The sequence below is a fragment of the Triticum urartu genome, chromosome 4 (assembly GCF_003073215.2).
Source record: "Triticum urartu cultivar G1812 chromosome 4, Tu2.1, whole genome shotgun sequence".
NCBI classification, from domain to species: Eukaryota; Viridiplantae; Streptophyta; class Magnoliopsida; order Poales; family Poaceae; genus Triticum; species Triticum urartu.
In genome coordinates this window covers 548,100,019-548,172,107 of record NC_053025.1, presented here as the reverse complement: position 1 = coordinate 548,172,107, position 72,089 = coordinate 548,100,019, and the positions used below count along the sequence as shown (strand labels likewise).

Below are 72,089 nucleotides of genomic sequence, written 5' to 3'. Positions count from 1 at the left end.
TTCATAACATCTGGTGTTGCTCCAGCAGCAGGCCTGGCACCCAGCGGTGCTTCCAGGACGTAATTCTTCTGTGCAGCAATGAGGATAATCCTCAAGTTATGGACCCAGTCCGTGTAATTGCTACCATCATCTTTCAACTTTGCTTTCTCAAGGAACGCATTAAAATTCAACGGAACAATAGCACGGGCCATCTATCTACAATCAAACATAAACAAGCAAGATACTATCAGGTACTAAGTTTATGATAAATTTAAGTTCAATTAATCATATTACTAAAGAACTCCCACTTAGATAGACATCCCTCTAATCCTCTAAGTGATCACGTGATCCAAATCAACTAAACCATGTCCGATCATCACGTGAGATGGAGTAGCTTCATTGGTGAACATCACTATGTTGATCATATCTACTATATGATTCACGCTCGACCTTTCGGTCTCTGTGTTCCGAGGCCATATCTGTATATGCTTGGCTCGTCAAGTATAACTTGAGTATTCCGCGTGTGCAACTGTTTTTCACCCGTTATATTTGAACGTAGAGCCTATCACACCCGATCATCACGTGGTGTCTCAGCACGAAGAACTTTCGCAACGGTGCATACTCAGGGAGAACACTTCTTGATAATTAGCAAGAGATCATCTTAAAATGCTACCGTCAATCAAAGCAAGATAAGATGCATAAAAGATGAACATCACATGCAATCAATATAAGTGATATGATATGGCCATCATTATCTTGTGCTTGCGATCTCCATCTTCGAAGCACCGTCATGATCACCATCGTCACCGGCCCGACACCTTGATCTCCATCGTAGCATCGTTGTCGTCTCGCCAATCTTATGCTTCTACGACTATCGCTACCGCTTAGTGATAAAGTAAACCATTACAGGACGATTGCATTGCATACAATAAAGCGACAACCATATGGCTCCTGCCAGTTGCCAATAACTCGGTTACAAAACATGATCATCTCATACAATAAAATTTAGCATCATGTATTGACCATATCACATCACAACATGCCCTGCAAAAACAAGTTAGACGTCCTCTACTTTGTTGTTGCAAGTTTTACGTGGTTGCTACGGGCTTTAAGCAAGAACCAATCTTACCTATGCATCAAAAACCACAACGATAGTTTGTCAAGTTGGTGCTATTTTAACCTTCGCAAGGACCGGGCGTAGCCACACTCGGTTCAACTAAAGTTGGAGAAATTGACACCCGCCGGCCACCTGTGTGCAAAGCACGTCGGTAGAACCAGTCTCACGTAAGCGTACGCGTAATGTCGGTCCGGGCCGCTTCATCCAACAATACTGCCGAACCAAAGGATGACATGCTGGTAAGCAGTATGACTTATATCGCCCACAACTCACTTGTGTTCTACTCGTGCACAACATCAACGCATAAAACCTAGGCTCGGATGCCACTGTTGGGGAACGTAGTAATTTCAAAAAAATTCCTACGCACACGCAAGATCATGGTGATGCATAACAACGAGAGGGGAGAGTGTTGTCTACGTACCCTCGTAGACCAACAGCGGAAGTGTCGTGGTTTTGTCACGGCAGATGTCCTAGAGAAAGGACTTAGTCGTGGAGCCATCGCGGCGGGTTAGCTTGACGGGGTTAAAGCGGACACAAGGACGCAAGAGAGTTTATACTAGTTCGGCCCCTTCGATGAAGGTAAAAGCCTACGTCTAGTTGTGATGGAATTGATGGGGTTTCGATGACTAGGGAGCAAACAAGCTTCGCCTATGTCTCGAGTTGTTGTCTGTTGTCCTTGAACCGCCGCCGGGTCGTCCCCTTATATACATGGGTGACGCCCGTCGGTCTACAGAGTCCCAACACCGGCTCATAGATGTGTCCGGTTTGGTCTCTACTTATTCCTAACTTACAATACAAGTTACATATTGATGCCGGTTTACGGCTACAGGCTCTCAACCGATTATGGGTCTTGAGCCCTCATCTACCTTCATGGGCTTTAACATACTTAACTACTGATGAAGTTAACCCAGCCCAGATAGGCCGGTTTACGCCCAGTACTAATATCCCCAACATTAGGCCCCAGATTGATTTGAACAGGTTCATGTCAATCCTTAGCAAAAACTTCATCTTCAACATCTTCTTGTAGTTTGGTGAACCGCCGTGATATCATCTTCTCTGATTGCTGTAAACCGGCGTGACGTCATCTGTCATAAAGAAACTATCCATGATACCTTCTTGTTTAATAGATCTGCAATAATCGAGGCGACAGCTTTGTTTCCAAACTTGCGGCCCCTTGATTTTCGCACCTGACCCATGTCCCTTGCTTATAAATAGGACCGAAGGGTCATTTCTTTTTCCCCTTCATGCCCTTCTGCTTCATCTTCCTCGCGTCGCCCAGCTTCGGAGCTCCGCCGCCGCCGTCGACCTCTGCACCAACTTTGGCCGCTGCATCACCCTGAGCGTATCAGAGCACCGCGGCGACCTTCCGCTTCTTCCTCAGCTCCGGTAAGTCTTCTATCCTTTTCATCATAGATCTATTCTAGGGTTTCCATGTTCTCTAGCGTTCATCGCTTGCTTCTTGTTCATATGATAGATCCTTAGACGAGTCTGTGAATCTTTGCTCTGTGTAGCAGTAGTTTTTATCCTCCATTTTCACTTTCGCATATTAAGACCATAGATCTTATCCGTACCTTCGCTTATTGATTCGGCACTGCTCCTTTTGGGCCTTGAATATTTATCTCCTTTATGAACATGTTCCAGATCCAAAGCTGTAGTATAATCTTGTGAAATCTGTTTTTGTGTACTTACTCATCTGCAGTCTTGACTGTTCAATGTTTAGACCAGGCGGTTTAACTTTGTAGAAAAAATTGACAAACCGGTATATACCATCAGTCCCCTTGTTGAACCGCCAGATGTGGATTGCTTCATGAAACTCTGGTTCAGATAGTTCTGTCTCTGGTTTAACAGTGCCCATACCAGTGTACCTTGATCAAATGCATTTTTGAACCGGGATCTTCTACCTTGTAGATTCCATCATGGCCAAGCAAGTATATGAGTGCAATTGGGTTCCTTCTCGCGTCACAGAGGATCAACTGGACGATTTAGTCCTGATTGGCGCTTTAGGCAGTAAAGATACCATCCATTGGAGGGCTCCTGGCAAAGAATGCCCTCCCACACCTCGAGAAGGAGAGGTTGTTGTTTTCGTAGATCACTTAGCCCGGGGCTTTAAGCCGCCCGGTTCTAAATTTTACCGGGATGTTTTAGCCGATTTCCAACTCCATCCGCAAGACACTGGCCCCAACTCTGTTACAAATATGTGCCACTTCCATGTGCTCTGTGAGGTGTTCTTTCAAGAGGAGCCCACAATGGAATTGTTCAGAGATCTTTTCCATCTAAACCGCCGTACTGAGTTTACTGATGGCTCTAATACGGAGTTGGGTGGCATGGCGATTCAGAAAAGGAAAGAGGTCACATACCCTCACGCCAAGCTGCACAGTCACCCCAAGGAGTGGAATCAGACATGGTTCTACTGCAAAGACACCTCCCCTGCTGGTGAGAATCCCTTGCCTGGCTTTCGTCCGGAGCGGCTCAGTAATACACACCCTTTTCCTCTAAGATTGACTGCCCAGGAGAGAAGCAAATATGCTCCCCAGCTGTCAAAGCTCAGAGCCTTTATGGCCAACGGTTTAACAGGGGTTGATCTCGCTCGCTGTTGGATATCATGGAGCATACTGCCCCTTAGTCAGCGCTCCGGTTTGATGTGCGAGTATACTGACAGTGTTGATGATCCACTGCGACATTCAAAATTCCAGCTCTCCGATGAAGAAATCACAGAAGCTGTGCATAAGATACTGAATGAACCGGAACACGTCTGTGCTAGAACCGGCCTGCTTCCCTTCTGTGCCACCAACAAACCGCCAGCTGTAAGACTTTGATTTTTCTATTTGCTGATTCTGTTATTGATATGTCTGGTCATTGCTTTTAATATTAGTGTCTGCATAATCAGGGCAATGATCCGTTTTGGAGCAAAAAACTGCCGCAGGAGAAACCAGAAAAGCCAGACAAACCGGAAAGAGCAACCCGGCAAAAGACTAAAGCTGTGAAGAAGACTGCCCACAGGAAAAGAACCACTGCATCTTCTAATCCGGCCGCTGATGATGATGTAGATAATCCGGACTTTGAGGTAGAGCTTGACTCACTTGGTTTATTTTTCATACGTCTTATTGATGATGATATTTGTCAGGATGATGCCGAAGCCAGCAACGCGGATGTTGCAGAGGTAATTATTCTCTCTTCCGATTCAAAAACTTTGCCTTCACAAAAAATCTGCCAGGCAAACCAGAAAGTTAAATTTTCTCATCCTCTTGCTTATTTGGATCCTAAATTTCTTATGAAGACCCAACAACACGAAGCTCGTCGCACAACCCGGCACAGCGGCCAGGTAGTTACCTCCGCCGGTTTACCGAATAGTCCAGTTCGGAAACGCCATTCAGAGGTCTCTAATTTGCTTGTCAGTGCTTGTCCTAAAGCGGACTGCTTTCGTCAACCTCTTAATCCGTCTGACTCCGATTACCAGGTTACTTCCCACTCATCTTCTGGCGAGTCCTCGGCTACTTAGCTCCCACCGCTTAAAACGGTGCTTGGGTAAGCTATACTTATTGTGATGTTTGCAGTACATCGCCTTAGAACATATGTTGTATTTGATTTTATTATTCTTCTCAGGGCCAAACCTAGGCCAAGCAAGAAAGCCCACCTGGACAAAGCGGCCGAAGAAGATGTCGTTCTTGAAGCAGACAAGACACCTAATGCTGAAGCGGCTATTCCTGAGGATATTCCCAATGATCCACTGCAGCCAGATGATGATCTTATTGCTGAAGAGAGACCTACTGATACCTCAGGTCCTATCCATCAGCCCACAGGTTCTATCCAGATTGAAAGCTCCACCGGTCCAGCAAAACCTACTGACAAGCCAACAGCTCCAGTGCAAACCGGCGGTACCAAGGATGATGAGGTTGTCATTACTGGCACTGGCCATACTGAGCCAAGCAATCCTGTCGCTTTATCCAAACATTCTGCCAAGGAAGAATTTGCTGCTTTTGGCAAAGGCAAGTGGAACGCTGATCTGACGACTTACGCTGCTCTGAACGCCCAAGATATCCATTTCGGCTATCTGAACCGGCTGTATACCAGCCGTGACTACGAAGCCGGTCTGGTTAATATGATGAAAGATAAATATGAGGTAACTTCCATATGCTCCTTCCTGCTTGTATGCTTCCATTCTGGCTGACTCTCCTAGCCCCCAAGGGCCGGTTTGAAATATTCTTTCAAACCGGGACTTAATAATATAAATCTTGATGCTTTGAAATTTGCTGATGTAGCCCCAAGGTCCGGTTCAACTTAGCGTAGTTAAACCGGTACTTTAAGTAATTGAAACTGCCGCATCAGAATATATGTGATCAAATAGCCATTAGCCCCCAAGTGCCAAGTTGAATGCTTGTATTGATCTTGGGACTTTGTAAACAATTAAAAGATGAAGATCGAATATGCATTAGCCCCCAAGTGCTGAGCGCATAACTTGTTATGTGGTTGGTACTTGAATCCTTCTACCGATTTGTTGAAACATATATCTGTATGCCTGCAGGCGGAGCTGAAGATGAAAGAAAACCAAGTCATCAATCTTCAAGAAAACCTAAAAACCCAACAGGCTGAAACCTCCAAAGCAAAAGAGGAATTGGCCAGTGCTTTAAGCTCCATGGAACAACTTAAGGAGAACTTCAAGAAGAAACGGGCGGATTGGGCCACTGAAAAGTCCGCTTTGATCAAACGAGCAGAGGATGCCGAGGCTGCACTAAAACCAGTGACGGATGAACTGACCAGCATAAAGCGGCACGTTCATGCCATGACCACTGCTATCTTTGGTAAGCCAGCTTGCCTTCTGAATCGGCTCTGCCTTCTTATAGAGTCGCCGGTTTATTAACCCTTTATGGTATTTCAGGGACACGCATTGGTCACTTGGGGTCAGATGTGCGGAAGAAATTGAAAGCCGCCTATACATTGGTTGAACAATTGTATACTGGTGCCCAGCGGATCATCTGTACCGCGTCTCATAACAAACCGGCGCCCACTTTGATTCAAGATACTCTGATGAAACTGTCAGTGCTTCCTGCCCGGGTTGAAGAGCTGAAGAAATCTGCTGCTCGAACCAGTGCAATCAATGCCTTAATCCGGGCAAAAGCCTGGGTGCCGGATTTTGATCCTATTGAAGCGGCTCAGGTCTATCCCAGCTTGAAGGAAGATGGGTCAGAATTTGGTGAAGCGGATTTGCGAGCAATAAACTGGGAGGTACGTCCGCTAGCTTGTCAACTGGCTGAGGAAGCAGACTTGTCTCATTATCAAGCCCAATATGACAGTCAGAACAAGCGAATAGCTGCACCAATCCATGAATCGGAAAATCTGATCCCTCCAATACGTAAGCATACTTACGCTCCCGATATTGACCCGTCATTGCTGATCCATGATGAAGCTGTTTTTCAAGCATTAATGGGAATCGACTGGACAACTGTGGATTTCCAGCCACTGGGTAGAGAAACGGAAGCTGAAGCGGCGCAGGATGACCCACAACCATCAGGCCATGCTGGTGGCCAAGCTTGAACCGGAAGCCGGTTTTAAAACTGCCACTCCTTTGTGAAAAACAATTATGTTATTATGGGCACCATGCTCCCTTGTAATAGACTAGCTGATACCTTTGATGTTGATATGCCTTCGTGCATAACTTGTTCTTCCTGTGGTAATGAACTTTCCAAAACACTTTATGAAATAAGAAATTCGTCAAGTGCCACTGCGGTTGTATCGTCAGGCGGAATATGATGTCTACATATATGAAATCAAAACATCCAAAACAAAACTTTAAGTATATGATCAAATTTTTGAGATACATAATACCTGCCATCGTTGAGTGTGAAGTTGGCTTGGCCAATCTTGAAGCGGAGTTTTGCAAACCCACACTGTTGGAGGAGATAACAGCTCCTGTATATACATGACGCTGGTTTTACCATGTAAATCATGCCGGGTTATAATAAACACCGTGTTACTCCATAAGAGGATGTTAACAACAAGGATCAAACCGGACAAATAGTCTCCGGATTGACGTGAACTGTGTTCCGTCAATTGATTGGTTAAAAAACTTTGTCGGTTTTTAAAAAACACAATGAAAAGCAAAAAACCCCCTTCAAAGAAAAGTGTGAAGCAAAAGCAATGACAAAAACGTTCGCCAAAAAAGGTTTATTTAAGCTGATCAAATGGCGTTACCATGGCCAAACATGACCAAGCTCCCGTTAGGTGTAACTATGGTTCTAGTCAGCCAGGTCCCCAAGTGATTCTGTGGCATTTATGCCGACCAAATGGCGTGGTCATGGTTCGGGTTCGACCAAGCCCCCAAGTGATTCTGTGGCCTTAGGCCGATCAAGCGGCATGACTGGTTCAGACATGACCAAGTCCCCAAGTGATCTGGTGGCTTTCGCCTATCAAGAGGCATGGTATTGGTTCGGACGCGACCAATCCTCCAAGTGATATAACACGATGCTTTTAGCAAAGCGAACTCAAGGGGTAAACCGGAGGCCGCTTTAGAGCAACTCCGTGTAACCTCACATGATGTAAAAGAACAGATACCCCGCTTTAGCTGAGGTTCCGGTTTATTATACTTAATCATAATATATACATTATCATAATATGTACATAAGTATAGCCAATGGCTCAGGTATAGTAAGGCCGAAGATGAGCTATATTCCACGGCCTGTTAGTCTCCTCCTCTGATGTACGTGAGTCCTTATGCTCTCGAATATCGATCAGATAGTACGACCCGTTGTGCAGATTCTTGCTGACCACGAAAGGCCCCTCCCAAGGTGGGGATAGCTTATGCATATCAGTCTGATCTTGGATGAGCCGAAGCACCAAATCTCCTTCCTGAAAGGTTCTGGTTCTGACCCGGCGACTGTGATAACGACGAAGATCCTGCTGGTAAATCGCCGATCGGGCGGCTGCGATGTCACGCTCTTCATCCAACCGGTCCAAAGCATCTTGCCGTGCTGTCTTGTTGTCCGCTTCAATATAAGCCGTGACACGAGGTGAATCATGACGGATATCACTGGGGAGAACCGCCTCCGCTCCATAAACCATGAAGAACGGTGTGTATCCTGTTGATCTGTTGGGTGTTGTATTGATGCTCCATAACATAGATAGTAATTCTTCTACCCAACAACCCGGCATTCTCTGCAAAGGAACCATGAGCCGGGGCTTGATGCCTCTCAAGATCTCTTGATTAGCTCTTTCTACTTGACCATTGGACTGTGGATGTGCCACTGATGAAACGTCGAGCCGGATGTGCTCCCGTTCGCAGAACTCCTTCATAGCACCTTTGGACAAATTGGTACCATTATCTGTGATAATACTGTGCGGAAAGCCAAACCGGAAAATCACCTTTTTGATGAACTGAACCGCCGTGGCCGCATCACACTTGCTAACAGGTTCTGCCTCCACCCACTTTGTAAACTTGTCAACCGCCACCAGGAGGTGGGTCTTCTTATCTTTGGACCTTTTGAAAGGCCCAACCATATCCAGCCCACAAGTTGCAAATGGCCAAGTAATTGGAATCATTCTCAATTCTTGAGCCGGTACATGAGCACGTCTTGAAAACCTTTGGCAACCATCACATCGTCTGACTAGATCCTCCGCATCAGCATGAGCAGTTAACTAATAGAAGCCATGGCGAAACGCTTTAGCCACCAGAGATTTTGAACCGGTGTGGTGACCACAATCTCCTTCGTGGATCTCACGCAAAATTTCACGGCCTTCTTCAGGAGACACGCAACGTTGAAAAGCTCCGGATACACTGCAATGATGCAGCTCGCCGTTGATGATAGCCATGGATTTGGATCGCCGGATTATCTGCCGGGCCAGAATCTCATCCTCTGGCAACTCGCCCCGGTTCTTGTACGCCAGGTAAGGAAGCGTCCAATCCCGAATAACATGAAGAACTGCCACCAATTGAGCCTCCGGATCAGGAATAGCCAAATCCTCTTCACCAGGGATCTTCACCGACGGGTTGTGCAGCACATCCAGAAAAACATTGGGCGGGACCGGTTTGCGCTGAGAGCCCAGCCGGCTTAAAGCGTCTGCCGCTTCATTTTTCCGCCGGTCCACGTGGTCCACCTGATAGCCTCTGAAATAACCTGCAACAATATCCACCTCACGGCGATATGCTGCCATGAGTGGGTCCTTGGAGTCTCAAGTGCCAGACACTTGCTGAGCCACAAGGTCCGAGTCACCGAAGCACTTAACTCGACTTAGATTCATCTCCTTAGCCATCCGGAGACCATGGAGCAAGGCTTCATACTCAGCTACATTGTTAGTACAAGGGAACATTAAACGGAGAACATAACAAAACTTATCACCTCGTGGGGAAGTTAATACGACCCCACCCCCGAGCCTTCCAACTGCCTGGATCCGTCAAAATGGATGGTCCAATACGTATGATCCGGCTTTTCTTCAGGTGCTTGCATTTCCGTCCAATCATTGATGAAATCAACAAGCGCTTGAGACTTAACCGCTGTCCGAGGCACATACTTCAAACCGTACGGCCCCAGCTCTATGGCCCACTTTGCAATCCGACCAGTTGCTTCCCGGTTCTGGATGATATCTCCCAAAGGAGCAGAACTGACCACCGTAATTGAGTGCCCTTGGAAATATTGTTTAAGCTTCCGGCTTGCCATAAAAACTCCATACACCAGCTTCTGCCAATGCGGATACCTTTGCTTGGACTCAATGAGCACCTCGCTGATATAATAGACCGGGCGTTGAACCGGATGCTCCTTACCTGAATCCTTTCGCTCCACCACAATAGCTACGCTGACCGCCCGAACATTAGCAGCAACATATAACAGTAACGGCTCCTTGTCAATGGGAGCGGCGAGCACAGGCGGATTGGCCAATTGCCGCTTTAAATCCTCAAATGCTTCATCAGCAGCAGAACTCCAGACAAATTGATCTGTCTTTTTCAACATCTGATACAAAGGGATTGCCTTCTCACCCAGGCGACTGATAAACCGGCTTAACGCAGCAATCCGGCCTGCCAGGCGTTGAACATCGTTGATACACTTCGGTTTAGCCAGGGAGGTGATAGCCGTGATCTTCTCCGGATTAGCCTCAATTCCCCTGTTGGACACTAGAAAACCCAATAGCTTGCCTGCCGGTACACCAAAGACACACTTGTACGGATTAAGCATCATTTTGTATGTTCTCAGATTATCAAAGGTTTCCTTCAAATCATCAATCAGAGTCTCCTTCTCCCTGGATTTAACCATGATATCATCCACGTAAGCATGTACATTACGGCCAATCTGCTTGTGAAGACAATTTTGTACACACCGTTGGTAAGTTGCCTGGGCACTCTTGAGCCCGAAGGGCATAGACACATAGCAGAAGGCTCCAAATGGAGTTATAAATGCTGTCTTCTCCTGGTCCTTAACTGCCATTTTGATCTGATGATAGCCAGAATACGCATCCAAAAAACTTAAACGCTCACAACCCGCCGTAGCATCAATAATTTGATCAATACGGGGGAGGGCAAAGGGATCTGCTGGACAAGCTTTATTAAGATCTGTGTAATCCACACACATGCGCCAGGTGCCGTTTTTCTTGAGGACCAGCACCGGATTGGCAAGCCACTCGGGGTGAAAAACTTCAACAATAAAGCCAGCTGCTAAGAGCCTGGCTACCTCTTCTCCAATCGCCTTGCGTCTTTCTTCGTTAAACCGGCGGAGGAACTGTTTCACCGGTTTATATTTAGGATCCACATTAAGTGTGTGCTCAGCGAGTTGCCTCGGTACACCTGGCATGTCGGAGGGCTTCCATGCAAAAATGTCCTGATTCTCACGGATGAACTCGATGAGCGCGCTTTCCTATTTTGGATCCAAGTTGGCACTGATGCTGAACTGCTTGGACGAATCGCCAGGTACGAAGTCAACAAGCTTAGTTTCTGCTGCCGATTTGAACTTCAGGGCCGGATCATGCTCCGTAGTTGGCTTCTTCAACGGAGTCATGTCCGCCGGATCAACATTGTCTTTATAGTACTTCAACTCCTCGGTGGCACAAACCGACTCTGCATAAGCCGCATCTCCTTCCTCGCATTCCAAAGAGATTTTGTGGCTTCCGTGAACCGTTATTGTCCCCTTGTGACCCGACATCTTGAGCTGCAAATACACATAACAGGGCCGAGCCATAAACTTGGCGTATGCCGGTCGCCCAAACAGGGCATGATATGGACTTTGGATTTTCACCACTTCAAACGTCAATGTCTCCGACCTGGAATCATGATCATCCCCAAAGGCCACTTCGAGAGCTATCTTACCAACGGGATATGCTGATCTGCCAGGCACTACACCATGGAATACTGTATTAGACGATTTGAGATTCTTATCTGTTAGTCCCATACGACGGAAGGTCTCATAGTACAGGATGTTAATGCTGCTCCCTCCATCCATGAGCACCTTGGTGAACTTATAACCTCCCACCTGAGGCGCCACCACCAGAGCCAACTGACCCGGATTATCGACCTGGGGTGGGTGATCCTCTCTGCTCCATATGATTGGCTGTTCAGACCAACGTAGATAACGGGGTATGGCCGGTTCAACAGAGTTGACTGCCCGCCTCTGAACCTTCCGGTATCATTTGTCCAAGCTAGTGGTAAAGACATGGTACTGCCCACTACTCAACTGCTTTGGGTTGCTCTGGTAACCTGACTGTTGCTGTTGTTGGTTGTAACCACCCTGGTTGTTCTGACTATTTTGACCATTATGTCCGCCCGGATTACCATTAAATCCTGAACCGGAACTTCCTCCACCGTAACCCGGCCCGGACCCTGAGCCACCGCCAGATCCGTGATCATACCGGAAATTATTAGAATTCTTGAACTCCTGCATAATAAAGCAATCCTTCCAAAGGTGGTTTGCTGGCTCCTCCTTCGTCCCATGTCTTGGACAGGGCTGGCTTAGCAGATAGTTTAGGAGGTTTGGGTTAGGGTTGGGTGCTCCACTACGATTTTTCGGCCTACCCTTGCGTCGCTGGCCATTGTCCTGTGCGTTGGTATTAGCCACAAAATCCATGTTACCATCCGCTTTAAGCTTGCCTCCTCCGTCATTGCCTACCCAGTGATGCTGCTGACCTTTGGAGCTGATGTTCTTCTTCCCTTTCCCTGTCTTGTCATCATCAGATTCGGGATCCTTGGTACTATCAGAATCAGCATATTTCACCAAAGCGGCATGAGGGTCCCCATGTCGGTGCAATGACGCTTCATCCGTCCCAATTTCAACTTCAGGGGCCCAAACCGGCAGTTGCCTTCTAGGGTTAATACTGCGGTGTCAGCGTTGATGCGGTCTGAGGAGTGCAACACTTGTGAAACCCGGCGCACCCAATGAGTCGTTGATTCTCCTTCCTCCTGGATGCATGCAGCTAAATCCACTATCGACATAGGCTGTTTACAGGTATCCTTGAAATTGCTGATAAACCGGGCTCGTAATTGGGCCCATGAACTGATAGAATTAGCTGGCAAGCTTTTTAACCAACTACGGGCCGTTCCTTCAAGCATCATGGTGAAGTATTTCGCACACGCCGTGTCATCCACATCAAGCATCTCCATGGCCATCTCATAGCTCTCCACCCATGTCTCTGGAGGTTGATCCACCGTGTAATTTGGTGCCTTGCGCGGGCCTTTGAAATCCTTGGGCAGGCGCACATTGCGTAAAGCGGGGATAAGGCAAGGCACCCCCAAAGAACTAGAAGTAACACCAGGTTCGATCGAGATGGTTGGACGAACCGGCGTGAGCTGTCGAGCCTGATGCTGTGCGGCTAACTCGGCCTCCCTGCGCGCTCGGGCCCGGTTCACCACTTCCTGAGCATCATCAGCACCACCCGTCGGGTTGTTGCCACGGGGTGCTCCACATCGTTCATTACTCGACACTGCTGGTTCATCCATATGTCTGCTATAGCTCCGGCTTGGACGAGGGGTCGAGTGGATCCGGTCGCGGCTGTACGAGTATGCTTCCTGTTGGGCCAAAGCTGTCATCAGAAGTTCCTTGACCCGTCGCGTCTCTACTGCCTGCGGTGAGTCACCTTCAATTGGATTGGCCTCCAGCCGTGCAGCAGCGGCAACAAGATTGTCCATTGGGTTGGAATAGTGACCCGGAGGTGTTAAAGCATCCTGAGGTATAACGGTGTTTTGACGAGGCGGGTCCATCTGACGAGGCTGAACCAGTGCACCGGTCCCACGGGCTTCTGCCCGGTTCCCCTCCAGCAGATTGCCGGCTCTTGGTCCTGGAGTGTTGAAAAGGTCTCTGGCCTCGAAAACCGGAGATAAGCAGGATCGGTGCTTCCTCCTCATGACTTCATGCGATGCGCTCTGGTCCAACATAAGCTTGTAGGCCTGTGCGTCTAAAGCGGCCCGCTCTGCGGCCATCCTGGTGTCCTCAGCCGCCAGATCCGTCTTGGCCTGGGTGATCTGTTCCTTTACCTTTGCAATCTCCGTGTTGTGAACGTCCTGATCTGGCGGATTAACTTCCGCCATAAGCACAGCCAACGCATCAAATAGTTCTGATAGAACCTTAGCCGGCGGGCGCACTGGGCCTCCTGCCCCGGCAGCCGTCGCCGCTGCTGAACCGGAGATCGTTGCCGCGGCTGTCGAAGAATGAAGCGCTGCTTGTGTTCCGGTCATGAATATTCCAACCCGGTTGGGCAGATCCGAGGGGTCCTGAATACTGTCGCCATCGGAACAGCTCCCAATCCGGCCATCTTGTAGCTGATAAAGAGATTCGGTTTCTCCGGTCGAAGATTCGTCACCGGAACAAACGACAGTCGCCTCGCGAAACTCTGATCTGTCCTCATAACTTCCTCCATGGATGACTCCCACGAAGGCACGCTTCATGGCCGGTTTAACCCGGGCGGATTGCGCACGCTGAGCCGTCTCGACGAGGTCGGTGCAGATGTCCGGCTCAGGGCCCGGTTCACCGATCTTGCCAATGAAAACATGAATTCTACCAAAGGGGACCCGGTACCCGTACTCAATTGAGCCGGCCTCGGGGCCCCAGCCTGCGTTGTCGATGTAGAGCTTGCCGCGACGACTCTTGGTCATCCGGCCTACAACGTAGCCCTCGAGTCCTTCAAGGCGGCCCTCCAAGAACTAGAAACCATCGTGCGATAGCCCCACGGTGGGCGCCAACTGTCGTGGTTTTGTCACGGCAGATGTCCTAGAGAAAGGACTTAGTCGTGGAGCCATCGCGACGGGTTAGCTTGAAGGGGTTAAAGCGGACACAAGGACGCAAAAGAGTTTATACTAGTTCGGCCCCTTCGATGAAGGTAAAAGCCTACGTCTAGTTGTGATGGAATTGATGGGGTTTTGATGACTAGGGAGCAAACAAGCTTCGCCTATGTCTCGAGTTGTTGTCTGTTGTCCTTGAACCGCCGCCGGGTCGTCCCCTTATATACATGGGTGACGCCCGTCGGTTTACAGAGTCCCAACACCGGCTCATAGATGTGTCCGGTTTGGTCTCTACTTATTCCTAACTTACAATACAAGTTACATATTGACGCCGGTTTACGGCTACAGGCTCTCAACCAATTATGGGTCTTGAGCCCTCATCTACCTTCATGGGCTTTAACATACTTAACTACTGATGAAGTTAACCTGGCCCAAATAGGCCGGTTTACGCCCAGTACTAATATCCCCAATAGGAAGCGTTATGACAACGCGGTTGATGTAGTTGTACGTCTTTACGGCCCGACCGATCAAGCACCGAAACTACGGCACCTCCGAGTTTTAGCACACGTTCAGCTCGATGACGATTCCCGGACTCCGATCTAGCAAAGTGTTGGGGAAGAGTTCCGTCAGCACGACGGCGTGGTGACGATCTTGATGTTCTACCGTCGCAGGGCTTCGCCTAAGCACCACTACAATATTATCGAGGAGTATGGTGGAAGGGGGCACCGCACACGGCTAAGAAAACGATCACGAGGATCAACTTGTGTGTCTAGAGGTGCCCCCTGCCCCCGTATATAAAGGAGCAAGGGGGGAGGCCGGCCGGCCCTTGGGCGTGGCAAGGAGGAGGAGTCCTCCTCCTAGTAGGAGTAGGACTCCCCTCTTTCCTACTCCTACTAGGAGGGGGAAAGGAAGGGGGAGAGGGAGAAGGAAAGGGGGGCGCCGCCCCCCCTCTCCTAGTCCAATTCGGACCAGAGGGGGAGGGGGCGCGCGGCCCACCCTGGCCGCCCCTCTCTCTCTCCACTAGGGCCCATAAGGCCCATTACTTCTCCCGGGGGGTTCCGGTAACCCTCCGGCTCTCTGGTTTTCTCCGAAATCACCCGGAACACTTCCGGTGTCCGAATATAGCCATCCAATATATCAATATTTATGTCTCGACCATTTCGAGACTCCTCGTCATGTCCGTGATCATATCCGGGACTGCGAACAAACTTCAGTACATCAAAATATATAAACTCATAATGAAATTGTCATCGTAACGTTAAGCGTGCGAACCCTACGGGTTCGAGAACAATGTAGACATGACCGTGACATGTCTCCGATCAATAACCAATAGCGGAACCTAGATGCTCATATTGGCTCCCACATATTCTACGAAGATCTTTATCGGTTAGACCGCATAACAACATATTTTGTTCCCTTTGTCATCGGTATGTTACTTGCCCGAGATTCGATCGTCGGTATCTCAATACCTAGTTCAATCTCGTTACCGGCAAGTCTCTTTACTCGTTTCGTAATACATCACCTCGCAACTAACTCATTAGTTGCAATGCTTGCAAGGCTTATGTGATGTGCATTACCGAGAGGGCCCAGAGATACCTCTCCGACAATCGGAGTGACAAATCCTAATCTCGAAATACGCCAACCCAACATGTACCTTTGGAGACACCTGTAGAGCTCCTTTATAATCACCCAGTTACGTTGTGACATTTGGTAGCACACAAAGTGTTCCTCCGGCAAACGACAGTTGCATAATCTCATAGTCATAGGAACATGTATAAGTCATGAAGAAAGCAATAGCAACATACTAAACGATTGGGTGCTAAGCTAATGTAATGGGTCATGTCAATCACATCATTCTCCTAATGATGTCAATCACATCAAATGACAACACATGTCTATGGTTAGGAAACATAACCATCTTCGATTAACGAGCTAGTCAAGTAGAGGCACACTAGTGACGTTTAGTTTGTCTATGTATTCACACAAATATTATGTTTCTGGATAATACAATTCTAGCATGAATAATAAATTTTTATCATGATATAAGGAAATAAATAATAACTTTATTATTGCCTCTAGGGCATATTTCCTTCAGATACAACTTTCAGAATTCCACAGCAATGGCACACCCAAAAAATAAGTGATGGCAAGACTCTAACTTTGAGCAGAATACACAGGTTGCATCAGGTATATCCTGTCTTTTGCCCAGGTTATCTCTAGTGAGAAGCTTACTATTAGCTAGGAGCCACAAAAATATTTGAATCCTAGGTGGGATCTCAACAGCCGAAACAACAGGGGTACTAACTGCCAACAATCCCCTGAAGTTAACAAATTTGTAAAAGGATTTAATTGTATAAACTCCTTTGGAATTCATATTCCAAACTACGGAGTCACCCACATCAGTGTACATTATAGATTTAGCAATCTCCAAGAGCTTAAACCAAAGATTCATAAACTCCTGGTCAAAGCATCTTCTAAAAGTAATTTTTAGATTGCTACCATCCCAAGCTTTATCAACAGTTATATTATGCTCATTAGCTAAATTATACAAATCCCAATATTGAGTAGCCAAGGTAGCATTACCAAACCAATGATTCTCCCAGAATCTAGCTCTCTTGACATTACCTATGTTCCAGGAGAAACCACGTTTAGCAGCTTGAGCTGCCCAGAGCACTCCTTTCTAGAAAAGTGAAGCCCCAGCAGCAGAGCAAGCAAAAATGTTATTATTCTGGAGGCCATACTTGGAATTAATAATGTTCTTCCAAATTTTAGCCTCAGACTTATAGTATCTACTCACCAAGAGGCCAGCAGGCACAAGTTCATATCCCCAATGTCAGTAATACCAAGCCCCCCAAATTCTTTCCTCATAGTAAGGGGACCCCAAGCTAACAAATGGTATTTGTGATGACCCTCATACTCATCCTAAAAACAGTGAGCCAGCTGAGAATTTACAAGCTTAATACCCACTTAGGGAATTTAATGTACCCCATAAGGTAGGTAGGGATACTAGCTAAACAGGCTTGAACTAGGATCCTCCTCTTCCCCTCGAGCCATTGCAGAGTTTGGGCTACCTTCCTCTTCCTCGACCCATCCCCAACGCCGGCAGGGAGTGAACTTGTCCTCGCGAGGATACGTGCAGTGTTCCGTGCACAATGAAAAGATATCGTTTGACCATCCATGAAGTAATGCATGCTTGCTTAAACTAATATTATTTCCATTCCAAAATAAGTGGCGCATTTTAGAACGGAGGAAGTAATAACCTGAATGAAAAGATATCGTTTGACCATCCACGAAGTAATGCATGCTTGCTTAAACTAATATTACCTCCATTCCAAAATAAGTGGAGCATTGTAGAATGGAGGAAGTAATAACGTGTGTTCTACCCGGTCATTGTTTCTTTACTGGTCAAACTTGTCTGCACCGCTATTTACAAGAATTTGACACATGGGTGACGCGTGGTAGCAAAAAATGTACGTGTGTGATTTTGATGATGATAACTTTTTTTCTCTTCTTCTCGTGTGTCCAGTTCTCTTGGGAACTCTTTGCAGCCCATCGCTTCGCCGCCGCACAAGGGTATTTTTTTGGAAGCAGAGGTTAAAGACCCCTGGCCTCTGCATCAATCAACATCTCTACTATTAAAGAAGAATTGAACGTCGTGATAGTTTGACCTCCGTCGTACTACCCCGCGCTAAAAAAGATCGAAGGGATCCTACGCAAGGTGAAACAACGAAAGAATCGAAACAACCACCTGCTTCCCACAACTCCCACGTCTCATCTCCCGCAAGATCGCAACCCCCTCCTCCCCCATTTCCTCTCTGCCGAGTAAAATCCTTGCCGCCCCGCCCTGCCCCCACACCCCTTCTTCGTCGATGGCATGGTGCCTTGCCTTGCTGCCGTAGTTAGGGTCGCCGCTGTAGGACGAACCGCAGCCCGCTGTGGTGTCGTCTCCCCTCCACCCTATCCATCTCCTCCACCCCTGACCGTATGCTAGGGTTCATCTCCCCACCTGCGCAGCTTGGCGTCGCAGACGCACCCCCATCAGCCGCCACTCGGCGCACCAGCAGGCGCAAGCGCCGCCCCCGTCTCAGATGCAGGGCACGTCGCCGCCGCAGTTGGCCACCCGCCTCTCCAGGGTGCGAACTATGGCAGTCCGGCTACCCGACGCAAACACACGCTGGGGCCAGCAAGGTCAGCACGCTCTGGATCGGGAACTTATAGTTTTGGATGGACAAGATCACAAGAACTACATCTACAATTGCTTCCCGAGCACCGTCAAGGTATTTGCCTCTCGTCCTATCCTCTGTACGACTGCACCCTTCCTTACCAACGTTCCGGTGCTTGATTTCCTGTAAGCGTCCTGTGATAGCTTACGGCAATGAAGCGATGGAGGCATCGTCCCATTGCCTGATGAAGAAGAGGGGGGAAAGGAAGATGGTGACGAGCCGGAGGAGAGTGGATGTGGGCACTATTATTTCCTCTGTTGAGTTTTTTTACTGATTTTTTTTGTTTAGACGACAATAAATCAATTTTAGACTACAAATCAAAAGGAGGAGGCAGGCAGGGGGAGGTAGTGGAGGATAATTCTTCTATGGAAGCAGTCATATATGAAAGCCATGGTAAGACCGTTAGAGAGGTTCGTTTCAATTTGTTTAGCTAATTATCAGCGACTCTTGTTTGTTGTTCCAGTCTTGTGATCCAAGTGGTTAACAATGTATTACGTAGTGATAGAAATGCCATGTACCTTTGGTGTGTATGGGAATCACATACTATGTTCGACACAAACTTAAATGGCTTGTTTGCTTCTTGTTGTCATACACAGTAAAAAATGGGAAGTCACATCTCTTACGAGTTAGGAAGCTCGACACACATCAAGAAATTATAAGGCGAAGAAGGTGGTCAGATGCCGATCGAGACAAATGGTTGAGAACTTGAGATGTTCACCTGCCATGACGAACTACTAGGTTGTGCTCGGTTCGTAATATAACGGATTTTGCGTGCTAATTAGCACTTTGCCTAAATGTCTTTGGTGGTTATGTCTATGGGTTTGTGAGACAAACATCAGGCAAATATTGATACATGATAGTGGTGGAGTTTATTATTCTTCTGAACCATTAAAATATACACTGCATGCTCTACAAACCATAGGCCTTTTTTTCTATACTAGCATTTCTGTACAATTACTGGTGATACTGTAAGAGATGCTTCTGTGAAGGGGCAAAAGAGAAGGTGGGTCTAAAAGTAAAGAACAAAGATAAGGTGCCCTCAAAAGGAAGAAGCTGGAACCTCAAGCTTATCACTGAATGAATCTACAGAGACTAAGATTAAGAAGGAAGACCCTAAGGTGGCCGGCTCTTAGAGCATTACTGACAAATAAGCGGAGTTAAAGAATGTTAATTAAGAGTTTCAGTTATTGGGCAGAAAATAGTTGTATCAGATCAAGAGCACTCTGTGAAGGTATGCTATCTACTTTTATTGTTTCAGTTCCAATTTGTTTGTTATAACTTGCTTCGTTTACAAAAGTGCCGGCGCATTGCCAAGTTAGTGGTGACTGATATATTGTTACACTTTTGTAAGCGCGCCGGAAAGGTTATGTTGTCGCATCTCTCAACTGAAGCCTAAACAAAGGAGGCAATTGTTTACCAGAAGCGATGAGCCTGAGTACTTTAGTTTATTATACACAAAAGTGTGAGGATCTCTGAAATCTTATTTTACTTATTGTGTATATTAGTTCTTGCCCAATCTCCAATGCCATGATTGGCACTATTTAAAAATAATTTATATTGCTTTTGGAAATTATATTTATGTTTACACAGAATTTTAACTATGTCATGTTGTTCTTTTAACGGGCTGAGTAAATATTGTGTAAACTTTCATTTGCAGCGTGAACTTCCTGTGGCTTGTAGTGCAGGTGACTTATGCTCAGGTGATTGCTCGATGGCTGAGTGCTGGATGAAGAAGTTGCTGCTTTTGAGAAGTCGCTTGGACTCAAGGCTAACTGGTGGACTTCTATGTTATCACTCACTGATACAATCAGTCTGGTGTTCAACATGCCGACTACATGCTGTCAACCCCAACTCAAACTCACGCGAGGTCTGCCACTCTCGCCCTAACTCGAAATCACGCAATATAGAAGACAATGAACAAGAGACTCGCAACTTGGCTTATATTTCACTAACTGAAGAACATCCTAACTGACTAAACTGAACTTTAACAGCAACAGCTACGACTGATGAAACTGGAATTTTCGGAAACTTTGATAGCAGGTGTTAACTGAATTTTTCAGAAATTTTGACAGCAGCCGAAGAGGGGTGCCTACGACATAGACCAGTACATGCATCAAGGAGATTGTTGCTATTCCTGCGATTCTTGTCCAGGTAGGGAGGGTCAGTGTAGTTGTGTAGGTAGTTGAGCCCGCCTTCCACGACCAGCGCGACGTGCACCTCGCCACTCTTGACGTGCAGCTAGCCAGCTACTCGCTGAGCGCGACATTATCTGTGAACTCGAACACCACGTCGTTGGGCACACCCTTCACGGTCATCATGTTCATGATCGGCGGGTACGCCGCAAACTCGATCCAGTTCATGCCACAGTGGATGGATGGTCAAGTGCAAGGGATGTCCAAGCATGACGCCTGTGGACATGGACGGTGACACAAAGGTGTTGTGCTTCCTGCACGTCACGGTGGGTCTCCGCCTCGACAAGGAGAATCGTCCACGAGCTCGTGCTAGGGGAGCAGCTCATGGCCCGAGGGAGGGGGGTGGAGGGTGCCGGCGCCGATGGCAGTTCTCGGTCCGCTCGGTCGGACCGGCCGAAATCCCGACCGGTGGTGTCTTCGGGCTAAATTATACAAACCCGAGCGGCCGAATATACCAGCAGGCTGAGATCGTGCGGTCCGGTCCTTAGCAGGCCACCCTGACTCATGGGGGCAGTCGGACCCGGTGTGTGTGTACTCGTCCACTGCTATAAGTACTCCTTTAATAAGGTTTCAAATGCCAAAGCAGTTATCCATTGGTCGGTTTCTTTTCTATTTGAGGCTTTGAGAAACCTGATAGTGAGTTTCGCTTTTGGTGGTTTTACGTTATATTTGAATATCTGATAGCTCAGTGTTATAATGGTATCAAATATTATAAGTACTAACTTCATTGATAGGTGTACATATCGGGGATGTATCTGGTGCACCTGGGCCATTTGTGCTACCGGTGCACCGGTCGCCCGTTACACATTAAAAAATATTCCAAAAAAATCCAAAAACAATTTAGCGTATTGACACAACATCAATGTACGTTGTCACAAAAATTTAAATCAATATTCGAAACATTGCTTCAGATGCAAAAAATAACAAATTTGACACTGAATAGTACATAACACAAGTTGGGCTTCAGTTTTGGCCCATTAGCACATTGACGTCAAATTTGTTATTTTTGTATCTTGAGCATTGTTTTGAATTTTGATTCAAATTTTTGTGACAACATACATTGATGTTGTGTCGATAAACTAATTTTTTTCTAGATTTCTTTGAACATTTTTTAATGTGCAACGGGGTTTGGTGCATCGGTAGCACCAATTCCCTTGGTGCACCGGATATGTTCCCAAAAGCTGAGAAAGTTCCTGAGGAACGATGGATCATGGAAGATGGCACACCTTGGCTTGGGAAATATACTAGGGACCATCCTGGAATGATTCAGGCCAGGCTGAAGCAAAGGTTACTTGATTAAAATCTACATATGCCAGCAAACTGGTTAATACACTAACCATTTTCTAGCTCAGAGTTTCTCGTCCTGTTCATTTTTTCTTTGGTCACAACGGAGGCCTTGATAGTGACAACAATGAAGCTTCCTGGATAATGTCCAACACCACATAAAAGTTGATGCCATGAATGCATTTTTTGAGTAGTTAGATGTCACTGGAATCAGATGTTGGCTTATATACTTTGATTAACTAGATGTAATTGAAGTTTAATGCTTTATGCAGGTTCATGCATCAACTATTCTTACTAATGGGCAGTACTTGCTGATGCTTGATTGTGAATTTGTGATCACTACATCAACTGTAGCAATGCTCTATTTTATTTGCATGCATTTAGATGATTTAGACAGTACATGATTTGAAAGGAAAAGATGGTGGGTCAGCTCAAACCTTGTGGGACAAATCCTACTGGTAGTGTTGTGTGAAGATGGCCAAGGTTCTATTTTGGAGCTATATGTCCGCCAAGATTGTCGAAGATCTGAGCCAAGATGTGCAGGCTGATCACCGCTCACCAGGTGGTGATGTGATGTTGTGTTCCTCCTCACGCACCGTACTAGGTTGATGTTATCAAAGATTAATATGTTTGTCTCTCAAAATGCCTAGCCTATTGTAGCGCATGGGTCAATGCCTGCATTCGCCAGCACAGTTTCCTATGTTGCCTCAGCTTCATTCTATCACCGTGTTCCTCTCGATGAGCTCATCATTCAACTCGCTATTGAATCACAGTTCCTCCCGATGAACTCATCATGCAACTCGCTATTGAATCACACGAGTGAAAGGATCGATATGGTTGACTAGAGGGGGGGGGGGTGAATAGGCAACTACCAATTTTTAGCTTTTCTTTACCAAATTAAACTTTGCATCAAAGTAGGTTGTTTAGATGTGCAACTAGGTGAGCAACCTATATGATGCAATAACAACAAGCATACAAGCAAGCAAGGGTAGAAACACTAAAGAGCTTGCACAAGTAAAGGTAAGAGATAACCAAGAGTGGACCCGGTGAAGACGAGGATGTGTTACCGAAGTTCCTTCCTTTTGAGGGGAAGTACGTCTCCGTTGGAGCGGTGTGGAGGCACAATGCTCCCCAAGAAGCCACTAGGGCCACCGTATTCTCCTCACGCCCTCACACAATGCGAGATGCTGTGATTCCACTATTGGTGCCCTTGAAGGCGGCGACCGAACCTTTACAAACAAGGTTGGGGCAATCTCCACAACTTAATCGGAGGCTCCCGACAAGACCACGAAGCTTCACCACAATGGAATATGGCTCCAAGGTGACCTCAACCGTCTAGGGTGCTCAAACACCCAAGAGTAATAAGATCCGCTAGGGATGAGTGGGGGAATCGGAAATCCCTTGATGGAAGTGTAGATCGGGGCCTTCTCAACCACTCCCGAGCAAATCAACAAGTTTGATTGGCTAGAGAGATAGATCGGGCGAAAATGAAGCTTGGAGTATTTAATGGAGCTTGAGCAATAAATGGAGCTTGGAGGAGGAAGAGGTAGGTGAGAAGGAAGAAGGGGACTCCCTTTTATAGTGGGGACAACAATCCTGTTGCCCCCCACCAACCAGCCCCGCACAGGGCGGTACTACCGCTGAGAGGGGGCGGTACTACCGCCAGGACAGTGGTACTGCCGCCCCAGCCAGCGGTACTGCCGCGCTGAGGAGACTAGTAGGGAACAGATCCAATTCTGCGGTACTACCGCGGTGGTAGGGCGGTACTACCGCTCCAGGAACGGTACTACCACCACTACAACCGTGACTAGTGCCGCAAAACCCGACACGAGAAAAAGACCTCTCGAATCGAGGCGGTAGGAGCCAGACTGCCCAACGGTACTACGGAAGTGGGGGCAAGGGCGGTAGTACCGCTGTGGAGCGGTACTGCTGCTTGTGACCCTTCGGCCGTAGTACCGCAGGCAGTGCGGTAGTACCGCTGGGGTGAGAGGGAGAGGGAGAAGAGATCTCTCAAAGAAGCTGAGGACCAGGCGGAGGTGCCAGGCCCCCAGCGGTACTACTGCTGTGGAGCCACGGCGGTACTGCCGCTGCGGAGCGGTACTGCCGCTTGTGGCTTCTCAGCGGTACTACCGCTGGGTGCACGGTACTGCCGCTTAGACCCAGACAGGACAAGGAAGAGCGGAGATATCTCTTCAATGGACAGGAAAAGCTCGGAGGGTGAGAAGCCGATGTGTACGTGATGATTCCACCCATGCAAAACCCCAGCGGACCCCCTCTTGATAGTACGGTGCCCTCTACGCAACTAGTCCGCCGAGAAAGAAACGAAAGAGCTACACCGTCTTGTAATACACTCCGAGGGGAAGAAGGCGTCTCGTGCCAGGGGAGAATCTGTGAATAATTCAAAGCACAAGATTAGTCCGCAAACATGTTGTCATCAATCACCAAAACTACCTTGAGAGAGATATGTCGTAACAATCTCCCCCTTTTTGGTGGATTGATGACAACTAGGGATTTGCGCAAGGAAAAGAAATGAAACGAAGAAAACTATGAACTACAAAATATAGACGGGCTCCCCCAGAATGTGTGCATCTAGAGATGGCACGACACACACATTCGGATCAACACTCCCCCTATATTTTATAGTCCAACAATACTAAGCACAATATATATGAGAGAAGTGAGTAAATAGGACAAGCATGCATCTCATAATAAACTACAGTGCTCTGAAATGGCATAAGTAATAAGGTAGCGATAGGGAGTATAAGTCTTACACCATATGACTAGAACTTAGGTCTCACACCAAACCAAACCAAAGAAGGAACACACAAGAAAACACAAGACGACTCAAAGAACGACACAAGAAGCAAATCCCTACACTCTCTCCCCCTTTGGCAGCGAGACACCAAAAAGGGCATAGAGTGACACTACGACTCCAGGTGATGGGAGGAGGAAGATCTCGAACATCACATCTCTGCATCTTCATCGTGGGTCGAAAACTGCTCGGCATCAGAGTCGTTCCAGAGGCAATTCTGATGAATCCAGTCCTCCTCTTCAGTGATCTGACCCTCAGACCCACTGGCAACTGTTGCTCCCATCTAACGCATGAGCTCCTTGTGGCGCGTCCTGGCATGCTTCTCCGCCACATGAGTCATGTATTGACCATGGGACTCCATGCAGAAAAGCTTCTTCATCTTGCGCTTAAGCTTATGTGCCCAGGACGGTTCTGCACTAGAGGGCCCAAAGTCCTCCTCATGAGCATCAGTAGCAGCCTCACCCTCAGTCCCCATGGCAGCAGCAGCAGCAGACGGGCCCCCTATGGCAGCAGCAGCAGATGGACCCCCTGTGTGAGGCGCTGTCCAGTTGTCCTTCTTCCTCAGACGCTTGATCTCATGAGAAACCAAGTCTCCAGTCTCTAGCAGCACTCTGGGATAAGTCTGTGCCCAGGCCCTCTCAATGAGCCTCATGATGAATGGACCATAGATAGGACACTTGCGCTCAGACACGGCAGATAGAAGTTCAGACCACATGACATGAGAGATATCCAGGCTCTCTCCAGTGCTTGCTTCCTTCTCATGTTGACAGAAAAGGAGCATGTCCACGAGGTAAGAGTGGACCATATCCAGATTCCCGATCCGAGGGAAGAGAGTCTCACGGAATATGCGATGAAGAATGTCCAGATACGGAGACAACTCATAGGTCTTCTTCTCAGTTACTGGGTGAACCTTCACAGTGCAGTAGGGCCAAAGGGCTTGCTTGTGGGTGGATGTAGCATTGCCGTGAGGACGGAAACCGACAGGAGTCTCAAGCCCGGTATCCACCACATCAAGTAACTCCATGAAAGCCTTCCACTTGACAGAAAGCAGCTTCCCATTGGTCATCCATGTCAGAGTCCTGTCGACATCCGTCCCAAGATGGACGATGGCATAGAATTGAGCCACCAAATCCGCATCGAAATCCTTATTGAATTGCATGATCCTAAGAATGTTCCGCTGAGTGCACATCTGAAGAGCTTCGCCAAAGTACTCCGGGTCCTTCTCCATAGCATCAGTGTCAATGGAGCGAACATCAACAAAAAGATTCTTCTTGGCCTTGATCACATCAAAGTAGATGGCAAACTGAAAGCGGTTCCAGAACGGGCGGTTGGCCAAAGTGGGTTCTTGGTCCACCGCATAGGGGTTGCGGCGACGCTTCTCCCAAAACTCCTTGTTGGTCATCTCAGTCACAGTCTTCCCTTTCGGCTTGTTGGCGGCTCGCTTCGATTGCTGAGGAGGTGGAGGAACACTTGCAAAAGCACTTTCTGGAGGCGGTTGGGTGCTCGAGGAACCACCGGCAGGCTCTGAGGTGCGGTAGCATTTTGATGTGGCACGCCCGGGGTTGATACGGCAACCTTGCTGCTCGGAACGGTCATCACCTGGAGCCAAACACAAGAACAAGCAAAACAACCGGAAAGAACGAGCATAAGCCAACAAGCTCAACAAAAAGATCAAGATAAGGCAGGAAAATGATGGAAATTGGCATTCAGCGGTAGTACCGTGACCTGCCCGCGGTAGTACCGCCGCAAGCGGTAGTACCGCCCCAAAGGGAGCGTAGTACCGCTCTAGGTCAAGCGGTAGTACCGCTCCAAGAGGAGCGGTAGTACTGCTTGAGGCGGAGAAACAACAGTTTCATATAGCACGAGGCGGTGAAACAGCGGGTTCTTACTATCGCAGTCAGATCCGGCACTACTGGCCTACCAAATTCAAAAATAATCCTACCAAACTCTAATCTAGAAAGTCTAGTTGCCTTCTCCAACCAACTCAAGCCTAGATTTCGCCAAAAATCTAGAGATGCAACCACCATTGCCCCTAAGAAACAAGAACTAAAAGGAGACAAAACGAAAGAAAGAACGGGGGCAATACCGGCATCCATGGCAAGAGGACGAGGTGGGGAACGATTCCACCAAAGGAAATGGAGAGGGACGCCCCGGAGACGGAGATCCGCCGGAGCCCTCCCGCGACGAGAGGAGGCTGGAGAGAGGAAGAGACAAGAGGGGCGAAGTGAATGGGTATGGGGGAGAAGAAACCTTCCCCTGCCCCGACTTAACCCCCTAGTCCCGTCCCTCAGCGGTAGTACCACGCTGGGGGGCGGTAGTACCGCTTATAAGCGGTAGTACCGCGCACCACCAGCGGTAGTACCACCCAGCACGCCATGACAACTAAACAAACACGGCTTTAGCTCGACGAAACGACAAGAACGGCAAGAGAAGAAGAAACACACCAGCGAAAGACTAAGACACACCTCTTCAAAAGAGGGCGGTGGCCGAGGCCACCTATGTTTGAGTCAAAAGGTATGGCACCGCGAAGATTTTAACCTTGGGCCCATGACCAAAACTCGTCTTTTAAGCACAAGTGCCATCAACAATGGCTAAAGTGAAAGACTTGATCAATTTATGCATAATGGAGGGAGGGAGAGTTCATTGAGAGAACAACACTCCCCCTATGTCCATGCCTACACCTAAACTAGACAACAAGTTGAGCGTGATAGGGTGAGCACGGGTTCAAGCAACATTTCTCGAATCAATGATATTTAGCTCATGCCTTAACTCGCGAAATCTTGCTTCATCCAAGGGCTTCGTGAAAATATCTGCAAGGTTGTCATGAGTGTTGACATAGTTGAGCTTGATCTCTCCTCGCCTAATGTGATCCCGGATGAAGTGATACCGAATCTCAATATGCTTCGTCTTGAAGTGTTGCACTGGGTTGAGAGAAATCTTGATGGCACTTTCATTGTCACACCAAAGAGGCACTTTGTCATAAGTGACACCGTAATCCTTTAAAGTTTGCCTCATCCATAGAAGTTGTGCACAACAACTACCGGCGGCAACATACTCCGCCTTAGTGGACGAGAGAGACACACAACTTTGCTTTTTAGAAGACCAACTTACCAAGGAGCAACCAAGGAATTGGCACCCTCCGGAAGTGGACTTCCTATCCACTTTGTCTCCCGCCCAATCGGAATCCGAGTACCCTACAAGCTTGAAGTTTGATCCTCTTGGGTACCATAAGCCAAAGTTTGGGGTATGAGCCAAATATCGAAAGATTCGTTTGACCGCCACAAAGTGACTTTCCTTAGGTGCGGCTTGAAACCGTGCACAAATTCCCACACTCAACATGATGTCCGGTCTAGATGCACAAAGGTAAAGTAAGGATCCAATCATGGAACGATATATCTTTTGATCCACCACTTTACCATTGGGATCTAAGTCGAGTTGGCACTTGGTGGGCATTGGAGTAGAGGCCGACTTGACGTCACTTAGCTTGAATCGCTTGAGCATGTCTTGAGTGTATTTGGATTGATTGATGAAGGTTCCTTCTCTTCTTTGCTTCACTTCGAACCCTAGAAAGAACTTCAACTCTCCCATGGAGGACATCTCGAACTTTGAGGTCATGAGAGCGGCAAATTCCTCATTGAAAGCTTTGTTAGGAGAACCAAAGATAATATCATCAACATATAATTGGCACACAAACAACTCCCCTTTGACCTTCTTAGTAAAAAGAGTGGGGTCGATTAGCCCAACTTCAAAACCACGGTCTTGTAACAACTCGGTAAGGTGGTCATACCACGCACGTGGGGCTTGTTTAAGGCCATAGAGTGCCTTAACGAGTTGATACACATGATCGGGAAAGTAGGGATCTTCGAACCCGGGGGGTTGCTTGATGTAAACCAATTCATTAATGGGACCGTTAAGAAAAGCACTCTTCACATCCATTTGTTGTAACTTAAAGTTATGATGAGAAGCATATGCAATCAACATGCGAATGGATTCAAGACGAGCAACGGGAGCAAAGGTTTCACCGTAGTCGATACCCTCGACTTGGGAGTAGCCTTGTGCTACCAAACGAGCCTTGTTGCGAATGATAATCCCATGTGCATCTTGCTTGTTCTTGAATATCCACTTGGTTCCAATGACATTGTGGTTCCCCGTTGGCCTTGGCACCAATCTCCACACTTTGTTGCGCTCGAAGTTGTTGAGTTCTTCGTGCATGGCATTGAGCCAATCCGGATCTTCTAGCGCCTCATAGACCTTGTGGGGTTCCACACAAGAGACAAACGCGTGATGCTCACAATAATTTGCTAATTGTCTACGAGTGCTTACCCCCTTTCTTAAGCTTCCAAGCACATTCGTCATGAGATGATCCTTGATGGAGAGCTTGGAAGCAACCTTGGCGGCACGACGCTCTAATTCCTCCTCGGTGGTGAGTTGAGGAGCGGTTACTTGATCATCTTGAGCGCCGTCATGAGCTTTTTCTTGATCTTAACTTGCTCGGGGGAGAGAACTTGACCTTGGGCATCACTTGGTATGTCAACACCGTCTTGAGTATGATCTTGCCCTTGGTCTTGTTTCTGAGGTTGAGGGCCTTCACTTTGTTCTTCGGAAGCGTGTGGGCCTTGGGTTGGTGATGGCTCCACTTGAGTGGAGCATTGTCCTTCTCCTTCGGCCACAAGGGGTTCCTCAATGGGTAGGATGAAACCAACACCCATTCTTCTTATGGCTTGAGGAGGAATTTCATCACCTACATCACAAGTGCCACATTGCTCCACTTGGGAGCCGTTATTCTCATCAAACTCCACGTTACACGTCTCCTCAATAAGTCTCGTGGATTTATTGAGGACACGGTAAGCATGAGAGTTTGTAGCATAACCAACGAATATGCCCTCATAAGCTCTAGCCTCAAATTTAGACAACCGAACACCTTTCTTGAGAATGAAACACTTACACCCGAATACCCGGAAGTACTTGAGGTTGGGCTTGTTACCGGTGAGTATCTCATATGGGGTCTTGTTCAAGCCCTTGCGGAGGTAGAGCCGATTGGATGCATGACACGCGGTGTTGATGGCTTCGGCCCAAAAGTTGTATGGAGACTTGAACTCCGCCATCATGGTCCTTGCCGCATCCATCAACGTCCGGTTCTTCCTCTCCGCAACACCGTTTTGTTGAGGGGTGTATGGTGCGGAATATTGATGCTTGATTCCCTCATCACTAAGAAATTCATCCAAGGTGTAGTTCTTGAACTCGGTGCCGTTGTCACTTCTTATTGTCAAGATCTTTGCATTGTGTTGACGATGTGCTTCATTTGCAAAGTCAATGACGGTTTGTTGGGTCTCGCTCTTCCTCTTGAAGAAATACACCCATGTGTACCTTGAGTAGTCATCCATAATCACCAAGCAATACTTCCTACCTCCAAGACTATCGAAGGATGGGGGCCCAAAAAGATCCATGTGAAGGAGCTCCAAGGGCCTCTTTGAATAAATGATAGTCGTGGGAGGGAGAGCCTTCTCATGTAGCTTTCCTTCGATACAGGCACTGCAAGCACGATCTTTAACAAAACTAACATTTGTTAGTCCACGGACATGGTCCCCCTTGAGAAGACTTTGCAAAGATCTCATATTGACATGGGCTAAACGGCGATGCCAAAGCCATCCCACATCAACTTTAGCCATTAGGCATGTCGCGGTCTTAGTGGGTCGCTCCGAAAAGTTAATCACATATAGACCGTTCTCGACATGCCCAACAAAGGCTACTTTAAGAGTCTTGATCCACAAGAGGGCCATGGTATCGATATCAAAGAAAGTGGCAAAGCCCATGATTGCAAGTTGACGAACGGAAAGTAAATTGTATGCAAGGGACTCAACAAGCATGACCTTCTCGATCGTGAGATCATGAGAGATGACCACCTTGCCAAGTCCCAATACCTTAGAGGATGAGGCGTCACCGCACTCGACATTGGTGGGCATAGATGGAACTTTGTGCACGTCCACCACCAAGTCCTTGTTTCCGGTCATATGATTTGTAGCTCCGCTATCGAGCAACCATGATCCACCACCGGAAGCAAACACCTGCAAGAGATCAATGCTTGGTTTTAGGTACCCATTTTGTGATGGGTCCTTTGATGTTAGTAACAAGGGTCTTAGGAACCCAAATAGACCATTCAATATACTCATGAAGAGAACCAACAAATTTGGCATAAACATGCCCATCACTTGCACGGCATAACACATAAGAAGGATTAAAATCGCCGGCTTTGTTGGGAGGGGTGACATTGCCCTTATTGACATTGTTCTTCTTCTTCTCCTCGGGGACACTCTCTCCCTCCCTCACAAAGGTTTGCATGAGGGGAGGAGGTCGTTTGGTCTTGTCATTCTTCTTCTTGTTCTTGGAGTCGGGCACGTACCCAACCCCTTCCTTGGCCACACCTCCCTTTTGGTTGATCAAGAGATCGTTGAGGTTTTTCTTGCCTTGTATGCAAGTCGCAAGACCTCTCTCAAGTTTCTCCTTCAACTTAGCATTTTCCTCAACAAGATGTATATGCTCACAACACGGGTTAGTAGCATTTGCATTATCAATTAAAACCATATGAGGAAAAGTTGCTTTCTCCTTAGTTAGCTTCACTTGGAGTTGATCATGAGACTCCTTGAGGCTAGCGTGAATACCCTTCAAGGCCTTGTGGGCCTTGTCAAGTATATAATACTCCTCTTTGAGTCTAGCAAGATCAACCTCAAGTTCGGCCTTCTCGGAGTTTAGCACATGAGAAACAATGAGAACATGATCATAATCTTTCTTTAACTTAGCATGATCAACGTTGTGTGACTCCTCAAGAGCCAAACGAAGACCACGCTCTTCCTCAAGAGCATTGGAAAGATCCGAAATCTCATCGGCATAGTCACGACTATGCCCTTCCATCTTAGAGATGGTGTCTTCGTGAGCCTCGATCATGTCATTGGCCTCACCAAGTTGTTCCAAGAGAGCAACAAAGTGCTTCTTGGATTTTCCCTTGAGTTTGCCCATAAAGGCCTCAAACTCGTTAGCCTCCACATTAGCTCCCTCAAGTTCATTAATGCTATCCATTTGGGAAGGATGATTAATGATGGTAGTTTTGATGTTGGAGGTTACCTTGTTGGTGGCTTTAACCATGAGGCACTTGACGGTGATGCTCTCGTTGGGTGAGTCGAAGAGAGACACCTGTGACGTTGTTGCAATGGCAACGGAGGCCATGGCAACCGACTCATCATCTTCATCATCGTCATCATCCTCATTGTACTCTTCTTGCACAACCAAAGCCTTGGGAGGAGTCTTCTTGGTGAAGTTGTTCTTGTTGGGGAACGACTTGACCTTGTCCTTTCGGATGAGTTTGCCACCATTGTCTTCCCTCTTCTCATACGGGCATTCCGCAACGAAATGACTCACGTTGCCGTAGTTGTAGCAAGTCCTTACACGTTGCTTGCCCCTTGTGCCACTTGAGTTGTTTTTGCTAAAGTTGGGCCTCGAGTTTTTCTTGCTCTAAAATTTCCTTGAAGCAAGTGCCATGTGTTCATGATATGCATACTTCGTATCTTCGGGGTTGCTCTCCTCTTCTTCCTCTTCTTCTTCTTCCACGGTGAGCTTGGCCTTCAAAGCAAGGTTAGGCTTCTTTGCCCGTTGAGAACGGAGCACCACATTGTCGGCGGTCTTGTCCAAAATATTCATGGCCACAAACTCATCCAACACTTCGCTTGAGGTCAAAGTGTGGAAGTCCGGTCTTTGACGAATGACGGAGGACATGGCCTTGTGGTAGGGCATCATTGCCTTGAGGAATTTGCGCTTGATCCAATTGTCATCCGTGTCCTTACTCCCGTGATCTCGTAGTGAGACTGCGAGTTTGGTTACTCTCCGATAAAGCTCACGAGGTTCTTCATCTTTCTTCATTGCAAACTCATCGGCCTCATCTTGTACCACTTCATAGTTGGAGCGTTGAATGCTTGCGCTTCCCCGGTAGAGAGACACGACACAATGCCATGCATCTTTGGCCAAGGCGAAGGGACGAACATGAGGTAGGTCTTCGGGTGGAATTGCATCTTGAATGATGAAGAGAGCATTCTCATTGAATTGATTGTCCGCGGCTTCTCGAGGAGTGAAGTTGCTTGGATCATGTGGATAGAAACCTTCTTCAATGATTCTACAAAGGTTAGTGTTCACATGATTTAAATGACGTTTAAAGCGGTAAACCCAAGAATCAAAATCCTCATTTTTCACAATCTTAGGGGGAGGACCGGCATGATTCAAATGAGTGGAGGGAACCGGTCCACCATAAACAAGTGGTGGTTCCACATGGGCAAAGATGCCGGTGCCATTCTTGCCACTAGAAGAATGAGCCTTTTCACTACTAGCTTCCCCCTTGTCGGGGATAGCATCCGACACCTTGTTGGCGGGATCACCCACTTTCAACGGTGCGGTGGATAGTTTAAGCCCCTCAAGAAATTTAGTAAACATGCTTTCAACTTCGGTCGTCATGGAGGTTTTCAATGTCTCCAAGGCCGCATTGAACTCCTCACGAGAGACCGAAGTTTCCCCATCTCCCGTAGACGAGATCGGATTCACACTGGAGTGTTCCTCCACACCATCTACGGTATCAACCATACTCTTTGGACGGTAAAGTCCTTAATAAAGAGACGAGGCTCTGGTACCAATTGAAAGGATCGATATAGTTGACTAGAGGGGGGGTGAATAGGCAACTACCAATTTTTAGCTTTTCTTTACCAAATTAAACTTTGCATCAAAGTAGGTTGTCTAGATGTGCAACTAGGTGAGCAACCTATATGATGCAATAACAACAAGCATACAAGCAAGCAAGGTTAGAAACACTAAAGAGTTTGCACAAGTAAAGGTAAGAGATAACCAAGAGTGGATCCGGTGAAGACGAGGATGTGTTACTGAAGTTCCTTCCTTTTGAGGGGAAGTACGTCTCCGTTGGAGCGGTGTGGAGGCACAATGCTCCCCAAGAAGCCACTAGGGCCACCGTATTCTCCTCACTCCCTCACACAATGCGAGATGTTGTGATTCCACTATTGGTGCCCTTGAAGGCGGCGACCGAACCTTTACAAACAAGATTGGGGCAATCTCCACAACTTAATCGGAGGCTCCCAACAAGACCACGAAACTTCACCACAATGGAATATGGCTCCAAGGTGACCTCAACCGTCTAGGGTGCTCAAACACCCAAGAGTAATAAGATCCGCTAGGGATGAGTGGGGAAATCGGAAATCCCTTGGTGGAAGTGTAGATCGGGGCCTTCTCAACCACTCCCGAGCAAATCAACAAGTTTGATTGGCTAGAGAGGTAGATCGGGCGAAAATGAAGCTTGGAGTATTTAATGGAGCTTGAGCAATAAATGGAGTTTGGAGGAGGAAGAGGTAGGTGAGAAGGAAGAAGGGGACTCCCTTTTATAGTGGGGGCAACAATCCCGTTGCCCCCACCAACCAGCCCCGCACAGGGTGGTACTACCGCTGAGAGGGGGCGGTACTACCGCCAGGATAGTGGTACTGCCGCCCCAGCCAGCGGTACTGCCGCGCTGAGGAGACTAGTAGGGAACAAATCCAATTCTGCGGTACTACCACGGTGGTAGGGCGGTACTACCGCTCCAGGAACGGTACTACCGCCACTACAACCGTGACTTGTGCCGCAAAACCCGACACGAGAAAAAGACCTCTCGAATCGAGGCGGTAGGAGCCAGACTGCCCAACGATACTACGGCAGTGGGGTCAAGGGCGGTAGTACCGCTGTGGAGCGGTACTGCTGCTTGTGACCCTTCGGCCATAGTACCGCAGGCAGTGCGGTACTACCGCTAGGGTGAGAGGGAGAGGGAGAAGAGATCTCTCAAAGAAGCTGAGGACCAGGCGGAGGTGCCAGGACCCCAGTGGTACTACTGCTGTGGAGCCACGACGGTACTGCCGCTGCGGAGCGGTACTGCCGCTTGTGGCTTCTCAGCGGTACTACCGCTGGGTGCACGGTACTGCCGCTTAGACCCAGACAGGACAAGGAAGAGAGGAGATATCTCTTCAATGGACAGGAAAAGCTCGGAGGGTGAGAAGCTGATGTGTACGTGATGATTCCACCCATGCAAAACCCCAGCGGACCCCCTCTTGATAGTACGGTGCCCTCTACGCAACTAGTCCGCCGAGAAAGAAACGAAAGAGCTACACCGTCTTGTACTACACTCCGAGGGGAAGAAGGCTTCTCATGCCAGGGGAGAATCTGTGAATAATTCAAAGCACAAGATTAGTCCGCAAACATGTTGTCATCAATCACCAAAATTATCTTGAGAGAGATATGCCGTAACAACGAGGCCATTGCGGTATCAGACTAGGTTGTTGCCACCATCCTATCGTATTCCTCCCGATGTACTCATCAAGCAACTCTCTCTTGAATCACACGAGACCATTGTGATATCAGACTAGGTTGTTTTCACCTTACGTATTTTATTATTATTCCATGGCAACGCACGGGCATTCAGCTAGTAGGTCTAACAAGAATATAATCAAGCCATCCGAAGCCATCATTCACACCTACAAAATTCAATAATGTGGAGTGCTCTCACTTCTCATATTTAAAACTGGTGTCGTCACTGATTCATCCACATAACGCATCGGAACGCACAACCGGTGCAGTAGACCTAAAGCGTACATCGCATGCACACGTTTTACATGCCACCATCATCATCAAACGCTAACCCATCTTCAGGAGAGAGATCTGCATCATCCTTGCCAGTCCGTCCATCCGTCAACGCCACCACGGCATCCAACGGCGCCACCACCCCGTGCTCGTCCGTCCAGACGCGAATATTCTGAAAAGTCTGTCGTGCGTAGCACCTGCCGACTAGGCATGACACATCATAGCACTTGTCGGTCAGGCATGACTTGACATCTCCACCGAAAGCTCCGTGCAAAACGAAGACGCTCCACCTCCTGCCTCTGTCTTCCAGCTCTGCTCCACAAATGATGCTCCCAAGCGAGAAAACGACACCACAGTACCGCCAACGTCCAATCTGAAAGCCAAAAGTGTACCGCAGTACCACAAACGATCCCCCGGAGCAATACGAGTGGGTAGACAGTAGTTACACGATGTTGCCTTCATCAAGGTAACGACGCAGAACGCCGCCATCGCCTGCCATTGGCTCGGGTTTCACCGAAAACTATGTCTTTCCGACTCACAGCCGGAACTAAGATAACGGATCTCGAGATCTAACCATCTAACCTCTGGCCGACCACCTCCGATGAAGGAGTTGGCCACCATCGCCAGCGGCATCGGCCAGATCAGATCTGACCGGCGTGTCAACAAGGCCATACCCCCACGAAGCCGCCGGAGCAGCGCCGAACCGCCCGGAAAGACGAAGATCGAAGGGAGTTTTCTCGCGCCGCCGGGGCCATACAAGGGTATTAAAAGGGTTCGCTTCGTCTCCGCTTTTCACACACGCATCTCCACCTCCCGATCCCAGTGACGCCCACGCCCATTTTCGTCACCGGCATGTGCTCGCCATAGGCCACCGTCGGCTTCCCATCTTCCCTGGCGCCGCCCCCATTGGGAGCCTTTGGAGGCTATGAACGAGGTGCGCCGGGTTTTCGACCTCGACCTCGCCCAACCCGCTGGCGGCGGCCGCGGTACGCGACCTCTCCCCGATCAGGCCCCTTGTCCCGCCATCCCGGCCGCCAGCCGTCAGCGTCGCGCCATCGTCTTCACCTTGGTGCCGCCATCTCCTTCTTGGCTATCCTCGACTTCTACGCCCGGGGACTGCCCTGCCTACCTATCTCCACCAGCGAGCTCTGGGCGGCCTGTCCTAGAGAAGAAATAGTGGATTTCCTTGCCGGCTCTAGCGACGAGCTGCGCGCGAGGATACACGGGAAAAAATTGTAGGAGGGAGGACCGTACAGTTCGGCATGGCCGGGTTCCGGCCGGTGCACTCGCCGCCGGCATTGCCTACCAGGCCATGTCACGCTGGCACTTCCCTGCCGGAGTGCCGGGCCTGGACGTCAAGGCGGAGAACGGCGTCCTCCATCTCGGATGGAAAGGGCGCATGGTGGCCGTCGCCTCCGCCTTTCATTAATCTGGTGAGCTCGACCATCATTGCCGTCACCAGATAAATGCTTATTAATTCTTCCATGTGTGTTCCACCTAGGGGGCCGTCCTCGGCCGAGCGCATAGCCGTCGCACGGAAGGGAGACGAGGCTACATCGTCCGGGAGAGAATAGGCTTGGCCGGGATGCCCACTTTTTGTTCGACGGAATGCCGGCCTCACCAACGCCATGCCGGGCGATCGACCGTTTACGCATCGCATCCTACTCCATCAGAATCCTCTAAAGCTGGTGAGGATTAGCATTGAAACCGATCATTTTCCCCTTGATCATTACTTGGAGAGTTGGTGTTTGATATGCTGTGCCAAGCTAGAACATACACTGGATATTTCAGGCTTGTATTCATAATTTCTTATGCTGATCAGTGATCACTTTGCTCTGCTTTTTCTTTAAAAAAGACCAATGCGGCTTATATGCTTCAGCACACTGTATACCGAAGTTATGACGTTATCCAAGCAACCCACTTTGAAGCAAGCCCGATCCTTTTCTCATTTCAGCAATCAAGTGATGGATTCAAAATTCTTTTTTTTACGGATTCGAAATTCTGATATGTACTAACTGTTTCTATGTGTTTGTAGCAACTTTTAAACAATGTCTTCACACATCAGCAATTTTGACTTGTAAGCACATGTTAATTCAGTTTGCAGAATGAAATCTTAAATGACATTGTGATTTGCTTACACAAACACAGCTATAGCAAATGAGATAGGGAGTGTAAGTGATCATTCAGAGTCAGTGACATCCGGTTAGTAACCTAATATAATAAAGAACATATTTCTGTTTCTGGTTCCTGACCATAAAGCCCACAAGTGAGAAATTGCTGTTTTGAACTCAGGACTATCTTTTTTCTCAGTAAGAAGTGTTTCTTTTTTTGCCCTTCTGCATGCTATGCAGCAACTGGATGCACCATCAGAGTGGCTGTGAGATTGTAAGGTTGAATCTGAATTTGGGGAATCTGTGTTCTAGCGCCATTAAACATCAGGTTGCTGGGCGTTCATTTAGGATACAAGATCAAACATTAGAATTCACGAACATCTTTCCGGCAAATACAAATCAAGTTGTGTATAGATGGGATGTCGCTTGCCTGCTTTGATGATTACTAAAGATTTGAGAGAGTATAAATGTAGTATGGGCATTTTCTTCTGTTATCTTTCTTGAGGTGTTATCACAACATGTTTTTTTTGGTGAATTATTGTTCTGTGAACTTAACAAATACGTGTTGTTACAGATGTGCATAGTGCTGAAGTAGATGCTGCATATGAGCATCACGCAATGGCTAACACCGCCACAATGAATGAAAGGTACAATTTCAGAAAAAGCAATATCTGAATTTTTAATTTTTCATTCACATTCTCGGTGGTTTTAGTGCTAATAATTCAGAATCAATGATAGGTTTATAAGGTGTTTGCTTAGAGCTTTGACTATTTTTTATGCTGATGTGTGACTCTCATCGAAAAAATTGTATTCTTTGACATTTTTCTTTGGTTTATTGAGTTGATGTCAGTCAAATCTTAAGCAATGGATATCATTCATACTTTGAATTCCACTGTTTTCTATGAGAAAAAAACTGTTGTCAGATTATATGCTACTCTGTTGTTGTGTTACAGAACATGTCCTTTGGTCTTTTTTTGATCTAAATAACAGTTGCATTCATCTTCATCCATTTATAAGTATGCTTCATATACCACTTGTGACTTGTGTTACTGTCTACTGTCATATCAGGACATGAAAAGCTAATTCCTTCTCCCTTGTGTTCTCTTTTTTGTTAAAATTACTTAACACAAAAGAAAGAAAAATCAATCCTCCTTTGTACTAATCTTACTCTTTTCAATTTAACTAAATTGGTTGTTTATAGGAAAATGATGTGTCTACAGATAACTACTGCACAAAATTAACTCCATCTAATACCCATTTCTCCTGTGGAGAAATATCTGAGCATGCTTATCAGTGCAATATTGTGAGAAGGTATCATTTGCTGCATAATTTTCAGAGGACTCATCTGGCAATCTGTTGCCTTTTCAATTTCAACTACATGTCTGGTTTTACACTATCCATTTCGGACTTTTGTACCTAGCTATTGCTGTGACAAAAGACCTTTTCTCTAAAAATGTAAGCTGGGGCCAAATGTATTGCTTACAGTCAATTTTCTATCTATATTGCATTTTTCTATCTATGTTGCTGGGGCCAAATGTATTGCTTACACTATCCATTTCAGACTTCTGCACGTGTTCCTAATGTTTCCACCTCAGTTTTCTTCACAAATTTGATTGACCATAGAAAATAGTGCGTCCCCAGACCATATTTTTGGGGAGATTCCTTGGAACATTTTAGGAAGGCACAGATTAAAGAGGTAATTTTCATATAATCTTCAGCCGTAACTGGAAGCTTGCCAAAGCTGATTTACACATAAATAGATTGCAGAGTTTCCGCGTTGTGGAGTGGCACACTCAATAGCATAAGTTGAAGTATCCCACTAATCTGAAACTTTGTGACTATTGGGCAGAGGAGAAAGAAATGAAGGCATCGTTCTTTTAGTTCAATCACCTGAAACATTACCCCTTATCTGAAGCATAGATTAAAATCGCTGGCGAAATTACCGCTATAGCGGCTCAGAATCTTCCGTGCGATTTGCTTCCTTCCCAGAATCGCGGGAGATCGCGCCTTCCTTCCTATAATTTTGCTGCCAATTCCTAAACTCTTTTGCGCACGATTTTAATAGCCTTCCTTCCTATATGATCTGAAGAGAGGAGGGGGGCCCTTATCTGAAGAGAGGAAGGGACATTCTATACCAGTAAGAGCATCTACAGCCGGACGCCTCAAACCCGCCTCATACGCCCGGGCGGGCCGCCCAATCACTGCATGGTCACGATATGGGGGCGCCCGGGCACACCCGCCACGTCGGACCCGGCCCACGCTGGCCCACCCGACCCCACATAAATTCCTCCCCATCCGCTCCCGGACCAAACCATAGCCACTTCACTCCCCTTCCCCACCCAAGCTTGTCTCCGGCTCCTTCCGGTCGTCTCCAAGATGGCGGGCAGCGGATACGAGTCCTTCACCTTCAGATCCGCTGACCACAAGCTCATCCCACGCGGCCCTGTGGAGGTGATGGCCGGCCGGCCGGCTTGCGCTTCGCCCCTCCCGGGAGGAGGCTCGTGTGAGGCAGCGCTCGGACTCCTTCCATCGGGAATCCATTGCGTACGCCCAAATGGCGCATGGATCCGGCGCTAGGCCAGCCGTAGCTTCCTCGCCGGAGGCCGTGCGGTTTGTCTGGCGTCCGAACGCACTGGCAGACGCGCAACCCCTCCGTTGGCGTGCCGAGCATGGGGACACACCATTTATATATGGCAAGATGATGGGTTAAACTAGATCCATATATTAAGTATCACATGTCCTTACAAAAACACCCTTTAACAAAAAAGAAAGAAATCACTTGATAGTATTGATGGTCATTAATTTGATGCAATATTTACTGAATTTTACCTTTTGAAGCCTAGCATTCGAGCGACGTCTCGAGCCTTGTCTCGAGCTTTATATGGTGGAGGAAGCCCACTCGAGCGACGCCTGGCATTGCTATGGTTCATTCTTTCTACTTTTGGCTTTCCTCCTGTCTGCTCATTCTTCATAGAAAGATCATCACAATTTTTCAACTTTCTCATCCTTTGCAATTGCATTCATCTCATCTAGGTTCTCTCCAATTCCCTCTTTAGAAATGTTGGAAGAGTTGAACCTCTAGATCCTCCTCTTCACCTCGAGCCTTTTCAGACTTTGGGCTAACCTCCTCTTCCTGCACCCATCCTCAATGCGAGCAGGGAGTGAACTTGTCCTCGTGAGTCTGAAAAGACCGGAGGTGAAGAGGGGAATCCAGAGGTTGTACTCTTCCAACATTTCTGTAGAGGAAACTGGAGAGAACCTATATGAGATGAATGCAACTGCAAAGGATGAGAAAGTAGAAAATTGCGATGATCTTTCTATGAAGAATGAACAGACGGTAGGAAAGCCAAAAGTAGAAAGAATGAACCATAGCAATGTCAAGCGTGGCTCAAGTGGGCTTCCTAGCGCCACCATCAAAGTCAATCATGTGTTGGTTCCACCACCTTTTCCGCGATCCTAGAAGCTGCTGCACAACCTATACTCTGCATCAAGTCGTCCTCCATAGCTTGCATCTAACCGTCGAGGCAACCACAGGATCTGGAGAGAGGAACCCTTGCAAAGACCTTTTGTTGGACTCACAATCCGCGGCGAGGCCGTCACCACAGGACTGCCATCTCATCGGAGATAGCCCTACCCAGACACGTCGGCCAAGTGGTCGGATCTTGATCAAGGAAGACCAGTCTGTGGCGCCGCAGCATATCATCTGCATCAAGTCATCCTCCATAGCTTGCATCTAACCGCCGAGGCAACCACAGGATCTGGAGAGAGGAACCCTCGCAAAGACCTTTCTGTGGACCCACAATTTGCGGCGAGGCCGCCACCGCAGGACTGCCATCTCATCGGAGATAGCCCTGCCCAGACCCGTCGGCCAAGGGGCCAACTGGTCGGATCTTGATCAAGGTAGACCAGTCTGTGGCGCCGTGGCCCGCCTAGCCGCAGCAGCCACGTTAGATCCATCCGGGGCCTCCCCGTGACGACGACGAGTGCGAGGGAGTAGATGACGGCTCCGGAACCTTAGATCTGAGGAACAAGTTGGAGGCACCAAGGTCAGGCAGCACACGTCCTCGCCGCCGTCGGACGACCGTCCGCTGTGGGGCTTAGACCGGCGGCCTCCGACGACGACGACGAGGGAGGGAGTAGCAGTGGTGAAGGCTAGGAGGAGCCTCCCCATGACGGCGACAAGTGCGAGCAGCCGTCGAAGGGTCAGCACACGCCGACCGAAGAGGAGATGGCGGCTTCGGGACCTTAGATCTGAGGAACGGGTTGAAGGCATCAAGGTGAGACAGCGCACGTACTTACCGCTGCCGGACGACTGTCTGCCGCGGGGCTTAGACCGGCGGTTTCCGACAACAACGGCGAGGAAGGGAGTAGCAGTGGTGAAGGCTAGGACGGGCCTCCCCATGACGGCGACAAGTGCGAGCAGCCGTCGAAGGGTCAGCACACGCCTACCGGAGAGGAGTTGCGGCTCTCGGACCTTAGATCTGAGGAACGGACCTTAGATCTGAGGAACAGGCTGGATGCACCGAGGTGAGGTGGCGCACGTCCTCACCGTCGCCGGACGACCGTCCGCCGCGGGCTTAGATCGACGGCCTCCTCCGATGACGGTGAGGGAGGGAGTAGCAGTGGTGAAGGCTAGGACGGGCCTTCCCATGACGGCGACGAGTGCGAGCAGCCGTCGAAGTGTTAGCACACGCCAGCCGGAGAGGAGTTGCGGCTCCGGGACCTTAGATCTGAGAAACATACCTTAGATCCGAGGAACGGGTTGGAGGCACCCAGGCGAAGCGGCACACGTCCTTGCCGTCGCTGGACGACCGTCCGCCGCGGGGCTTAGACCGAGGGCGTCCTCCGACGACGGTGAGAGAGGGAGTAGCAGTGGTGAAGGCTAGGAGCGATGGCGGTGCGGCCTTCGGAGTCGGCCGTGAGCAACCCAAGAGGCAGGTTATTGTACGCATCGTTTCTTGACTCCCCATTGGTTTTGGTGTATATTTATGCTGGCATTTGGACTGGTCTCTTAAATGACCTTCCATTAGAGAAGATTGTCTTATAAGGGCCTATTCGGTTTGGAGGATTTTCATAGGAAACACATAGGAACAAGGATCTCGAAGGAAATTTCCTATAGATGCGTTCGGTTTGTAGGAAATGTGTATAGGAATTTCGTAGGAATACTATTCATTTCCTGTGTTTTTGAAGGAAATTACACATCCACTCAAAGCTCATTTTGTGCGTAGGAACGAGGCGAGCCAATTCCTTAGGGTGGCAAGTGCCATCCTATAAAATTCCTATACTAGTCCTAATTCCTACGTTATGAAATCTTCCAAACCGAATGAGCCCTAAGAAGCAAAGTTTTAGATAGCCTTTTCATGACCATAGCTTGTATTGTATTTTCCAGTATCAAAATGGCCATGGCTCAGGATCAGCAATAAGTTTCTATCTTAATTTGCACAAAACATTGCACCGGAAAAGATTGTTATTCCGTCCTATCCATATTATTTGTTGTTCAAATAGATGTATCTAGCACTAAAATACGCCTAGATACATCTGTCTGTGTGACAAGTAATTTGGATTGGAGGTAGTAAGTTGATTAAGTCCTGCGCATATGCCAAGTGCCCAAGTGGGGTTGTATGCACAAAGAAACACTCATGGAGAGAAACTTTGTATTTTTGCTCCTTCAAGCGTGCCCTATTCCTGGTTGTGGATATAGAGGCTTCACGGGATGTTGGTCAGGCCACTTTCTTGTAAACCATAGTACCGATTGCTTGCACTTTATCTACGGCCAGTCATTTGAACCGGAAGAAGTTCTGCTGTGAAATCAAAGCAGCTAGTAAGGGGACCCCTGAAAACTGCATGCAACTGAAGGCCTCTGTCACAAACACAAAGGAGTGGGGAGTCTTGCACACTACAGGCTACGGAAGCCTTTCTTTCGGTTCCATATATGATTTTTGCAGTTCTAGTAACCTCACTGTCTCAATGCAAAGGTGTGTAGCAGTGTAAACTTATTGTGCAAAGTAATTTCAGCAAGTACATGTATATATGTAAAAGCACTGGTTCCACCTGGCGATTACAGCATTGTAAAGGCTAGTCTAAATATAGTACAGTACAAAAGAGTTCCACAGTTCATTTATTTTATTCTCCAAGTCCTTCTATACTACTCCATATCTCGCTAATACTGCTTATGAAACCCATTTACTCAGATCAACAGAGACACCATTATCATCAGAAAAGAAGGCCGATCCTGTGATGCTGCTATGGTGATTGGTTCATGAACCTGATGTTGAATACTCCCTTCGTTTTTAAATATTTGTCTTTCTAGAGATTTCAACAAATAACTATATACGGAGCAAAATGAATGAATCTACACTCTAAAATATACATCCGTATGTGGTAGTCCATTTGAAATCTTTAAAAAACAAATATTTAGGTACGGAGGAAGTACTAGTCAAGATGCATGGGCGACGCTAATGAAGGCAGGGTGGGTACTTACATTGCCTTCCTGGAGCACCATGTGGAGGGGCAGGATCTGCATCACCAGCGCTTGGACGTCTCCCTGCGGCAGGTCAGCACAAGCCGTGAGCACGATGGGCTGCAGTTCCTTGTGCTTGCTCATGAAGCAGCGCCGCAGGACGAACCTCCCGTACCAGTGGTTGGACAGGCTAACGACGTGCTGCATGAGCCTGGACAGGAGCCGCCGCCTAACTCATTCCTGTCCATGTCGCGGTTGAGGAAACATACAGACCTTATTATTAATAATATGACCGTATGCATTGTTTTGATGCAGAGGGGCCTAACCCCTTTTCAAAAAAAAATGTCGCAGTCGAGGAGGCCCTGCACCAGGCGGTTGCTGTATGTGGTGGCGAGGCGATCATGCAAATTGGGTAAGTAAAATCAGCGATCTGATACTCACGCAGGGTTTGGGCAAGGAGACAGGAATTTTTTTCGGGGAGCGAGAAGAGGAGAGGGTGGGGGACGGTGAGGAGAGTTTTTTTTACAGAGAGCTTTTTTTTTTTCTTTTTTTTGAGGGGTGCTTTTCTTTTTTTCTTTTGAGGGGTTTTCAGAGAGAGCTTCGTTTCTTACGCATACGAACAGGCCTTTTGGCTGGGTTGGCCCGGCCCTTTCGTAGAAGCTAGAACCTCGGAATGCGCTGCCCAGCGGCCGACGCACTGAATAGTCCCACCTCGCGTAGCCAGCATGGAGAAAACCAAATTAAATAGCGTCGCCTGGCGTAGCTAATCTTCGAGCTTGGTGGCGCAAGCTTGTAAGAGAGCTCCTGTTTGACGCTAGCAGCTTTCGCGCAGGGTTTGCTAGCGCTGCCTTTTATAAGCACCAGCCACAGTGGCAAATCCGTTTTATTTGCTAATTTTGAACATTTCTTGGGGGGAAAATGAGAATAATGTTTGAAATATGAAAAAAAAATCAATATTCGAAAAAAACCTTTAAAACGCAATTTTATTTTAAAAGGTGAACAGAAATTAAAAAACGTGAACAATTTTCTTATACGCTGAAAACTATTTGAATATACATTGAACATTTTTGTAATATACTCTGAACAACTTTTAAATGCACATTAAACATTTTTGTGATATATCCTGACCAATTTTACATTGAACATTTCTGTTATATCCGCTGAACAGTTTTTTAATACATAATGAACATTTTCTTAAGATATGTTGAACATTTCAGTTATATACTTTGTACATTTTCTTTAATATACGATGCACATTTTTGCAATACATGTTGAACTTTTTGTATAATACACAAAAATTGTGAACAAATTTTGAAAATGAGAACACATTTTGGTCTTTCATACAGTATATGAACTTTTAGAACAAGTATTTGAAAACATAAAAAGAAAATAAAAAGAAAAGGAAGAAAAGAAACGAAAAAAAGAAACAGAAAAACAGTGACGCCTACGTGGGCCGGCCTAACTGGGAGTCCATTCAGCGAAAGCACGACGTTCTGACGCCCACGAGCGTCAAATAGGATCCACCAGCTTGTAACCCCAGATGATGAGTGGGGCATGACGGGAAAGGACTACTGGGCCCGGTCGTGTCGGCCCTTGACCCAATTACATGTGGAGGGTAGCTTCCTGGACTGCTGGGCCCGGTCGTGTCGGCCCTATATCCAATTACGTGTGGGGGCAATCACCGTCAGTTTTTTTGATCAACTATTATCATTTTTGCTTGACCTGACTTTTCATGTAAATATATTGTCATTTTTGCTTGACTGCACTCCTTTTCTTTTATAAAGAGTGAAATTTGATCAAAAAATCTCTTCTAAAATAGCATCACTGCCCTTGGGCACCTTATAGAAACCGTGAACAAAACTATTACATCCACATACAATTTAGCCCTATTTGATAACTTAATAAATTTGAACTAAAACCACGACGAGTAATTTGGAATGAAAGAAGAATGTATTTAGGGAGTATTACAGTTTTTAGGAATACCAGGGTTTTCATTACTGTGAGATGTTTGGCAACGACAAAAAACGGTACTATTAATACTATAGTTTTCCCAAAACCATGATATTTTTTCTACATACAAAATGAATCTCCAGCCTCTCATTTTTTTTCTTCTTATAAACTGATAACACGAAAGAACTAGTGTTATCTTCGCCTCGCTCCCAACCCGTTGTCGCCGCCTGTCGTCTTGGTCGGTGGCCATGGAGAAATCAAAGAACGGCAAAGGAGAGGAAAACGGTCAGTGCACTGTCCTTCATTGCATCCTCCTGCTTGCCCTCCTGTCGCTGCTTTCCCTACTAAAGTCATGCCCTCCTAAGAGCATCTCCAACCGTTGGCCCCCCAGAGGCACGTAAAACCGTCGCCTGAGGGCGAGCTGGCGCTAAAATCGTCGAGGGGGAGAGCGGGTTCCCAGCCACTCGCCCCAGGGCCGCTCCCAGATGCGGATTATTAAAAAAACGAAATTCGGCAAAGTTCGATAAATTGGACAAAACGTTTGGCTAAAGTTCGGCAAACCTGACATATATTCGACATGTTCGACGTTACATAATTTATTTAAGAAAACACCAATTAAGGGGCGAAAAAGTCGTTGAGCGCGGCGAAGTCGTCGACGTCGCCGCCATCCTCGTCGGCGGCGGCGGCCTTCTCCTTCTTGACATGGCCGCCCCTGCTAGACCCCTGCCCGACATCGCCCTGGAGGATCGGTGGCGGCGGCGCGTCGTCGTCACTGTTGTCGAGGACGACGACGCCCCCCTCATCCCGGCCACGGCGCCGAGCCTCAAACCGCTCGTAGGCGCGGCGCTGGCGCTCCAGCTCCGTGTGTGTCTAGTCTTCGCGCAATTACATGTGGGGAGTAGCTTCCTGGATTGCTGGGCCCGGTCGTGTCGGCCTATATCCAATTACATGTGGGGGCAATCACCGTCAGATTTTTTGATCAAATATTATCATTTTTGCTTGACCTGACTTTTCATGTAAATATATTGTCATTTTTGCTTGACTGCACTCCTTTTCTTTTATAAGGAATAAAATTTGATCGAAAAATCTCTTCTAAAATAGCATCACTGCCATTGGGCACCTTATATTATCATTTTTGCTTGACTGCACTCCTTTTCTTTTATAAGGAGTAAAATTTGATCGGAAAATCTCTTCTAAAATAGCATCACTGCCCTTGGGCACCTTATAGAAACCGTGAACAAAACTATTACATACACATACAATTTAGCCCTATTTGATAACTCAATAAATTTGAACTAAAACCACGACGGGTAATTTGGAACGGAAGGAGAATGTATTTAGGGAGTACTACAGTTTTTAGGAATACCAGGGTTTTCATTACTGTGAGATGTTTGGCAACGACAAAAAACGGTGCTATTAATACTATAGTTTTCCCAAAACCATGATATTTTTTCTACATACAAAAAGAACCTCAAGCCTCTCTTTTTTTTTTCTTATAAACTGATAACACGAAAGAACTAGTGTTATCTTCGCCTCGCTCCCAACCCGTTGTCGCCGCCTATCGTCTTGGTCGGTGGCCATGGAGAAATCAAAGAACGGCAAAGGAGAGGAAAACGGTCAGTGCACTGTCCTTCATTGCATCCTCCTGCTTACCCTCCTGTCGCTCCTTTCCCTACTAAAGTCATGCCCTCCTAAGAGCATCTCCAGCCGTTGGCCCTCCAGGGGCGCGTAAAACCGCCGCCTGGGGGCGAGCAGACGCAAAAATCGGCAAGGGGGCGAGCGGGTTCCCAGCCGCTCGCCCCACGGCCGCCCCCAGATGCGGGTTATTAACAAAACGAAATTCGTCAAAGTTCGGTAAATTGGACAAAACGTTCGGCTAAAATTCGGCAAACTTGACATATATTCGACATGTTCGACATTACATAAGTTATTTAAGAAAACACCAATTAAGGGGTGAAAAAGTCGCTGAGCGCGGCGAAGTCGCCGATGTCGCCACCATCCTCGTCGTCGTCGGTGGTCTTCTCCTTCTTGACATGGCCGCCCCTGCTGGACCCCTGCCCGGAATCGCCCTGGCAGACCAATGGCGGCGGCGTGTCGTCGTCGCTGTCGTCGAGGACGAGGACGCCCCCCTCGTACCGGCCACGGCGCCGAGCCTCAAACCGCTCGTAGGCGAGGCGCTCCAGCTCCAGCTCCGTGTGTGCCTAGTCTTCGCGCGCTTATTTGAGGGCCGCCGTGTCCTCGAGCTCCTCCTCCTTGACGCCGCCGGCGAGCCCGGGCTCCGTCTTCATGACGGGGAGCCCCGGCTCCATCTTGACGGCGGCGAGCCCCGACTCTGTCTTTGGCTTGACGTAGCGCGGAGGAGCCGAGGAGGAGGCACGCCTGCCACCCTCGTTGATGACGATGTCGACGCTGCGGGTGTGCCTACCGAGCAGCGTCTCCGCGGCTGGCTCGGCCTTGACGCCGAACAGCGCCGGCGAGCCGGAGGAATGGAAGGAGGAGCAAGAGGAGGACTGAGAGGAGGAAGACGAGGAGGAGCCGAACCTCCTGGGCGCCCATTTCTCGGCGCTCCGACGGGGAGGGGGGGAGGAAGGGGCGGCCGCCACGGCAGGGTATGCCATCGGCGGGTTATTGCCGCCCTTGAGGTATGCCAGCACCTCGTGGAGTGTGCGGCCAGGGGCGCCACACCATACGCGGCGCCCATCGCTGTTCTTGACGCCGCCGACCACCGACGCCCCGTTGGTGGACGCCTGCCAGCGCTGGAAGTACGCCGCCCATGACGCGTGGTTGTCGGTGGCGTACTAGGGGAGGGCGTGCTGCTCTCCGGCAGGGATGCCCGCATGCGGTCGACCTCGGCGGCGAAGATGCCAGAGCGCGTGTCGACGTCGAGCACCGGGGGGATGGGGACGCTCCCGTTGCTAAGCCTCCACCCTGTCGGCCCGACGCGCATGTCCGGCGGCTCTGGGATGTTGGCCTCGAAGAGGAGGTGCGCCTCCCACTCGTGGAGCGAGCGGCGGCCGAAGCCGTTGGCCGCCGGGGAAGCGTTCGGCCATCGCTGGAGAGAGAGGGGAAGGGGAGATAGGCAGAGCTCGGCGGAGGACGGGAGAGAGGCAGAGCTCGGCGACTGCTTTGGGCTCGAGCTGGTGTGGCCAGCAGCGAGGGGGGCGCTGGTTTTATAGCCCCGCACCGTGTGTACGCATGGCGGAAGGGGAGGTGTCGCCGCGCCCGCCCGACCGTGACGCGCCGCCCATGAGGAATCAATGGCAAGGCTGACCGACGGCAACCTTGCCATTGATTCCCCGCGGGAAACCGAGGCATTCTGGGGAAGATGAGGTGCTTGTCGCTGACTCGGCGGGCTCGCAGCTCTTTCGCGCCAAAACCACTCGCCCCGGCGCCCCCGGGCGCTCCCCAGCACGTCGTGTGATGACCCACAAGTATAGGGGATCTATTGTAGTCCTTTCGATAAGTAAGAGTGTCGAACCCAACGAGGAGCAGAAGGAAATGATAAGCGGTTTCCAGCAAGGTATTCTCTGCAAGTACTGAAATAAGTGGTAACAGATAGTTTTGTGATAAGATAATTGTAACGAGCAACAAGTAACAAAAGTAAATAAGGGGCAGCAAGGTGGCCCAATCCTTTTTGTAGCAAAGGACAAGCCTGGACAAACTCTTATATGGTGTAAAGCGCTCCCGAGGACACATGGGAATATCGTCAAGCTAGTTTTCATCACGCTCATATGATTCGCGTTCGGTACTTTGATAATTTGGTATGTGGGTGGACCGGTGCTTGGGTACTACCTTTACTTGGACAAACATCCCACTTATGATTAACCTCTATTGCAAGCATCCGCAAATACAACAAAAGTATTAAGGTAAACCTAACCATAGCATGAAACATATGGATCCAAATCAGCCCCTTACGAAGCAACGCATAAAGTAGGGTTTAAGCTTCTGTCACTCTAGCAACCCATCATCTACTTATTACTTCCCAATGCCTTCCTCTAGGCCCAAACAATGGTGAAGTGTCATGTAGTCGACGTTCACATAACACCACTAGAGGAGAGACAACATACATCTCATCAAAATATCGAACAAATACCAAATTCACATGACTACTAATAGCAAGACTTCTCCCGTGTCCTCAGGAACAAAAGTAACTACTCACAAAGCACAAACATGTTCATAATCAGAGGGGTATTAATGTGCATATAGGATCTGAACATATGATCTTCCACCAATTAAACCAACTAGCATCGACTACAAGGAGTAATTAACACTATTAGCAACCTACTAGCGCCAATCCCGGACTTGGAGACAAGAATTGGATACAAGAGATGAACTAGGGTTTTGAGATGAGATGGTGCTGATGAAGATGTTGATGGAGATTGCCCTCTCCCGATGAGAGGAGCGTTGGTGATGACGATGGCGATGATTTCCCCCTCCGGGAGGGAAGTTTCCCCGGCAGAACAGCCCAGCCAGAACCCTAGATTGGCTACGCCTCGTGGCGGCGGAGTTTCGTCCGAGAAGATGGCTTATGATTTTTTTTCCCATCGAAAGAGTCCATATAGCAGAAGATGGTCACCGGAGGGCCACCAGGGGGCCCATGAGGTAGGGGGGCGCGCCCAGGGGGGTAGGGCGCGCCCCCACCCTCGTGGGCAGGGTGTGGCCCCCCTGGTGAAGTTCTTGCTCTCAATATTTTTTATATATTTGGAATACGTCTTCCATGGAGTTTCAGGACTTTTGGAGCTGTACAGAATATGTCTCTAATATTTGCTCCTTTTGCAGCCCAGAATCCCAGCTGCCGACATTCTCCCTCTTTATTTAAACCTTGTAAAATAAGAGAGAATAGGAATAAGTATTGTGACATAATGTGTAATAACAGCCCATAATGCAATAAATATTGATATAAAATCATGATGCAAAATGGACGTATCAACTCCCCCAAGCTTAGACCTCGCTTGTCCTCAAGCGAAAAGCCGAAATCGAAAAAATATGTCCACATGTTTATAGATGAAGGTGTCGATAAAAATAAAATACGGACATGAGGGCATCATGATCATTCTTAGAACAACAACTTATATAATTCTTGTCATATGACATCTTATGCTAGAGTAATAATTCAATCACAATATCAAGTATGAATAGTAAACTTCATTGAAAACTGACAAACTATAATCTCAGTCATTGAGGCAATTGCAATTTATCATAACATAGGAAAGAGTCAATGTATAAGAGCTTTTCAACAAGTCCACATACTCAACTATCATATAGTCTTTCACAATTGCTGACACTCACGCAATACTTATGGGTATGGAGTTTTAATCGGACACAGAGAAAGATAGGGGCTTATAGTTTTGCCTCCCAATGTTTTACCTCAAGGGTAATGTCAACAGTAATAGTTCATGAAAACCCACATCCAATTAGCCATATATACCGGGATCTTTCCAACATATTGTGCTTGCCAAAGGATAAAATGTAAAAAGGGAGGGTGAAGATCACCATGACTCTTTTGCAGTTTAGGAGATAAAAGTAAAATATAGACCCTTCGCAGAGGGAAGCAGAGGTTGTCATGCGCTTTTATGGTTGGATGCACAAAATCCCAATGTGAAAGAACATCACTTTATATTGCCACTTGTGATATGGACCTTTATTATGCAGTCTGTCGCTTTTATTACTTCCATATCACACGATCATATAAAGCTTATTTCCTCCACACCAATCAATCATACATATTTAGAGAGCAATTTTTATTGCTTGCACCGATGACAACTTACTTGATGGATCTTACTCAATCCCTAGGTAGGTATGGTGGACTCTCATGGCAAAACTGGTTTAAGGGTATTTGGAAGCACAAGTAGTATCTCTACTTGGTGCAATGAATTTGGCTAGCATGAGGGAGAAAGGCAAGCTCAACATGTTGGAGGATCCAAGACAATATAATTTATCTCAGATGTAAGAAAACATAACCCATTATGTTGTCTTCCTTGTCCAATGTCAACCCTTTAGCATGTCATATTTTAATGAGTGCTCACAATCATAAAAGATGTCCAAGATAGTATATTTATATGTGAAGACCTCTCTTTCTTTATTACTTCCTATTAATTGCAACGATGACCAAAACTATGTTTGTCAACCCTCAATAACTTTTATTCATCATACTCTTTCTATGTGAGCTCATTACTCTCCATAAGAGTCACATGATCTCTTTGTTTCTTCTTATTTCTTTCTCTTTTCCTTTATTCACTTAGGATCATGGCAAAATAATCAAGCCCTTGACTCAACACTAATCTTTATTATATAGCTCACAGACTCGATTACATAGAAGGATAATAAAGCAAAACTCACAACTAGATCATACTAAGAACTTTTATTCTACTAGATCAAAATATTACCAAAAGGATCGAACTAAGAAAAATGGTAAAGATAAAAAGTGATGGTGATATGATACCGGGGCACTCCCCCAAGCTTGGCGGTTGCCAAGTGGAGTGCCCATACCCATGTGATTATGTCTCTCTTTTCGGGGATGGTGATGTGATGTTCTTGGCGATGATGCCCTTCAAAATACGATTCTCCTCCTCAAGCTTGTTGACTTGCTGCTTGAGATCCATTATTTCCTTTCGGAGTTTTCCTGTAACAGCCAAAGCTCCCTGCACCCAAGGGTGCTGCATAGCTGCGGGAGAACCAGTGACACTCTTTTTCATATTCTCATAAGAAAGAAATCTAACATTGGAAGGGATAACCGAGTTTGGAATAGCTGAGCTCTACAGTTCTCCCATTGTGAATCCAGCTTGGAGGCGGGAAGTGACTTCTTGATCCTCCATGGCATCTATCCTCATCAAGTCAGCCTCCATCTCTTCCTCCGTTGCTGGTCCAAAGGGGTCAACATGATTGTTTGTCATTGATCCCGGTGCCGGATGAGACACCCGGCTCTCCCCGACTGACTCTTGCGAAGACATCCTGCTCTAATTTGCAACAACAACAGCTCGAAACACAAACAGGAGATTTTTGCATGATACGGGAGTCAAAACCCCCGGGAGGTTATATAATGAATTTTTACCGACCAAAATATGTGTCCTGTAAGAAAACGGAGTCCGGAGAGCACACGAGGTGCCCACGAGGTAGGGGGCGCGCCCTCCACCCTCGTGGGGCCCTCGTGTCCTTTCCGGACTGCTGCTTATTTTTCTATGTTTCTAAATATTCCAAAACAGAGAAATATTGCCTTAAAAACTGTTTTGGAGTCGGTTTACTTACCGTACCACATACCTATTCCTTTTCGGAGTCTGAAACGTTCCGGAAAGTGTCCTTTATATACTCCTCCGGGGTTATGGTTTCAATAACATTGGTTTCAACATTTATGGGATTACGTGAGATATAATGTTTGATTCTTTGACCATTTACCACCTTCGGATTTGTGCCTTCGAAGTTGTTGATTTTTATGGCACCGGAACGGTAGACCTCCTCGATAACGTAGGGACCTTCCCATTTAGAGAGAAGTTTTCCTGCAAAAAAATCTTAAACGAGAGTTGTATAGCAATACATAATCACCTACATTAAACTCACGCTTTTGTATTCTTTTATCATGCCACCTTTTAACATTTTCTTTAAAAAACTTGACATTTTCGTAGGCTTGGGTTCTCCATTCACCAAGTGAGTTAATATCAAATAACCTCTTCTCACCAGCAAGTTTAAAATCATAATTTAGTTCTTTAATAGCCCAATAAGCCTTGTGTTCTAGTTCGAGAGGTAAGTGACATGCTTTTCCATAGACCATTTTATACAGAGACATACCCATAGGATTTTTATATGCAGTTCTATAGGCCCATAATGCATCATCAAGTTTCTTGGACCAATTCTTTCTAGACCTATTAACAGTCTTTTGCAAAATTAATTTGAGTTCTCTATTACTCAATTCTACTTGACCACTAGACTGAGGATGATAAGGAGATGCAATTCTATGATTAACATCATATTTAGCAAGCATTTTACGGAAAGCACCATGAATAAAATGTGAACCACCATCAGTCATTAAATATCTAGGGACTCCAAACCTTGGAAAGATAACTTCTTTAAGCATTTTAATAGAAGTGTTATGATCAACACTACTAGTTGGAATAGCTTCTACCCACTTAGTAACGTAATCAACAACAACTAAAATATGTGTATAACCATTAGAGGAAGGAAAAGGTCCCATATAGTCAAAGCCCCAAACATCAAATGGTTCAATAACAAGTGAATAATTCATAGGCATTTCTTGACGTCTACTAATATTACTAATTCTTTGACATTCATCACAAGATAAGACAAACTTACGGGCATCCTTGAAGAGAGTAGGTCAATAAAAACCAGATTGTAGTACCTTATGTGCAGTTCTATCTCTAGCATGGTGCCCTCCATAAGCTTCGGAGTGACACTTGCGTAGGATCTGTTCCTGTTCATGCTCAGGTACACAACGTCTAATAACACCATCTACTCCTTTATAAAGATGTGGGTCATCCCAAAAGTAATGCCTCAAATCATAAAGAGAGAAGTGCATATTTCAACCCCGAACTCTTGCCCTGGTCTAATTTACAACCCCAAACTCCAATGTCGTCTAAATTACAACCCCCAACTCTCAAAACCGGTTAGGATTCAACCCTCTCCTCTCTGTTGACCGGTTTTGACCAGTCAACAGGTCCAGTCAGCATGCCACGTCAGCAAGTTTTTTTAAATCTGTAAAATCAAAAAAAAATCCAGGAAAAGAAATAAAAAAAAATTCAAATTTCCAGGAAAAAATCAGGGAAAAATAAAAAATCAAATTTCCGAAAAACAAAATTATCAATATTTCCATGAAAAACCAAAAAATACTTAAAATAAAAAAAACTCCAGGGAAAAATTTCAAATTCCCAATAAAAATATTTAAAAATGTAAAATAAAAAGTTAAAATTTCTAGAAAAAGTAATTTCCAAAAAAAGTTTTTATTTATTTTTTCTCGAAAATTACAGGAAAAAGTTCTCGAATTTTTTTCGCAAACTTTTTCCTGGGAAATTTTATTTCGGATTTTTTCTCGATCTTACAGATTTTTAATTATATTTTCTTGAAATCTTGAATTTTTTTTCTGATGTGGCATGCTGATTGGACCCATTGACTGGTCAAAACTGGTCGCCCTGGTCAAAACCAGTCAACAAGGAGGGGAGGGTTGAATCCTGACCGGTTTTGAGAGCTGAGGGTTGTAATTTAGATGGTATTGAAGTTCGGGGTTGTAAATTAGACTAGGGCAAGAGTTCGGGGTTGAAAAATGCACTTCTCTCAATCATAAAAGAACTTTTTCTTTTGCTGGTATGTGAAACTAGGTGGTATAAACTTAGCAACAATGTAATTAGCATAAACAGCATACCATGGAGCAGTATGAGAAGCATTTATGACATTTAATTGCTCATCAGGAAAGCTATCATCAATAGGTAGTGGGTCATCAAGCACATTTTCTAACCTAGACAAGTTGTCTGCAACGGGGTTCTCAGCTCCTTTTCTATCAACAATATGTAAATCAAATTCTTGAAGCAAGAGAACCCATCTAATAAGTCTAGGTTTAGCATCTTTCTTTTCCATAAGATATTTAATAGCAGCATGATCAGTGTGAATAGTTACTTTAGAATCAACAATATAGGGTCTAAACTTATCACAAGCAAATACAACTGCTAAGAATTCTTTTTCAGTAGTAGCATAATTTCTTTGAGCATTGTCTAGAGTTTTACTAGCATATTGAATAACATTTAGTTTCTTATCAGCTCTTTGTCCTATAACAGCACCTACAGCATAATCACTAGCATCACACATAATTTCAAAGGGTAAATTCCAATCAGGTGGCTGAACAATAGGTGCAGAGATCAATGCTTTCTTAAGTATTACAAATGCTTCTACACAATCATCATCAAAGACAAATGGTATATCTTTTTATAATAAATTAGTCAGGGGCTGAGAAATTTTTGAGAAGTCCTTAATGAACCTCCTATAAAACCCGGCATGACCAAGGAAACTTCTTATACCTTTGATGTCCTTGGGACATGGCATCTTTTCAATAGCATCAACCTTGGCTTTATCAACTTAAATACCTCTTTCTGAAACTTTATGCCCCAAGACAATACCTTCATTAACCATAAAGTGGCACTTTTCCCAATTCAGGACAAGATTAGTTTCTTCACATCTCTGCAAAACTCGATCAAGGTTGCTCAAGAAATCATCAAAAGAAGATCCATAGACGGAAAATTCATCCATGAAAACCTCACAAATCTTTTCACAAAAGTCAGAGAATATAGCCATCATGCATCTTTGAAAGGTAGTAGGTGCATTACATAAACCAAAAGGCATACGTCTATAAGCAAAAGTACCAAAAGGGCATGTAAAAGTAGTCTTTGATTGATCTTTGGCGGACACAGGTATTTGAGAGAAACCAGAATAACCATCTAGAAAGCAAAAATGTGTATGTTTGGATAATCTTTCTAGCATTTGATCGATAAAAGGTAAGGGGTAATGATCTTTTTTAGTAGCCTTATTTAATTTGCGGAAATCAATTACCATCCTATAACCAGTAATAATTCTTTAAGGAATCAATTCATCTTTATCATTAGGAACAACAGTAATACCTCCCTTCTTAGGGACACAATGGACAGGGCTTACCCACTGACTATCAGCAACGGGGTAAATTATACCTGCCTCAAGGAGCTTTAGTATCTCCTTTCTTACCACTTCTTTCATTTTAGGATTCAGCCGGCGTTGATGATCACGAACTGGTTTAGCATCTTCTTCCAAATTAATTTTATGTTGGCATAGAGTGGGACTAATGCCCTTAAGATCATCAAGAGTATACCCAATAGCAGCACGGTGCTTCTTCAGAATTTTCAATAATCTCTCTTCTTCATGTTCTGCAAGGTTAGCACTAATAATAACAGGGTATATCTTTTTCTCATCAAGATAAGCATATTTAAGAGTATCCGGTAACGTTTTAAGCTCAAACACGGGATCACCCTTGGGTGGAGGAGGATCTCCTAGGATTTCAACAGGTAAATTATGTTTCAGAATAGGTTCCTGTTTAAAGAATACTTCATCTAATTCCCTTCTTTCATTCATAAACATATCATTTTCATGGTCTAGCAAATATTGTTCTAAAGGATCACTAGGAGGTACGAAAATAGAGGCAAGACCAATAATTTCATCTTTACTAGGTAATTCTTCTTCACGATGTTGTCTACTAAATTTAGAAAAATTAAATTCATGAGGCATATCATCTAAACCGATAGTAACAACATCTCTTTTACAATCTATGGTAGCATTAACAGTATTTAAGAAGGGTCTACCAAATATAATGTGACAAGCTATCTTGTGGGGAACCAAGAACAAGAAAATCAGCAGGATATTTAGTTTTCCCACACAAGAATTCAACATCTCTAACAATTCCCATTGGTGAAATAGTATCTCTATTAGCAAGTTTAATTGTGACATCTATATCTTCTAACTCAATAGGTGCAATGTCATGCATAATTTCGTCGTATAAGTCAATAGGTATTGCACTAGCACTAGCACCCATATCACATAAGCCATGTAACGATGATCTCCTATTTTAACAGAAATAACAGGCATACCTACCACAGATCTAGGTTTATCTGTATCACGGGGTTTAGCAATTCTAGCAGTTTCATCACAGAAATAATTAACATGCACATCTATATTATCAGACAAGAGATCTTTAACAATAGCAATATTAGGTTCAACTTTAACTTGCTCAGGAGGTGTATATGTTTTAATATTGCTTTTATGAACCACAATTGAAGCTTTAGCATGATCCTTTATCCTAACAGGGAAAGGTGGTTTCTCAACATAAGAAGTAGGAACAATATGATCATTATAAGTAATAGTCTTTTCTTCAACTTTAATAGGTGCAGCTACTTTTACTTCTATGGGAGGATGATATTTAAACCACTTCTCCTTGGGGAGATCAACATAAGCAGCAAAAGATTCACAGAAAGAAGCTACTATCTCAGAGTTAAGTCCATATTTAATGCTAAATTTACGAAAAATATCGATATCCATAAAAGATTTAACACAATCAAAACTAGGTGTCATACCTGACTCCTTACCATTGTCGAGATCCCAATCTTCGTAGTTGCGTTTAATTCTTTCCAATAAATCCCATTTGAATTCAATAGTCTTCATCATAAAAGAGCCAGCACAAGAAGTATCAAGCATGGTGCGATTGTTATCAGAAAGCCGAGCATAAAAATTTTGAATAATCATTTCTCTTGAGAGCTCATGATTGGGGCATGAATATAACATTGATTTAAGCCTCCCCCAAGCTTGAGCGATGCTTTCTCCTTCACGAGGCCAAAAATTATATATATAATTGCGATCACGATGAACAAGATGCATAGGATAAAACTTTTGATGAAATTCCAATTTCAATCGTTTGTAGTTCCAAGACTCCATATCGTCACATAGCCTATACCATGTCGATGCATCTCCCCTCAAAGATAAAGGGAATACCGTCTTCTTAACAACATCTCCGGGTACACCTGCAAGCTTAAATAATCCACAAACTTCATCCACATATATTAGATGTTCATCAGGATGTTTTGTTCCATCTCCTAAAAAAGGATTAGCTAGCAGTTTTTCTACCATACCCAAAGGAATTTCAAAGCAAGAATTTTCATTTTCAGTAGGTTCAGTAGGTTGAGGAGCAACTCTTTGCTCTACTGGTCGGGGTGAAGATACCCCGAACAAGCCCCTCAGAGGATTACTTTCCATAGTAACAAGTGACAGTAAATTTCAGCACACTATATAAATTTTTCCTTACCAAATTCCACCTAACAAAGGCGCTTCACTCCTCGGCAACGGCGCCAGAAAAGAGTCTTGATGACCCACAAGTATAGGGGATCTATCATAGTCCTTTCGATAAGTAAGAGTGTCGAACCCAACGAGGAGCAGAAGGAAATGATAAGCGGTTTCCAGCAAGGTATTCTCTGCAAGTACTGAAATAAGTGGTAACAGATAGTTTTATGATAAGATAATTGTAACGACCAACAAGTAACAAAAGTAAATAAAGGGCAGCAAGGTGGCCCAATCCTTTTTGTAGCAAAGGACAAGCCTGGACAAACTCTTATATGGTGTAAAGCGCTCCCGATGACACATGGGAATATTGTCAAGCTAGTTTTCATCACGCTCATATGATTCGTGTTCGGTACTTTGATAATTTGGTATGTGGGTGGACCGGTGCTTGGGTACTGCCCTTACTTGGACAAACATCCTACTTATGATTAATCTCTATTGCAAGCATCCGCAAATACAACAAAAGTATTAAGGTAAACCTAACCATAGCATGAAACATATGGATCCAAATCAGCCCCTTACGAAGCAACGCATAAACTACGGTTTAAGATTCTGTCACTCTAGCAACCCATCATCTACTTATTACTTCCCAATGCCTTCCTCTTGGCCCAAACAATGATGAAGTGTCATGTAGTCGACGTTCACATAACACCACTAGAGGAGAGACAACATACATCTCATCAAAATATCGAACGAATACCAAATTCACATGACTACTAATAGCAAGACTTCTCCCATGTCCTTAGGAACAAAAGTAACTACTCACAAATCATAAACATGTTCATAATCAGAGGGGTATTAATGTGCATATAGGATCTGAACATATGATCTTTGTAAGGGCATATTTATCCCTAAGGTGTTTTGGTGATTGATGACAACGCGTTTGCGGACTAATCGTGTGCCTTGAGTATCCCAGACATTTCATCGCTAGGCACAAGACGGTTGGGTGCCCCTCGAAGACTGTTGAAGACGGCGTCTTTTCTATGTTTCTTTTTGGTGGATTTGAGTCGTAGGAAAGCCGTACTATTAAGAGGGGGTCTGCGTCGGAAAGGTTTGGGTGGAATCATCACGTACACGTCTCTTTCTAGTCCCCTGCTTTCCCTTGGAGCATCCTCCGCTTTCTCGCCTCCTTGTTTCTGGCTGCTGTGTTGGCTCACGGTAGTACTGCTCCCAGGTGAGCGGTAGTACCGTAGGCACCAGTGGTAGTACCGTGCCGCGGCGCGGTAGTACCGCAGGTGCCCACGGTAGTACCGCTCCCCTGGAGCTGCACTACCGTTGCCCACCAGGCTAGTACCGCTCCCTTGCGGTAGTAGGGGCGGATTTTATTTTTTACATCCGCGCCTACCACGGTAGTACCGCTTTCCTTCCGCGGTAGTACCGTGCTATGTTGTCAGGCAGTAGTACCGCCCCTCTGCAGTAGTACTGTGTCGGGTTTTTGCTTCTTCAGTTTCTTTGTGGAAGTAGGCACGGATGTTTCCTTCCCCCCTGGCTAGGGGATTCCTGCCTTGCGGTAGTACCCATGACGGCGCGGTAGTACCACGCTCGCGGAAGTACCGCCCTCAGCTCTTGTGCTTCAGATCTGACCTTGTTGTTGCTGGTGTTGCGGCAGTGCCGCGGGCCTGTGCGGTTGTACCTCATGACCGTGCGGTAGTACCGCTGGCCTGGAGCGGTAGTACCGCTAGCGGCGGGCTGGTAAGTGGATAATGGTTGGATCTTTGTCCCCCACTATATAAGGGGTCCCCTTCTTCCCCGTTGACTTATCTCTTCCAACCCTAAGCTCCATTTTTTGCCCGATCTCACTCCCTAGCCAATCAAACTTGTCGATTTGCTCAGGAGTGGTTGAGAAGGCCTCGATCCACACTTCCACCAAGAGAAATTTGATCCCCCCCACTAATCCCTTGCGGATCTTGTTACTCTTGGGTGTTTGAGCATCCTAGACGGTTGAGGTCACCATGGAGCCATAGTCCATTGTGGTGAAGCTTCGTGGTGTCGTTGGGAGCCTCCAATTGAGTTGTGGAGATTGCCCCAACCTTGTTTGTAAAGGTTCGGTCGCCGCCTCCAAGGGCACCAATAGTGGAATCACGGCATCTCGCATTGTGTGAGGGTGTGAGGAGAATACGGTGGCCCTAGTGGCTTCTTGGGGAGCATTGTGCCTCCACACCGCTCCAACGGAGACGTACTTCCCCTCAAAGGGAAGGAACTTCGGTAACACATCCTCGTCTCCACCGTCTCCACTCTTAGTTATCTCGTGCCTTTACTTGTGCAAGCTTATTTGTGTCATATCTCTTGCTTGCTTGTGTTCCTATCCTTGTTGCATCATATAGGTTGCTCACCTAGTTGCATATCTAGACAACCTACTTTGATGCAAAGTTTAAATTGTTAAAGAAAAGATAAAAATTGTTAGTTGCCTATTCACCCCCCTCTAGTCAACCATATCGATCCTTTCAATTGGTATCAGAGCCTCGTCTCTTTATTAAGGACTTTACCGTCCGAAGAGTATGGTTGATACCGTAGACGACGTGGAGGAACACTCCGGTGTGAATCCGATCTCGTCTACGGGCGATGGGGAAACCTCGGTCTCTCGTGAGGTTTTCAATGTGGCCTTGGAGACATTGAAAACCTCCATGACGACCGAGGTTGAAAGCATGTTTACTAAATTCCTTGAAGGGCTTAAACTATCCAACGCACCGTTGAAAGTGGGTAATCCCACGGACAAGGTGATGGATGCTACCTCCGATAAGGGGGAAGCTAGTAGTGAAAAGGCTCCTTCTTCTAGTGGTAAGAATGGCACCGGTATCTTTGCTCATGTGGAACCACCACTTGTTTATAGTGGACCGGTTCCTTCCACTCATTTGAATCATGCCGGTCCTCCCCCTAAGATTGTGAAAAATGAGGACTTTGATTCTTGGGTTTACCGCTTTAAACGTCATTTAAATCATGTGAACACTAATCTTTGGAGAATCATTGAAGAAGGTTTCTATCCGCATGATCCAAGCAACTTCACTCCTCGAGAAGCCGCGGATAATCAATTCAATGAGAATGCTCTCTTCATCATTCAAGATGCAATCCCACCCGAAGACCTACCTCATCTTCGGCCCTTCGCCTTGGCCAAAGACGCATGGCTTTGTGTTGTCTCTCTCTACCGGGGAAGCGCAAGCATTCAACACTCCAATTATGAAGTGGTGCAAGATGAGGCCGATGAGTTTGCAATGAAAGAAGATGAAGAACCTCGTGAGCTTTATCGGAGAGTAACCAAACTTGCGGTCTCACTCCGAGATCACGGGAGCAAGGACACGGATGGCAATTGGATCAAGCGCAAATTCCTCAAGGCAATGATACCCTACCACAAGGCCATGTCCTCCGTCATTCGTGAAAGATCGAACTTCACACTTTGACCTCAAGCAAAGTGTTGGATGAGTTTGTGGCCATGAACATTTTGGACAAGACCGCCGACAATGCGGTGCTTCATTCTCAAAGGGCAAATAAGCCCAACCTTGCATTGAAGGCCAAGCTCTCCGTTGAAGAAGAATAAGAGGAAGAAGAGGAGAGCAACCCCGAAGATACAAAGTATGCATATCATGAACACATGGCACTCGCTTCAAGGCAATTTGGAGCAAGAAAAACTCGAGGCCAAACTTTAACAAAAACAACTCAAGTGGCCTGAAGAGCAAGCAACGTGTAAGGACTTGCTACAATTGTGGCAATGTGAGTCATTTTGTTGCGGAGTGCTTGTATGAGAAGAGGGAAGACAATGGTGGCAAGCTCATCCGAAAGGACAAGGCCAAGTCGTTCCCCAACAAGAGCAACTTCACCAAGAAGACTCCTCCCAAGGCATTGGTGGTTCAAGAAGAGTACAATGAGGATGATGACGATGATGAAGATGGTGAGTTGGCTGCCATGGCCTCAGTTGCCATTGCGACGACTCCACGGGTGTCTCTCTTCGACTCACCCAATGAGAGCATCACCGCCAAGTGCCTCATGGCTAAAGCCACCAACAAGGTAACCCCCAACATCAAAACTACCATCATTAATCATCCTTCTTCGACGGATAGCATTGATGAACATGAGGGAGCTAATGTGGAGGCAAATGAGTTTGAGGCCTTTATGGGAAACTTAAGGGTAAATCCAAGAAGCACTTTGTTGCTCTCTTGGAACAACTTGGTGAAGCCAATGACATGATCGAGGCTCACGAAGATACCATCACTAAGATGGAAGGGCATAGTCGTGACTATGCCGATGAGATTTCGGATATTTCCAATGCTCTTGAGGAAGAGCGTGGTCTTCGTTTGGCTCTTGAGGAGTCACACAACGTTGATCATGCTAAGTTAAAGAAATATTATGATCATGTTCTCATTGTTTCTCATGTGCTAAACTCCGAGAAGGCCGAACTTGAGGTTGATCTTGCTAGACTCAAAGAGGAGTTTGATCTACTTGACAAGGCTCACAAGGTCTTGAAGGGTGCTCATGCTAGCCTCAAAGAGTCTCATGATCAACTTCAAGTAAAGCTAACCAAGGAAAAAGCCACTTTTCCTCGTATGATGTTAATTGATAATGCAAATGCTACTAACCCGTGTTGTGAGCATGTGCATCTTGTTGAGGAGAACACTAAGCTAAAGGGGCAACTTGAGGGAGGTCTTGCAACTTTCATACAAGGCAAGAAGAACCTCAACGACCCCTTGATCAACCAAAAGGGAGTTGTGGCCAAGGAAGGGGTTGGGTACGTGCCCGAGTCCAAGAACAAGAAGAAGAATGACAAGACCAAATGACCTCCTACTCTCATGCAAACCTTTGTGAAGGAGGGAGAGAGTGCTTCCAAGGAGAAGAAGAACAATGCGAAGGGTGGCGCTGTCAAAAAGGGCAATGCCACTCCTCTCATCAAAGCCGACGACTTTAATCCTTCTTATATGTTATGTCGTGCTAGTGATGGGCATGTCTTTGCCAAATTCGTTGGTTCTCCTCATGAATACATTGAATGGTCTATTTGGGTTCCAAAGACCCTTGTTACTAACATCAAAGGACCCATTACAAAATGGGTACCTAAAACCAAGCATTGATCTCTTGTAGGTGTTTGCTTCCGGTTGGGGATCATGGTTGCTCGATAGCGGAGCTACAAATCATATGACCGGAAGCAAGGACTTGGTGGTGGACGTGCACAAGATTCCATCTATGCCCACCAATGTCGAGTGGGGTGACGCCTCATCTTCTAAGGTATTGGGACTTGGCAAGGTGGTCATCTCTCATGATCTCACGATCGAGAAGGTCATGCTTGTTGAGTCCCTTGCATACAATTTACTTTCCGTTCGTCAACTTGCAATCATGGGCTTTGCCACTTTCTTTGATATCGATACCGTGGCCCTCTTCTGGAGCAAGACTCTTAAAGTAGCCTTTGTTGGGCATGTCGAGAATGGTCTATATGTGATTAACTTTTTGGAGTGACCCACTACGACCGCGACATGCCTAATGGCTAAAGTTGATGTGGGATGGCTTTGGCATCGCCGTCTAGCTCATGTCAATATGAGATCTTTGCAAAGTCTTCTCAAGGGGGACCATGTCTGTGGACTAACGAATGTTAGTTTTGCTAAAGATCATGCTTGTAGTGCTTGTATCAAAGGAAAGCTACATGAGAAGGCTCACCCTCCCACGACTATCATTTACTCAAAGAGGCCTTTGGAGCTCCTTCACTTGGATCTCTTTGGGCCTCCATCCTTCGATAGTCTTGGGGGTAGGAAGTATTGCTTGGTGATTGTGGATGACTACTCAAGATACACTTGGGTGTATTTCTTCAAGAGGAAGAGCGAGACCCAACAAACCGTCATTGACTTTGCAAATGAAGCACAACGTCAACACAATGAAAAGATCTTGACAATAAGAAGTGACAACGGCACCGAGTTCAAGAACTACACCTTGGATGAGTTTCTTAGTGATGAGGGGATCAAGCATCAATATTCCGCACCTTACACCCCTCAACAAAATGGTGTTGCAGAGAGGAAGAACCGGACGTTGATGGATGTGGCAAGGACCATGATGGCGGAGTTCAAGTCTCTGTACAACTTTTGGGCCGAAGCCATCAACACCGCGTGTCATGCATCCAATCGGCTCTACCTCCGCAAGGGCTTGAACAAGACTCCATATGAGATACTCACCGGTAACAAGCCCAACCTCAAGTACTTTCAGGTGTTTGGGTGTAAGTGTTTCATTCTCAAGAAAGGTGTTCGGTTGTATAAATTTGAGGCTAGAGCTTATGAGGGCATATTATATGTTGATGATATTATCTTTGGTTCTCCTAACAAAGCTTTCAATGAGGAATTTGCCGCTCTCATGACCTCAAAGTTCGAGATGTCCTCCATGGGAGAGTTGAAGTTCTTTCTAGGGTTCGAAGTGAAGCAAAGAAGAGAAGGAACCTTCATCAATCAATCCAAATACACTCAAGACATGCTCAAGCGATTCAAGCTAAGTGACGTCAAGCCGGCCTCTACTCCAATGCCCACCAAGTGCCAACTCGACTTAGATCCCAATGGTAAAGTGGTGGATCAAAAGATATATGGTTCCATGATTGGATCCTTGCTTTACCTTTGTGCATCTAGACCGGACATTATGTTGAGTGTGGGAATTTGTGCACGGTTTCAAGCCGCACCTAAGGAAAGTCACTTTGTGGCGGTCAAACGAATCTTTCGATATTTGGCTCATACCCCAAACTTTGGCTTATGGTACCCAAGAGGAGCAAACTTCAAGCTTGTAGGGTATTCGGATTCCGATTGGGCGGGAGACAAAGTGGATAGGAAGTCCACTTCCAGAGGGTGCCAATTCCTTGGTTGCTCTTTGGTAAGTTGGTCTTCCAAAAAGCAAAGTGTGTGTCTCTCTCATCCACCGAAGCGGAGTATGTGGCGGCCGGTAGTTGTTGTGCACAACTCTTATGGATGAGGCAAACTTTAAAGGATTACAGTGTCATTTGTGACAAAGTGCCTCTTTGGTGTGACAATGAAAGTGCCATCAAGATCTCTCTCAACCCGGTGCAACACTTCAAGACGAAGCATATTGAGATCTGGTATCACTTCATCCGGGATCACATTAGGTGAGGAGAGATCGAGCTCAACTATGTCAACACTCATGATAACCTTGTAGATATTTTCACGAAGCCCTTGGATGAAGCAAGATTTCGCGAGTTAAGGCATGAGCTAAATATCATTGATTCGAGCAATGTTGCTTGAACCCTTGCACACCCCACCATACTCAACTTGTTGTCTTGTTTAGATGTAGGCATGGACATAGGGGGAGTGTTGTTCTCTCAATGAACTCTCCCTCCCCCCATTATGCATAAATTGATCAAATCTTTCACATTAGCCATGTTTGATGGTACTTGTGGTTCAAAGACGAGTTTTGGTCATGGGCCCGAGGATAATTCTTCGCGGTGCCATACCAATTGACTCAAACATAGGTGGCTATGGCCACCGCCCTCTCTTTGGAGAGGTGGTGTCTCGTGGTTGTTTCGTTTTGTCGTTTGTCTTTCTGCCTTTGTGTGTTGCGTGGTCTTGTGGTGTCGTGTTGCCTCGGAATGTTCGTGCAAAGACCTCTTTTTCGTGTGCTTGAAACGTGCATCTTCTTTAGCCCACGGTACTACCGCGGCTTGCCACAGTACTACTGCTTTGAGAGGCACGGTACTACCGCGCCAGAGCGCGGTACTTCCGCCGAGCGGTACTACCACGATGAGGCACGGTACTACCGCGCCATCGAGTGAGCGTGGGGGTTATGACTCGGCTGGGGAGTTCCAACTCCCCATACCCATTCACTCGTCTCTCTCCCCACGTCTCTCTCCCCACGTCTCTCTCTCTCTCTCTCTCTTGCTCAAGAACGGCGCCGGAGGTCCTCGCCGGATCTCCTTCTCCGGCCACTCTCCTTGGATTCCGACCGGTGGGATCGTTCCCCACCACTTCCTCTTGCCATGGACCAAGGTTTTTCCCCAAATCCCTATTTTTCTTGGTTGTTCTCCCGCTTCTAGGTTTTTGGGGAGATGCTTGTTGTTCTTGAGATTTTAGGCCAAATCTATGCAAGAGTAGGATGTAGGAGAGTCGTGTTGCGTAGGAATCATACTTGATATGTTGTCTTGTGGTAGATTTGTCCAACCGTAGTACCACCGCGGTTTTGCGGGCTTTTCTCATATTTGAACTTGTTCGGATCTGACGCGGTGCGGTACTACCGTGTCTCATGTGCGGTACTACCGCTCGTGTGGTACTACCGCCCATCAGGTGCGGTACTACCGCGCTAGCTCGTGCAGTACTACCGCCCATCAGACGCGGTACTACCGCGCTACCTGTGGCACTAAGATCCTACTACCGCTCCCAGACCTGGTACTATCGTGACCTTACACGGTACTACCGCGACTAAGAGCGGTACTACAATCTTAGTACCGCAGCACTTGGCAGTACTACCGTAGGGGTCAAATCTCTCTCATGGCAAGTATCTTGTGTGCTCTCTGCATGTTTCTTTTGCTTTGTTGTGGTCTTTGCATTGATCCTTCTTGCTTGTCGTGTGTGTTTTGCGCTTTGTGTCTCAGGTGGTGGCTCTCGCCGTTCCAGTCCCAATCATGACACTGGCTCCAAGCGTCTGCGCAATCCCCAAGATGAAGCACCAGAGGGCTCCAATGCCCCCAAGCGCAATGTCAAGACCACTGCCAGCAAGCAAAAGGAACCTGCTAAGGGCATGGATGAGATTTTAGTCAATGAGTATGTCAAACGCCGGAAGATCAATCCCTATGTGAATCCTCGGGCTGTCCTCAGAGGCACCGAGTTGTTCTGGACCAAGCAACATGCTCTCATCTATCTGGATGTGATCAAGAACAAGCAGAATACCTTCATGGATGTCATGTGGATAGACAGGAATCACATGCGGAAGGACAAGTTTTGTGACTATTTTGGAGAGGCTCTGGACTTGGTGGAGCAGTTTGCTATTGAGCCTGTGATCTCCTTTCACCTTGACTATGACCCTGAGCTTATCTGTTAGTTCTTTGCCTCAGTTTACTTTCATCCCGGGGATGAGCGAAGGATGACCTGGATGACCAACAGCCGTCAGTTGTCTGCTACATGGAAGGAGTTCATGGATCTGCTTCACATTCCTAATGACGGGCTTCACACACCCGTTGGTGTTCGCCCCCACGCCAACTCTGAGTCTGCTAACAAGAACCTGCTTCAGCAATTCCTTGTTGAGAAGGTGCTCCCCAATGGCAAGTCGACTTGGGTCCTGAACTCCTTTCTGGATATCATGCATCGCATCTTCCGCAACACTCTATTCCCACGCATTGGCGACAAGGACAAGGTTCATTCTTATCTAGTGGACATGTTGCTCCTGTGTGTAGAGGCACGTTCATCTCAGACTCAGCCACTTGATGTCTCACACATCATGTGGTGTGAGCTTCGGTTTGCAGTGTTCACTTGCAAGGTACCTATCTATGGACCGTACCTGTTTCTGTTGCTCTCCACAACTTGGGAGAAGATGTACCCTGGTGATGAGTTCCTTGCTCCAGACTGGATTCGGCATGAGTCCATCAGTCTCCGCGTCAAGCCCAACTGGGCCAACACTACTACCCATGCTGAGGGTTCTACTGCTAGGAGGGTTGTTGGTGAGGAGGAGGCTGGTGCAGAAAATGTTGCTGAGGACCGTGCCGCTAGGTCTACCACACCTTCCTTTGAGCCGTCGTGCGCCAAGAAGTTAAAGGACAAGATGAAGACTCTCTTCTGCATGTAGGCAAAGGGACAGTACATGACTCACGTGGTAGACAAGGAGAGTCGCCGCCGTGACAAGAAGGTTATGAGGCTCTTTGGAGAGGATGTCTCTGGCGGTTCTGAGGACGTCATCACGCCAGAGGCTGCCTGGATGGCGAAGCAGGGGTACAAGTGGACCAGTTCAAAGGAGGACATCGAGGAGCCCATCCCCGCCACTGAGTCTTACGAGGAGCACGGGGAGCAGTGGGACGACTTCTCTGCCTGAGCCACCCCGTGTGTGTAGGTGTCATCTCTGCCTTTTTGGCGTCTCGATGCCAATGGGGAGAGAGTGTAGGGATTTGCGTTGTGTCGTGCTTGGTGTGTTTGCTTTGTCGTTTGAACCTCGTTTGCCTCGTTTGCTTTTGTTTGGTTTGTGCCTTCGAGACTTATCCCACATACGGTGTAAGACACTTGCACTCTATCTATCTTAGTTAACTTATGTTTGTGCTATCCTATCTAGTGTTAGCCTTCCTATTACTAGATATGCCTTGTCTCTATAATATAGGGGGAGCTTTGATCCTAATATGTGTGCCGTGCAGTCCAAAGCACCCATCTAGTTGGCACACATCTAGGGGGAGCCCGTCTATATTCTAGAGAGGAGGGGTTTGCGGTTGCTTAATATTATTTCCCTTGTGCAAATCCCGTATTGTCATCACTCCACCAAAAAGGGGGAGATTGTAAGGGCATATTTATCCCTAAGGTGTTTTGGTGGTTGATGACAACGCATTTGCGGACTAATCGTGTGCCTTGAGTATCCCAGACATTTCATCGCTAGGCACAAGACGGTTGGGTGCCCCTCGAAGACTGTTGAAGACGGTGTCTTTTCTACATTTCTTTTTGGTGGATTTGAGTCGTAGGAAAGCCGTACTATTAAGAGGGGGTCCGCATCGGAAAGGTTTGGGTGAAATCATCACGTACACGTCTCTTTCTAGTCCCCTCCTTGTTGGAAATATGCCCTAGAGGCAATAATAAAATGGTTATTATTATATTTCCTTGTTCATGATAATCGTTTATTATCCATGCTAGAATTGTATTGATAGGAAACTCAGATACATGTGTGAATACATAGACAACACCATGTCCCTAGTAAGCCTCTAGTTGACTAGCTCGTTGATCAATAGATGGTTACGGTTTCCTGACCATGGACATTGGATGTCGTTGATGACGGGATCACATCATTAGGAGAATGATGTGATGGACAGGACCCAATCCTAAGCCTAGCACAAGATCGTGTAGTTCGTATGCTAAAGCTTTTATAATGTCAAGTATCATTTCCTTAGACCATGAGATTGTGCAACTCCCGAATACCGTAGGAATGCTTTGGGTGTACCAAACGTCACAACGTAACTGGGTGGCTATAAAGGTGCACTGCGGGTATCTCCGAAAGTGTCTGTTGGGTTGGCACGAATCGAGACTGGGATTTGTCATTCCGTGTAATGGAGAGGTATCTCTAGGCCCACTCGGTAGGACATCATCATAATGTGCACAATGTGACCAATGAGTTGATCACGGGATGATGTATTACGGAACGAGTAAAGAGACTTGCCGGTAACGAGATTGAACGAGGTATCGGGATACCGACGATCGAATCTCAGGCAAGTATCATACCGATAGACAAAGGGAATTGTATACGGGATTGATTGAATCCTTGACATCGTGGTTCATCCGATGAGATCATCGTGGAACATGTGGGATGTTGGAAATATGCCCTAGAGGCAATAATAAAAGCATTATTATTATATTTCCTTGTTCATGATAATTGTCTTTATTCATGCTATAATTGTGTTATCCGGAAATCATAATACATGTGTGAATAATAGACACCAACATGTCCCTAGTAAGCCTCTAGTTGACTAGCTCGTTGATCAACAGATAGTCATGGTTTCCTGACTATGGACATTGGATGTCATTGATAACGAGATCACATCATTAGGAGAATGATGCGATGGACAAGACCCAATCCTAAACATAGCACAAGATTGTATAGTTCGTTTGCTAGAGTTTTCCAATGTCAAGTATCTTTTCCTTAGACCATGAGATCGTGTAACTCCCGGATACCGTAGGAGTGCTTTGGGTATACCAAACGTCACAACGTAACTGGGTGACTATAAAGGTATACTACGGGTATCTCCGAAAGTGTCTGTTGGGTTGACATGGATCAAGACAGGGATTTGTCACTCCGTATGACGGAGAGGTATCACTGGGCCCACTCGGTAATGCATCATCATAATGAGCCCAAAGTGACCAAGTGTCTGGTCACGGGATCATGCATTACAGTACGAGTAAAGTGACTTGCCGGTAACGAGATTGAACGAGGTATTGGGATACCGACGATCAAATCTCGGGCAAGTAACATATCGATTATCAAAGGGAATTGTATACGGGGTTGCTTGAATCCTCGACATCGTGGTTCATTCGATGAGATCATCGTGGAGCATGTGGGAGCCAACATGGGTATCCAGATCCCGCTGTTGGTTATTGACCGGAGAGCGATCTCGGTCATGTCTACATGTCTCCCGAACCCGTAGGGTCTACACACTTAAGGTTCGGTGACGCTAGGGTTGTAGGGATATGTATATGCAGTAACCCGAATGTTGTTCGGAGTCCCGGATGAGATCCCGGACGTCATGAGGAGTTCCGGAATGGTCCGGAGGTAAAGAATTATATATAGGAAGTGCTGTTTCGGCCATCGGGACAAGTTTCGGGGTCACCGGTATTGTACCGGGACCACCGGAAGGGTCCCGGGGGTCCACCGGGTGGGTCCACCTGCCCCGGGGGCCACATGGGCTGTAAGGGGGTGTGCCTTGGCCTACATGGGCCAAGGGAACCAGCCCCAAGGGGCCCATGCGCCTAGGGTTTCCAAAGGGGAAGAGTCCCACAAGTGGAAGGCACCCCTAGGTGCCTTGGGGGGGGGAGGGAAACCTCCCTTGGCCGCCGCCCCCCCTAGGAGATTGGATCTCCTAGGGTCGGCGCCCCCCCTAGGCCCTCCTATATATAGTGGGGGAAGGAGGGCTTTTTGATCCATGCCTTTGGTTTCCTCCTTCTCCCTCTCCAACACCTCCTCCTCCTCCATAGTGCTTGGCGAAGCCCTGCCGGAGTACTGCAGCTCCACCACCACCACGCCGTCGTGCTGCTGCTGGAGCCATCTTCCTCAACCTCTCCTTCCCTCTTGCTGGATCAAGAAGAAGGAGACGTTACGCTGACCGTACGTGTGTTGAACGCGGAGGTGCCGTCCGTTCGGTGCTAGGATCTCTGGTGATTTGGATCACGTCGTGTTCGACTACCTCATCCCCGTTCTTTGAACGCTTCCGCTCGCGATCTACAAAGGTATGTAGATGCATCCGATCACTCGTTGCTAGATGAACTCATAGATGGATCTTGGTGAAACCGTAGGAAAATTTTGTTTTCTGCAACGTTCCCCAACATGGGAGACAACATGGGTATCCAGATCCCGCTGTTGGTTATTGGCCGGAGAGTTGTCTCGGTCATGTCTACATGGTTCCCGAACCCGTAGGGTC

General features: G+C 46.8%; 1 protein-coding gene across 1 annotated transcript; it reads left to right on the top strand.

The window, feature by feature from the left end:
- The first annotated feature begins 36,141 nt into the window (after positions 1–36,141).
- Positions 36,142–39,281, top strand: LOC125554103. The gene is made up of 4 exons (XM_048717711.1): positions 36,142–36,879; positions 36,948–37,134; positions 38,132–38,204; positions 38,759–39,281. The coding sequence occupies exons 1-4, from the start codon at positions 36,709–36,711 to the stop codon at positions 38,796–38,798; spliced, it is 471 nt and encodes a 156-aa protein (XP_048573668.1). The 5' UTR covers positions 36,142–36,708; the 3' UTR covers positions 38,799–39,281.
- The last annotated feature ends 32,808 nt before the right edge of the window (positions 39,282–72,089 follow it).

Excerpts from the sequence above, each read along its gene's own strand:
- LOC125554103 (XM_048717711.1), top strand. The coding sequence starts at position 36,709 with ATGGCCGGGTTCCGGCCGGTGCACTCGCCGCCGGCATTGCCTACCAGG. Across the intron at positions 36,880-36,947 it reads CTCCGCCTTTCATTAATCTG|GGGGCCGTCCTCGGCCGAGC; the intron begins GTGAGCTCGACC and ends TGTTCCACCTAG. Across the intron at positions 38,205-38,758 it reads ACCGCCACAATGAATGAAAG|GAAAATGATGTGTCTACAGA; the intron begins GTACAATTTCAG and ends GGTTGTTTATAG.